At 40.7% G+C, this 72089-nt stretch overlaps 3 protein-coding genes across 3 annotated transcripts; all 3 read left to right on the forward strand.

Annotated features, from left to right (window-relative positions):
* The first annotated feature begins 13188 nt into the window (after positions 1-13188).
* LOC133754296 (vomeronasal type-2 receptor 116-like) lies at positions 13189-22078 on the forward strand. The gene is made up of 6 exons (XM_062184764.1): positions 13189-13304; positions 14585-14870; positions 15233-16039; positions 16728-16955; positions 17306-17429; positions 21144-22078. Exons 1-6 carry the CDS (start codon positions 13189-13191, stop codon positions 22076-22078), a joined length of 2496 nt encoding a protein of 831 aa, XP_062040748.1.
* A 3026-nt stretch (positions 22079-25104) lies between these two features.
* Positions 25105-47850, forward strand: LOC133754297 (vomeronasal type-2 receptor 116-like). Its single transcript, XM_062184766.1, is given in 11 exon segments — positions 25105-25127; positions 26347-26632; positions 26999-27145; positions 27147-27806; positions 28496-28726; positions 29071-29194; positions 31298-32221; positions 43724-43869; positions 44488-44583; positions 44796-44958; positions 47735-47850. Coding segments are annotated over 11 exon segments (2916 nt in total).
* Positions 47851-47976: 126 nt separating this feature from the next.
* LOC133754298 (vomeronasal type-2 receptor 116-like) lies at positions 47977-55452 on the forward strand. The gene is made up of 5 exons (XM_062184767.1): positions 47977-48255; positions 48620-49426; positions 50116-50343; positions 50694-50817; positions 54518-55452. The coding sequence occupies exons 1-5, from the start codon at positions 48085-48087 to the stop codon at positions 55450-55452; spliced, it is 2265 nt and encodes a 754-aa protein (XP_062040751.1). The 5' UTR covers positions 47977-48084.
* Positions 55453-72089: the final 16637 nt, after the last annotated feature.

Here is a 72089-nt window from a genome sequence, read left to right on the forward strand (position 1 = left end):
TCATGAGTTGCCAAGGCTATGGAAGCCTTTTGAGTTTGCCGACTTCAATCTTATTCTGACAGGGTCATAGTCAAAGTGGAAGTTCTCTCCTCCCTTCAGAGAAACGTACCTCCTTTTTTGATGGCCCCGTTCTTTCCACTGGGATCTCACTCACAGAGATCTTTCATTTAGTTGGTTTTTTTTTTTGCCAGAGTGTCTTGGCTTTCCATGCCTAAAATACTCTCATGGGCTCTTCAGCCAGATCCAAATGCCTTAAAGGCTGATTCTGAGGAATCTGCCCTTCTACCGGTCTGCTGTGTATCCCACTTCCCATGTTGGATCGTTCTCTCCCTTTTTGATTCTATCCGTTAGTATTAGCAGACACTAGTCTTCTTTGTGTGATCCCTTTGACTCTTAGACCTATCAGTGTGATCAATTGTGAACTGAAATTGATCACTTGGACTAGTGAGGTGGCATTGGTACATGCCACCTTGATGGGATTGTATTGGAATCCCCTGGCACGTTTCTAACTCCACCATTTGAGGCAAGTCCGACTGAGCATGTCCCAAATTGTACATCTCCTCCCTCTTATTCCCACTCTTATATTTAACAGGGATCACTCAAAATTCTTGTGGCTCTGTCACCAGCCTATATCACCTTTCCTAATTAACTATCTATTTTCCACCTTGAGACTGAGAACATCTTGTTCCTGTACTGCCATCTTGGCTCCTCTCCATTATTCATAAAAGATAAGTGGAAAAGCATCAGAACAGGTTAATTCCAACCACCTTTTGAGAGCCTTTTCCCCAATTCAGGCATCTGAGATTACAAATGTCCTTATCATCTCCAACACAGTAAATAGTTCCTCATAGAATTACATCTTTCTCCCCAAACTCTCCAACTGTGTCTTCAGTTCCTATAGCCTGAGAAGCACTTGGGTGGGAGATATCACAACTTTATGGTGTTATTTCAAAACATAGGAACACTTGCTGAATCATACTCAATTGTGTATGAGTAGCCATTATCAGATGCTTCTTCTAATACCCAAGCCAGTTGGTATCTGAGTCCTTTGCATTTTAAAGTAATTGTGTACATAGGTGTGTATGTAAATATATATCATTACTTTGATTGTGTTTAGGAGATACAGAATAATCATTTCTTCCATGTGTTCAGTAGATGATAATCAAATCACATGTTTTTAGGTTCTTAAGTTATTTTATAGCTTTGATTACCACTTAATAGTTCTGTGATATTTTAGTGTATGTATGCAACATGTCCAGAGTACCTCAAATTATTCATAGAAAATGGAAGGATCTTAAAAATTGAAGTGTTTTAATTCAGATGCTTAATAAAGGCAAGGCACCAGTGGTGTTTGGATGAAAAAATATGTTTATATTAAAATTAGTAGACTTTCTGTTTAAACTTACTTAAGCAGTTTAAACTTACAAAGTATTTGAGCAGAATACTAGAATTTTCTTATGTGTCCCCAACTCCTTTAGCTATCCTCTATTGATAACATCTCATGACAGTAGGATAGTAGGATAAAATGAGGAATTGATGAGCCACTGCTGATGCATCACTTAGCCTAAAGTTTCTGGTTTACTTTAGGGTTGCTTTTTTGTTGCACAATCCACATGTTTTGGCAGTGGAATAATGATACGTATTCTCCATGATGGTAGTCTAGAGAGTAGTCCTGAAAACCACTTGCACTCCAGAGGCATAGATATCTGTAGGGTGTGATCCTGCCCTTGGTGGTAGTTGTGGTGAGAATAGAGATGATTTCCAGCTGATTTCTCTGCTTTAGGGTGAAAATGGAGACTTTTGTACTTAGCTCCTGTGTCCTCATAAGGGCTTAAATGAGAAATACCTATGGTTATAGGTGTAAATCTTCATGGGATTAGTGCGGGTGTTATAACATTGGGGAAAGGTGTCATGCATGGATACATGGCCATCAAGGTACATTGAAGTTGATGTACTGATTAGGAATCTCTGAATTGAGAGTGATGAGTGGGGCCACAGTACTAGGGAAACCTGTACTTGTGGGTTTTTGTGTGCACAGGATTGCTATGAGATCTGTGTGGGAAACAAGGAAATGTCCTGTGGCTGCCCTGGATACTGGGTATGTGAGGCTACCCCTTCCTCTTTTGTCCTTTGGGGAGTCTGATGCTGGAATGCTCTTGGCTACACCTGACTGAGATTGGCCCTTCCAGGTTCTCACCTGACAGCTCCTACTGCACCCTGTGAGGCAGTCTATTTGTGTCATATTAAACAGCAAAGTTTTTGGATCAAATTTAACAGCAGTTCATCTCTAGGATCTTGCTAACCATAGACTTTGATATCATCAAAGCACCTGGGGGTAGAAAAGATGGGCCAAAAATAGGTTTTTCATCTTGTATTTTTCACCTGGACACAAGACCTCAGCTGCAGAGCCCCAGGGAAGAAAGGATCCCATACTCTAGGGAAAGGGAGGGGGCTTGGCAGAAAGGAGTTAGATTGAAGAGCATTGGAACGGCCTCTCCAGTCCAATAGAAACACACACAGATGTGCACACATGAATGCAGAAAAATACAATATGTGTGTGTACCTGCCTAGCACTGAAGGTTCCTCCACAATGGAGTTCTAGGATTTTTTTTTTACAGGCAGAGTGGATAGTGAGAGAGAGAGAGAGAGACAGAGAGAAAGGTCTTCCTTTTTGCCGTTGGTTTACCCTCCAATGGCCGCTGTGTCCGGCGCATTGCACTGATCCAAAGCCAGGAACCAGGTGCTTCTACTGGTCTCCCATGCGGGTGCAGGGCCCAAGCACTTGGGCCATCCTCCACTGCACTCCCGGGCCATAGCAGAGAGCTGGCCTGGAAGAAGGGCAAATGGCATAGAATCCGGTGCCCCAACCGGGACTAGAACCCGGTGTGCCGGTGCCGCAAGGTGGAGGATTAGCCTGTTAAGCCACGGCGTTGGCCTGGAGTTCTAGGATTTTGTACAGGTTTCCTAAATACTTCCTTTGCTTTTGCTGATTCCCCTGCTGAAGGTTCCCTTCCTTGTGTGTTGGCTGGTTGATAGTTTGTGCTTCCTTGAAATGCAAAACTGCCTTGAGAATGATGGAGATATGGTGATTGCTGATTCCCTCCCATGTATAGATACATCACTAACAGAAGCATCAATAATCCCATGTTATATGCCAAGTGTAAGGGGCCTTTGCTTTATTCTTATTTCTGATGGTTGTCCTGATAGTTACATCTTGAGGATTCTGCAAATGGTTAGATAAATGCTTAGATAAATGGTTAGATAAAATCCTGTGTCCCTGGCCTGTCCATCCCTTACCTCACATAGAAATTGTTGATAATTTATTTGTGGTCCCTTGATCACATTTCTTTTTTCCCTATCTCTTATTGGTGAAGTGAGAGACTGTGTCTCCTCATAGAAAAAAAGAGAGGGTATTGCCTCTCTTCTCCACGTTGATCAGCTCAGCAATCCTTTATGCCTCAGCAAAACACTGTCTCCCGTTGGTTGCCATGAAATGAACATCCTTGTGTTTACTTGAGCTCTTCTTCTTGCTCTGATCAACTTTTCTGTAAGACACTTGTTTTGGGGTCCACAGAAATGCATTTTTTTAAAAAAATCCCAAGGAAAATAAAAGATAGAACAAGACAGAAAATGTTTCATTATGTACAATTAACATTTTTGTGTTTAGACAACTACATAAATATAGATATTTCAAAATATAGGTTATTCTGCCTCCTCCCTTATGTTTTCCTTCCATAGTAAAATATGAAAAATATTTTTACTTTATGATTATTCAGGCCTAAATATATATGTTATGTCTAGCATAATTTTATTTGAAACCAATTTTAGAATGTTCCTCACTTTCTAACTGGCTTCTACCTTCATAATGCAGTTATTGGGAAGACAGTACATAGATCTTTGATAGAAGATAGATGTTAGGGCATCAATCTTTGCATTATGATTTAAGCCAATGGATTCCGAGAATCCATGATAATGGACCATATGATTTGTGCAACCAAGCAATTCATGTGATACAGTATTGTAGGCCTATGTCTGCAGAGCACTCCACTTTTACGATGATGGATAGTAGCCAGTTATAACAATATTATTCCATTCACATTGATGATCTTAACAGGTGGCCTGAGTTGGTATGTGCAAACAGTGTCTCACTGATACTTTGATTTATTAGTAATTGTGCTGGCCTGCTGCACCAGTCGAAGAGAACCTGAAGGAGGGAGTGGGAATGAAAAATGGACAAAGGTACAGAGAATGGAGCCAAAACAAGGCTGATCAATGCTCATTTATTCCAGTGTCTCAGTGATATTTATACATAACCAGCTGCAGCTCAAAGAAGCACAAAAGATAACAACATACACACGCAGCTTATCAGGCCTCCAGTAACACAGATAATATTTACATAGTGTTCTTTTTTTTTTGACAGGCAGAGTGGATAGTGAGAGAGAGAGACAGAGAGAAAGATCTTCCTTTTTGCTGTTGGTTCACCCTCCAATGGCTGCTGCAGCTGGTGCATCGTGCTGATCAGAAGCCAGGAGCCAGGTGTTTCTGCTGGTCTCCCATGCGGGTGCAGGGCCCAAGAACTTGGGCCATCCTCCACTGCCTTCCTGGGCCACAGCAGAGAGCGGGCCTGGAAGAGGGGCAACTGGGATAGAATCCGGTGCCCCAACAGGGACTAGAACCCAGTGTGCCGGTGCTGCAAGGCAGAGGATTATCCTGTTAAGCCATGGCGCCGACCCACAGTGTTCTTGATCATCATCCTCCTTCAGGATGGGAGTATGTGACTTTCTTATCTCAGGAATTCCACAAGCCAAGATTGGCCTTGACTTGTTCAAAGGTTGCCTACATCTCCCCCTTTTTATTTTATTGAGAATGGTCTCTCTTTTAGGTTGCCCTCAGTCATCTCTGTCCTTACCCATCATTGGTAAATGTGGCAGCTTGGCATAGAGCCCTGTCTTAGGTTGGTACAGGATGCTGAGTGTCTTACCCATCTCTGAGGATCATTCCAGCTAGGCATTAGGTAAGAGTCAAGGATGGATAAGATATTTGGCCAAATATCAATTATTTTTATTACAAAGGAGGTTTAGTGTGAAGTTTTAAATGATGAATCTCAGTCCATAAAGACTGCAGTGAAGTTAACATTAAGTTGTAAAACACACAGAAAACTTCCCATACAAAGTAGGAAAAGCAGTAGCAGCCCAGCCAACATTAATAACCAATGGATCCACTGAAACCCCCCAAATTATAGGGGGTTGGTAATGAACATGTGTTGCATTTCACTCTTAAGCTTCTCAATAACAGACTCTATATATGGCACATTGCTAGTAATGTTAAAACAACATCCCCCAGTCACAGATTGACAGCTTATATGATCTTTCAACAGCTAGTAATCAATAGCTGCATGGTTTAAAAGTACTCCTGAGCGATCTTGATCCAATTATTCAGCGATATTGGACAACACAGTAGCAGCAAGGTTGATTGTTTTGGTCACCAAACATGCAAGCCTTCGTAGCCCATGATTATTTCCATAGCCAATCCAGGAGCTCCTACTACCTATATAGCCATGGTAAAGGCAGTGTCTTCTCCGATTAGGATGACATTGTCATCACAGTTCTCAGGTAATGAACGTTGCCATCGTGTCTTTGGAAATACAGATGTCAGCATCGGGGCCACACGGCCCAATGAGCAGTTGTAGAAATCATCAGGGGCTAACGTTGTAAAACATATTAACTGCATAAAAAAAACCATCCATTAGGATCCCATGTCCCATACCAGTACTGGATCAGGTCCATTCCATTGATTGGTGATAGGATCCCTCCATTTCACCATTGCTCTTTTCATAGCTGTTTGTGGATGCCAGTGTCGATCAGCTGCAGAACGACCATCTTTATCCAATGTGAGATAATTTAAAATGAATAAAGGCATGTGAGAGCCATTTGTTAGGAGAATGGACAGAAGCCCCAAACTCCCCCTTTTTATTTTATTTAAATATTGCTATAAGTATTATGTGTGCATTCAACAATGCCTTGACCCTGAGGATTATAAGGAATACCAGTAACATGAGATACCAAAAAAATGCGCAAAAAGTTTTAAAAGAAGTAGAAGTATAAGCAGGTCCATTATCTGTCTTGATTTGTTTTGGGGTTCCTAAGGAAGCAAAAGCTTGCAAGCAATGGGCAATAACATGTTTTGTAGCTTCACCTGTATGTAAGGAAGCAAAAATAAATCCAGAACAAGTATCAATAGACACATGTATATACTTCTGTTTACCAAATTCCATGAAGTGGGTGATATCCATTTGCCATAGTTGATTGGGGAAAAACAGCAAGGGTTAATTCCATAATAAGGTACTGGTAACAGGATGGAGCAAGTTGAACAGGATTTTACAATTTGTTGAGCTTGTTCTCGAGCAATTTTGTGTTTTAAATGTAACGCATGAGCATTTAAATGATGTAAAGCGTGATCTTTTGTTGCTGTTTCAATAGAATATATGCTCAGAGCAGAATCTGCCAAATGATTGCCCTCTACCAAAGGTCTAGGAAGATCGGAATGTGCTCAGATATGACCTATAAAGAAAGGGCAAGTACACCATCGAATGACAGTGCAAATGTGAGAAAGCAAAGGGGAAGCAGCAGAGGATTCAGGAAAAAAAACACATATTTGCTATCTGTGTCTATGTTAACTGCCACATCCAAAGTAGACTGCAATGCAGATGCAACAGCAGCTAATTCAACCAGCTGTGGAGATGAAAAAGGGGTGTTAATAACTGTACGGTGACCTTCACGAATTACAGAAGCTTGACAGTGTTGGAACCATTGGTAAATCTCAAGGCAGCATTTTCAAGGGTTGAAATCGTGTATTTCGTGGGAATACACAGGGATGTTGTAAAAACTGCAATACTTTATCTGCCAGATAATTATCATGAATTTTTCCTGAAAATGAGGCTAATGCAAGAGGCCAATCTTCAATGAAAGACAGAAGCCAAATTAGCTGTTTGTTAGTATAAGGTTGACATATACATGTCGGATCTATCCCAAATATCTTTCTCCATTCTAACTTCCCTTTAGCTATAATCTCGGCTATAGAGATATAATATGGCACAACATTTTTCTTAGGGGTAGCATGCAAGTAAATCCAAAGCAAAGGAGCTTCTTGCCATAGCAAGGCAGTAGGTAATTAATGTAACTAAAATAATAAGTGTTAAAGGTTGATTATAATTAACATAAGAAACAAAGCTCTGAGATAAAGCCTGTGGTACATTTTGTAAAGCTAGCCATGCCACGGGGATAAGCGCTCGCTGGGAAGTAGGGGAACTAAATCCTTTCAGGATATCAAATAAAGGTTTAAGGTCTCCTGTTGTGAGGCAGAGATGTGGACGAAGCCAATTAATATCCCCTAGAAGTTTTTGAAAATCATTTAAAGTCCGGAAAGAATCCAATCATAACGTGACTTTCTGTGGAAGTATTTTTTCATGGGTACAATTGGAAGTCTAGGTATTGATAAGGATATTGAATTTGCATTTTTTCAAGGGCTATAATAAGACCAAAGGCAGATAACTGTTCTCTCATTTCTGTCAAACATTGTATAACCAGAGGTTCCTCAGGGCCAGCTATCAAAATATCATCCATATAGTGTATAATATATAAATTGCTATATATTACCCGAATTTTCTGAAGAGTGGCATCAATGAATTGTTGGCACAAAGTAGGACTATTGTCCATTCCCTGATGTAAAACCCTCCATGGATATCTTTTCATAGGTTCTTTAAAATTTACTGATGGCACACTAAAGGGAAACCAGGGACAATCTTATGGATGTAAAGGTATTGTATAAAAACAATCTTTTATATCTATTACCGTAATATAGGAATTTCTTGGGATAGCAGTAAGCAGTGGTAGACCCAGTTGCAAGGCCCCCATAAGTTCCATAGTAGCATTAACGGTCCTAAGGTCCTGAAGCAACCACATCTCCCAGATTTCTTTTTTTTATCTTTTATTTAATGAATATAAATTTCCAAAGTACAGCTTATGGATTACAATGGCTTCCCCCCATAACTTCCCGCCCACCCGCAACCCTCCCCTTTCCCACTCGCTCTCCCCTTCCATTCACATCAAGATTCATTTTCAGTTCTCTTTATATACAGAAAATCAGTTTAGTATATATAAAGATTTCAACAGTTTGCCCTCACATAGCAACACAAAGTGAAAAATACTGTTGGAGTACTAGTTATAGCATTAAATAACAGTGTACAGTACATTAATGACAGAGATCCTGCACGATATATATATATATATATATATATATATATATATATATATACACACATATATATATATATATATATATTTTAATTCTTGAACTACAGAAATCTTAATGGACAAGATAGAAAATCTCTCTCGTGAAAATGAAATATTAAGGAGGAATCAAAATGAAATGAAACAACTAGTAGAACAAGAAACTGTGATAGTGATGAGAAACCATAATGAAATGAAGAATTCAATAGATCAAAATGACAAACACATTAGAGAGCCTTAAAAATAGAATGGGTGAAGCAGAAGAGAGAATATCAGACTTAGAAGACAGAGAACAGGAAAGGAAACAAGCAAAACAAAGAAAAGAAGAGGAAATTAGAAATCTAAAAAATACTGTCAGGAATCTACAGGATACTCTTAAAAAACCGAACATTCGGGTCCTAGGATTTCCTGAAGGCATGGAGAGGCAGAAAGTATTAGAAGGCCTTTTTAGTGAGATCCTAGCAGAAAATTTCCCAGGTTTGGAGAAGGACAGAGACATCCTAGTACAGGAAGCTCATAGAACCCCTAATAAACCTGACCAAAAGAGATCCTCACCACAACACGTCGTAATCAGACTCACCACAGTGAAACATAAAGAAAAGATCTTAAAATGCGCAAGAGAGAAACATCAGACCACTCTCAGAGGATCCCCAATTAGATCACAGCTGACTTCTCATCAGAAACCCTACAAGCGAGGAGGGAATGGTGAGATATAGACCAAGGTACTAAGAGAGAAAAACTGCCAGCCCAGAATAGTATATCCTGGAAAGCTCTCGTTTGTGAATGAAGGTGAAACAAAGACCTTTCACAGCAAACAGAAATTGAAAGAATTCGTCGCCATCGTCCAGCCCTGCAAAAGATACTTAAAGATGTGTTACATACAGAAACACAGAAACATGGTCACCAATATGAAAGAAGGTAAAGGAAGGAAACCTCAGAGCAAAACATCACAGGACCCAAAAATGGTAGGGCAAAGTTACTACTTATCGATAGTCACATTAAATGTTAAAGGCCTGAACAGTCCTGTAAAAAGACACCGAATGGCTGATTGGGTTAAGGAACAAAAGCCATCTATTTGCTGCTTACCAGAAACACATCTTTCTATCAAAGAGGCACACAGACTGAAAGTGAAAGGCTGGAAAAATATATACCACGCCAACAGAAATGAAAAAAGAGCGGGCGTAGCCATCTTAATATTGGACAACATAAACTTTACCCCAAAAACTGTCAGGAGAGACAAAGAGGGACACAATTTAATGATTAAGGGATCCATTCAACAGGAAGATATAACGATTATCAATGTATATGCACCTAATTACAGGGCACCAGCTTATTTAAAAGACTTGTTAAGGGACTTAATGGGAGACTTAGACACCAGTACAATAGTACTGGGGGACTTCAATACTCCACAATCAGAGATAGACAGATCAACAGGACAGAAGATCAATAAGGAGACAGTAGATTTAAATGACACTATAGCCCAAATGGATCTAACAGATATCTACAAAACATTTCACCATATATCTAAGGGCTTTACATTCTTCTCAGCAGTACATGGAACCTTCTCTAGGATTGACCACATACTAGGCCATAAAGCAAGTCTCAGCGAATTAAAAAGAATTAGAATCATACCATGCAGCTTCTCAGACCACAAAGGAATGAAATTGGAAATTAGCAACTCGGGAATCCCTAGAGCACGTAGAAACACATGGAGATTGAACAACATGCTCCTGAATGAACAATGGGTCATAGAAGAAATTAAAAGAGAAATCAAAAATTTTCTGGAAGTAAATGAGGATAAAAGCACAACATACCAAAACAACCCACTTAAGAGATGGGCCAAGGACCTCAATAGACATTATTCAAAATAAGAAATCCAAATGGCCAACAGACACATAAAAAATGTTCAAGATCACTAGCAATCAGAGAAATGCAAATCAAAACCACAATGAGGTTTCACCTCACCCCGGTGAGAATGGCTCACATTCAGAAATCTACCAACAATAGATGCTGGAGAGGATGTGGGGAAAAAGGGACACTAACCCACTGTTGGTGGGAATGCAAACTGGTTAAGCCACTATGGAAGTCAATCTGCAGATTCCTCAGAAACCTGAACATAACCCTACCATACAACCCAGCCATCCCACTCCTTGGAATTTACCCAAAGGAAATTAAATCGGCAAACCAAAAAGCCATCTGCACATTAATGTTTATTGCAGCTCAATTCACAATAGCTAAGACCTGGAACCAACCCAAATGCCCATCAGCAGTAGACTGGATAAAGAAACTATGGGACATGTACTCTATAGAATACTATACAGCAGTCAAAAACAATGAAACCCAGTCATTTGCAACAAGATGGAGGAATCTGGAAAACATCATGCTGAGTGAATTAAGCCAGTCCCAAAGAGACAAATATCATTTGTTTTCCCTGATCAGTGACAACTGAGCACCAAAGGGGAAACCTGTGGAAGTGAAATGCACACTATGAGAAACAGGGACTTGATCAGCTCTTGTGCTGACTGTTGATGTACAATGTAATACTTTATCCATTTTAGTATTTTTTTGTTCTAGTACTAATGCTTGAACTCTGTAATTAACACACAATTATTCTTAGGTGTTTAAATCTTAACTGAAAAGTGATCCTTGTTAAATATAAGAATGATAAAAAGAGAGGGAGGAGATGTACAATTGGTGACATGCAAAATTGGACTTGCCCCGAATGATGGAGTTAGAATTGTGCCAGGGGATTCCAATACAATCCCTTCAAGGTGTCAAGTACCAATGCCATCTCACTAGTCCAGGTGATCAATTTCAGTTCACAATTGATCACATTGATATATTTAAGAGTCAAAGGGATCACACAAATAAGACTAATGTCTGCTAATACTAACTGATAAAACCAAAAAGGGAGAGAAGGATCCAACATGGGAAGGGGGAGACACAGCAGACTCATAGAATGGCAGATGTCCTAAATAGCACTCTGGCCTCAGAATCAGCCCTTTAGGCATTTGGATCTGGCTGAAGACCCTATGAGAGTATTTTAGGCATGGAAAGCCAAGACACTCTGGAAAAAAAAAGAAGAAGAAGAAGATGATGATCTAAATGAAGGATCTCAGCGAGTGTGCTCCCAGTGGAAAGAACGGGGCCATCAAGGTAGGAGGTACATTTCTCTGAAGGGAGGAGAGAACTCCCACTTTGACTATGACCCTGTCGGAATAAGATAGAAATCAGTGAACCCTAAAGGCTTCCATAGCCTTGGCAACCCATGACTAGAGCCTAGGGAGATTACTGATGCCATAAACAAGAGTGTTAAATTGTTAAATCAACATCAAGAGTCACTGTGTACTTACGTCCCATGTGGGATCTGTCCTTAATGGGTTGTCCAATGTGAAGTAGTGATATAGCTAGTACCGAAATAGTATTTTTACACTTTGTGTTTCTGTGTGGGTGCAAACTGATGAAATCTTTACTTAGTATATACTGAATCAATCTTCTGTATATAAAGAGAATTGAAAATGAATCTTGATGTGAATGGAAGGGGAGCGGGAGCTGGAAAGGGGAGGGTTGTGGGTGGGAGGGAAGTTATGTGGGGGGTTAAGCCATTGCAATCCATAAGCTGTACTTTGGAAATTTATATTCATTAAATAAAAGATAAAAAAAAAACAAGGCATCTCATTTTTAGCAGTGTGAGTTTAGAAAACTTCTGAGTGGGATAATAGAGTTCTCTTATTGCCCTCTTGTCCCATCCTTATTAGATTTACTCAATTAGCAATACATCACACTGGTATGCAAGCACAAATGCTTAGTCAGTGTTGATCATCATTATTACCTACAGGACATACTATCCATTGTGTTCACTCCCATGTTGTGTAGTATGGGGGCTTTGCAAAAGATTAAAGGTACATAGAGTCCTTTCCAACATAACATTTCTGAAAGTCGCTTGCATTCAAGCAGTACAGATGTCTGCAGACATCATCCTGCCTTTGGTGTTTGTGGTGGCGGGAATAAAGAGGTGACTTCTGGCTGCTGTTGTCTGCCTTATAGCAAAAAGCAAAAAGTACTCAAATAGTTCCTAGTTCTCATGAGAGCATCAACTAAGGTTGAAGGTGCAAAAACAGATCAACATGAGATTATCGTGGTTAACAGTAGAGGAAGGTTTTCTTGTTTTACAACTGAAGATGTGGTGATTTGACATACACAATTGGAAATTCTGAATTCAGGGTGATTACTGGTTCCACAGTGATTGAAAACCACAATCCTAATGAGCATCTCTCTAAAGAGGATTGGTTAGGGGTCTGGGTGGCATCAAGATGATATGTACCTGCACAAAAATGCAGTGTGGGAGGCTGCCTTGTTGCTCTTTATCTTTAAAGTGTGTGACGCAGGAGTTTTCTGGTCTGAAACCTTTCTGAGAACCTCGCCTGAATCTGTCCTTCATGCCATCTGATGTACTCCAGGTACATAATTGCAAAAGTTCATGGAGAGGTTTATTGACAAAGCCCATGGACCAAATGTAACTAACAGGAGTTTCTCCCTTGAGTCTTTGTATCCATGGACTTGGAGGAAACTCTGGTACCTGGGGTGAAGAGATGAATCACAAACATGTTTTCTTTCCTGTATTTTTCACTAGAGCAGAAGACCTGAGCTGCAAAGATTTCCCCATGGATGAATGGACAGCTGGTGGAAAAAGTCAGATGGAGCAGTATTAAAGTGGCTTGACTCAAGGAAACACACACACACACACACACTATATGTGCATGACCCTGCACGTTCCACTGTGGTTGTGTCCTAGGGTTTTTCACAGACTTTGAAGATGTCTCCTTTGATTTTTCTGTTGCTCTTTCTGCAGCTGTATCTCCTTGTGATTTGTCAGGATGGTCCCAAGTGCTATTCCCAGATGGAACAGAGTTATTACAAGGATGGAGATATTGAGATTGCTGCCTTTTTCCCCATTTACATATACCTCGTTAACAGAATCATGAATATTTTCCAAAGAGATCTCACATTCAAAGGGTAAGTTCTCTTTGCCATAATCATTTTCTCTTGATTTACATAATAGCTACTTGTTATTGGGTCTGCAGATGGATAGATGTATGTGGTTTCCTACTCTTTCCATTCTCTGTCTCTTCTAAAAAGTGCTGATAATTAATTTGGGGCATGAGGTGATATTTTCTTTCCTGTGTTCGTGCACGGTTCAGGGAAAGGTTTTCTAATCATAGGAGGAAGGAGAGTCTGGTTGGGATCTTCCTGTCCTTCCCTGTCCCCGTTCATCAGCTCAGAGGCCTATTGTGTCTCAGTAGCAGATTCTTACCAAACCCATGCACTGTAATGAACGAACTGATTACATGAGCTCTTCCACATGTGCTCACAAACTTTTCTGGTACGTGCTAGATTTGGGTCATGAGAACACTTCATTTCTTCTACATTGTAAAGAAGAAAGGATATTCAGGAGAGTAAGTTTTCACTAGTTAAAAGTAATCTCAGCTCAACACCTTTGCACAAATATAATAATAATTATATTTTAATGATGAACATAAGAAATTTAATGTTTGGAATCTACAACACTCATGATGTGGCCCTGATTCTCTCCTTTTCTGGGAAAATTACATTTGAGAAGGGGGATTATTCTGCTTCTGCCCCTCTTTAAGATACATTTTTATAGCTAAATATAAATGTTTTCTAGATAGATAGATAGATAGATAGATAGATAGATAGATAGATTCCAGTCCACCCAGGGAGTTTTTCCGGCTTCTCTAAAATGCTCCTCCCTTTTCACTGGTTCCCTTCTTTCAAGCTCTGAATCTGATTTCATTTTCCTGGCTTGGGATGGTGGTTGATCGGTACATTTGATGGGGAAGAGATTTTTCTCAATAAACTCCAGAATTCCATCTACAATTCTCCATGCTTAGACGTCATCCAAATTTCTGATCACATAGCCTTCAGCTGAGTTATTCTCTTTTCCCACTGCATTCTGCAGCCTTATGATCATATGACTCTTATTTCAAGAAGCATTTAATGATGTGACATTATGGTGTAAAAGCAGATCTTATTTTTTAGAATCTTTTAGGCTGGGTGATCAGGAGAAAGATACTAGCAGCTTTGGTTCTGGTGAGGACAACTGTCCTGCAAATGCGATGCTCTTGACACTCTGTCCTAAGCAAATATACATATAAAGATTAGAACATTTGAATTTTTGACCATGACCAATCCATCTGTCAGAGTAATCACAGTAGAATTGATGATAATCTGGATTGCAGGCTTTTCCCTTAAAGATCCTTGTGCCTTTCATGCAGGTTTCAGTCCAAAAACTACCAATATGTTCTGGCCTTGGTTTTTGCTATTGAGGAAATCAACAAAAACCCCCATCTTTTACCCAATGTGACGTTGGGATTTGATCTCTATAATGTCATGCACAGTGACATGATGGTGATGAAGAATCCCTTCATCTGGTTTGCGGGACTGGAAAAGGACATTCCCAATTACACGTGTAGGAAACAGAGCAAGTCTGTAGCCATAATATCAGGAACAAGCATTGCTGTCCAAATGGGGACACTGCTGGAACTCTACAAAATTCCACAGGTGAGTGTGTAAGGGAAAGAGAGGGAAAAAGCACATCACCTTAGGTGCCTTACTTAGATCAAAAGTTTAAGTAACAGAGACCTTATATACTTCACACAGTGTATATTCTAAGGAGAAGGTTGCAAGATTTGGTGGAGTAGCCACATTTGTTCTGAAGTGATGTGGGTGAGGGATATGAGAAATGTTTTCCTCAACCTGTGAGTCTAATGACTCATGAACTAGGAAGTTTATATGTAGTAGGAGATGAAAAAAATGAAATATTCTAAAATCTTCTGATACATCCATCATTTGCTTAATTTCTTCAGGAATAAGATGTTCACTACAGCAATAACCTCACACAGATTTCTCGCATTTTCCCATAGCTGACTCTTGGGTCTTTTGAACCTCTTCTGAGTGACAGTGGTCAGTTTCCTTCCGTCTATCAGATGGCACCCAAAGACACTTCTCTGGCCCTTGGCATGGTCTCCTTGATGCTTCATTTCAGCTGGACCTGGGTGGGTTTGGCCATCTCAGACCTCCCAAAAGGTATTCAGTTCATGTCCGATTTGAAAGTCGAGATGCAGAAGAATGGCATCTGTGTGGACTTTGTGGAATTGATCCCAGCCACTGAGGAATCTCATATTTCACTCCAGATTAGGTTTCATATCCAGATCCTAAAATCATCAGCAAATGTGGTGATTCTTTTCTGTGCCACTGATTCACTCATAGGTGTCAGCTTCCCAACATGGGAACGTTTAATGACATGGAAAGTCTGGGTCAGCACCTCGCAATGGGATTTTGCCAGTGGTGAGAAACACATCCTGCTCCACTCATTCCATGGGACTCTCATTTTTTCATACCACCGTAGTGAGATCTCTGGTTTCAGAAACTTTCTTCGGACAGCTAACCCTTCCAAATACCCAGAAGACATTTACCTCTCTACATTCTGGTCATGGTATTTTGATTGCTCAGTTACTGGGCCATCCTGCAAAACCTTGCAGAATTGTCCACTGAATGCCTCCTTGGAATCATTGCCTCCACATCGTTTTGATATGACTATGAGTGATGGGAGTTACAACATATACAATGCTGTGTATGCTGTGGCCCACAGTGTACATGAGATGCTTCTACAAGAGTTAGAAATGCAGCCAGTGAACAATGGGGCAAGGGTGGTATTTTCTCCCTGGCAGGTAATTTGGTTTCCTTTACATGACGTGTATTATTGGAATGATCCCCTTAAAAGCTTCTGTGGGTTTTCAAACCAGTAACTTGGGGTCCTTTCTTCAATCACAATATATAAATGAGCCTCTGCTTATAAATTGTGATTAGAAACAGGGTTCCATTTTCAAGTGGGAAGGTAACTTGGATAAGCATCAGTGCTATGTCTTAAAAATTACTCTCCCATCCTGTCAATTTAATTATGACTTGTGAATACCTAGACTGTGTCACTCCATTTTCAATCTCAGCAGTAAACAATTATTACTTTTTAGTGTCAAATGTTACTGAATATGTTCATCCACAATGTACATAAGACATCTCATTAAATTGCATACTTTTTTATTCTGGTAACCGCATTACAGATGGTTGTCCTAGGGACACTGAGAAAATAAGTGAGTGTTGGTAGCGTGGACTCCACAGTTTGAAATGTTCATAATTTCACAGTTAGATATTTTTGATTGCCCTTATTTTTTGTTGAAAGTGAGTGAAATTACACTTATTTTGATGTAGTCTTCATCAGGTTTTTAGCTTTAATATGGTGGGTGGATATAAAAAGTTCCCTTTGTTTATTTATGATTACAGACAAAAGGCTTTCTCTAACCTGGGTTTCATGTGTTATCACTTGGGCAGTCTTCATGCGAATATGATGCATTTTTTCAGTTGCACCCATTTCTCAAGAACCTCCAACTTACCAATCCTGCGGGTGACCTCGTGAATTTGAATCACATGAGGAATTTGGAAGCTGAATATGACATTCTCAACTTTCTGAATTTTCCATATGGTGTTGGACATAAGGTTAAAGTAGGAAAGTTTTCCCCGTATGTTCCACAGAGCCAACAGTTGTCTCTCTCTGAGAATTTGATAGAGTGGGCCACAGGAATTACAGAGGTAAGTTGTGTCTGATCATAGGAATCAGAGTACACACATTGTTACTCCCCAATTCATATGGGGATTTGTGCAACTTGGCTTATTAAAACATACTTAGAGACATTAAACCACACCCCTCCCAATCTAAATACTTTGTTATGTTTTTATTGTCTGAGGATGGACAGTACACATACTTGTTACTCCACGTGTGTTGAATCTATTTATTTAGGAAATAAACTTGCATGCCATTATTGTGTCAGAAATAGGTATTTCTAGTTTAAGTGAATAGGTTGTGCAGGACTTGAAAACCCTCTACTTGGAACATAAGCAATAGTCCCAGCTCTGACCAATACTCATCTGATTTTTCTCAGACTCCACATTCGGTATGCAGTGAGAGTTGCAGCCCTGGATTCAGGAAAACCCCTCTGGAAGGAAAGCCTACCTGTTGTTTTGATTGCACACCTTGTTCAGAAAATGAGATTTCCAATCAGACAGGTAAGTCAGTGCCAGCCTCATGGAGAAATTAACACCTGTTTCTTAGAATTTTCCTATTCCCCATGAAAAGAAAAAGATGTGGATTATGACTGATGAGAAGATTCTTTTCACCTTTTGGTGGAAGTTAAACCTTAAATTCAGTAATAATCCTTAAAAGGATAAAACTTTTCACACTATACTTTACTACATGTAGTATTTGTAAAATCATTTAGGTAAATTCATCTCTGTGTTCCTTGTGCATGTTTAGATAAAATGCTTTCACCAAATTCAAGTATAGCACGCTTGGAGTGAGAAAGCACAACTCTCATCAAACTGTGTATAAGATGAAAACCTGTATTAGAAATTATACAGTATATCATGCTGAGGATAATACTCATCAGATATCATAAACAGGACTAATCTTAGCCTTTGAAAAATCATTGCCTATCAAAATATAAATCTTCAGGAACATTCATATGCTTACACACATACACTCATGAGTAAAATTTATGTCAAAATAATACAGGCTGACATCCATGGTAAAAAAGTATGCATAGCAAGGTAGGTCAATGACATCAAATTCAACACAAGCCCTTGAAGATAGCATGTGGATATTATAAGGAAACTGAAGTAAATAAAAATTGGAAGAGCTTATAGTTGGTGCTCATAAAACAAGCAAAATTTATGAACCTCAGCAAGTTGGAACAGTACTAAAAACAAGATTACAATGTCTGTGTGTTACAGAAATAGAGCTTAAGAGATCTCTACACAGATATAAAAATACTAATATTAGAACTTTTTAATCATTTAATGGTGATAGATAGAAGAATATAGAAGAAATTCAGAAATTTCCAGATAGAAATATTATGAAATACATTGAGAATTTTTGAAAAATCCAAGTATCTTCATGATTATTAAAATAATTCTCAGTACTTTTATTGTGCTAGACACTTTCACATAGGAAAGGAACTCTTTTCTCAACTCCTGTACAGAATAGGAAAAATCAAAAAAATTCTGTTTCTTCTACAGGAACATCTTAACTCGTTTGGTCAAATACTACCAGATATTTCAGTAAAATGAAATTGTAAGACACTGTTGTTGAAATAAATTCACACATTTGAAATTTGAAACAACGTAAATCCTACAGTATTTTTAAGTAGGTTACATCATGCCCAATGCCTTGCATACAATGTAATTCAGTTTATAGTCCCTGAAAAGATAGTAATAAGAATAGCATAACTGAAGAAAAACATTTAATAGATCTAAGTGATCTAAGAATTATAAAAAAAAGAACAAAACAACTCAAAAATGCCAAAAAGAAGAATCAGTTTTCAATCCTAAAGTGTGTTTCAGAATGCTAAAATTATGGAAGTTATGGCTGAAGATTGGATACAAAGTTGAAGAAAGAATGCAACTTCTGCAGGAAATTACCCAGAATGGTCTGCTTTGTGCATATAATAGAAATGAAAGCCATGCAACTTATTATAAAGGAAGATACAAAAGTGGCATCATTTTCAACTGATCTTGGGATGGTGTAATACAATCAAAAATCAGTAATTGAGTTAAGTAGTGCTGGAATACTAGATTAAATACAAAAAAACAGTTATTTTTGCTTCCAAATTCTGCAAAACAAAGCTCTGAAAGATGAGCGCATGTAATGTCTCAAAAGTATGAACTATCCAAAGATAAGACCACCTAAATTTTGGAAGACATCTTCAAGTTGTGGTATCTGACATCAACGGAGCAATGTATAGAAAAAGAAGGGGATACTGACAGAGATAGATAGAAAATCATGTTCAAGGATAAAAAGGCAGCAAAGTGGAAATATGCCAGTAGGGTTCAAGGTGATCTCCAGACTGACTTTGATTACAGGCAGCATCCCAGTGTGTTCCTTGATGGAAATCTGCTCAAGAATGGCATCTTATCCAGAGGTATCAAGTGTACAACTCTTCTGTGTTTCTCTAGAGCTTGATCATCTGCTTTCTAATGCTGATCTCTCAATCAGTGCTTGCCCATAGAATGACTACCCAGATCGTACCTTAGAGAGATGTGGTTTAGTGAGATCATTGGGTGCTTTCTGTGCACCCAAAATTCACAAAGTAAATATCCCAGTGCATGATATTAAGAGTGGCAACCTGGGGCCAGTACTGTGGCTAGGAGTTGAAGCCTCTGGCTGGAATGCCAGCATCCCAGTTGGGCTGCAGTTCCAGTCTCAGCTGCTTCACTTCCATTGCAGCTCTCTGCTGATGCTTGAGAAAGCAGCAGAAGACAGCCCAAGTTTCTGAGCCTACACCCATGTAGGAGACCAGGAAGAAGCTCCCATTTATTGCCTTAAGACAGCCTAGTTCCAGCTATTGCCATCATTTGGGGTGTGAATCACTGGTGGAAGATTTCTTCCTTTCTCTTTTTCCCTCTTTCTCTTTCTCCTTCTCTTTTCTCCCTGTCCTCCTGTCCTTCTCTCTCTCCCTCTCGCTCTCCCTCTCCCTCCCTAGTACTTCTCCACCTCCTTTTGAAACTCTGCCTTTCCATTAAATTATAAATAAATAATTAAATGAACACTCATTAGAAATAAAACTGGGATCCTCTGGTCATTGAGAGGGCCATGAGAATCCAGAGGGAATAACACCATTAAAACAAAGGCTTACTGCAGGCATGGAAAGCCAAGACTCTGGTAAAAAAATAGCCTACATGGAGGATCTCCATGAGACCTCAATGGAAAGAAATGGTCATCAAACAGTATATTCTTATCAGAAAGGAGGATAGAATATCCAACTTCTTATGGCAGTGTCCAAATACTGATGGAGTCTATGGTTACAGCAGGCTTCCATAGCCTTGGCAGCCCATGGCAAGAGCCTCGGATGATCACTGATGTCATAAAAATGAGTGTTAATTGTTAAAGGAATAACAGAATTCACCGTGCACTTACTCCCCATGTAGGAACTCCATCCATAATGAGTTGTACTATGAGAACTGACTGCAACCTTTTTCCCAAACTGTATTCTGTATGTAGTTTGTCTGCATGGATACAAACTGTTCAAATCTATGCTTAATATTGAGTTGGTCCTCTATATTTAAAATCAAACTAAAAAAATGAACCATAATAAAGAAGGAGATGGGAGAGGGGGAGGGAGGTGGGATGAGAGTTAAGATGGGAAGGTGGGTTTAGGAGAAAGAACCACTATATTCCCAAAATTCTATCTATGAAAAAATGCATTTGTTAAATAAAAACTTTAAAAAGTTGAATGTATGAAAGAATGTGTTCATTAAGAAAACTTAAGAAAACAAGGACTGCTGCTTGCTCCTGTTCAAAGTGAGGATGCAGCAAGCATGTGCCATGTATAAAGGTCAGAGTAGTCTTTACCACACATAGAAACCCCTGGCATCTTGACCATCACTTCCCAATCTGAAGGAACCATGAAGAATGAATTTGTGGTGTTAAAATGAAACAGGCAAAAAAGGTAGGTTTTTAAAGTACCATGAGTAGGTTCACAGAGTAGCCCTTAGGACGTTGTTAGGACAAAAAGAGCATGTACTCATGAGCATGTAAGGTACTTTGGGAGATGAAGTAGTAACTCACTAACATGAGGACGATGGGCATGAATAATGGCCAATAATTTGTAGATGTCATATTATATGCTATTTCAACATCAAATAAGGACTACTGGCCTAAAATAGCTAAGTTGGGTCCTTGTGAATCAGGAACTTGGGATGATGTTATTGTATGTTTCTCACTAGATATGGACCAGTGTGTGAAGTGTCCAGATCTTCAGTATGCCAACACAGAGCACGACCAGTGCTTCTACAAAAAAGTGACCTTTCTGTCTTTTGAAGATCCCCTGGGGATGACCCTGGTCTGCACAGCTCTGTGCTTCTCTGTCCTCACCGCTGTGGTTCTTGGGGTCTTTGTGAAGCACCGAGACACTCCCATAGTCAAGGCCAACAATCGCTGTCTCAGCTACATCCTGCTGATCGCCCTCATCTTCTGCTTCCTCTGCTCCTTACTGTTTATTGGTCATCCCAACACAACCACCTGTGTCCTCCAGCAGACCACGTTTGGAGTGGCATTCACTGTGGCTGTTTCCACTGTCCTGGCCAAAACTATCACTGTGGTTCTGGCCTTCAAGGTCACTGCCCCAGGGAGAAGGATGAGACACTGGCTGCTATCAGGGGCACCTAACTCCATTATTCCCATCTGCTCCCTGATCCAACTGGCTCTCTGTGCCATCTGGCTTGGGACTTCTCCTCCCTTTGTTGACACAGATGCACACTCTGAGCATGGCCACATCATCCTGCTGTGCAACAAGGGCTCAGTCACTGCCTTCTACTGTGTCCTGGGCTACCTGGGCTCCTTGGCCCTGGTGAGCTTCACTGTGGCTTTCCTAGCCAGGAATCTGCCTGACACGTTCAATGAAGCCAAGTTCCTGACCTTCAGCATGCTGGTGTTCTGCAGTGTCTGGGTGACCTTCCTGCCTGTCTACCACAGCACCAAGGGGAAGGTCATGGTGGCTGTGGAGGTCTTCTCCATCTTGGCCTCCAGTGCAGGGCTCCTGGGCTGCATCTTTGTTCCCAAGTGCTACATTATTCTCTTAAGACCTGAGCAGAATGCTTTGAAAGGATTAAGGGATAGAATAGTTTCCAAGGAATCACATGTTCTCAAGAGTAGCTCTTAGCCGGCGCAGTGGCTCAATAGGCTAATCCTCCACCTTGTGGCAGCAGCACACCAGGTTCTAGTCCCTGTCGGGGAGCTGGATTCTGTCCCAGTTGCCCCTATTCCAGGCCAGCTCGCTGCTGTGGCCCAGGAGTGCAGTGGAGGATGGCCCAAGTGCTTGGGCCCTGAACCCCATGGGAGACCAGGAGCAGCACCTGGCTCCTGCCTTCAGATCAGCATGGTGTGCTGGCCACAGCGCGCCAGCCACAGTGGTCATTGGAGGGTGAACCAATGGCAAAAGGAAGACCTTTCTCTCTGTCTCTCTCTCTCACTGTCCACTCTGCCTGTCAAAATTTTAAAAATAAACAAATAAATAAATAAATAAAAGAGTAGCAGCTCTTAGGCTCTCTCAGTTTTCAATGGTTAGAAATTAAAATTTATAAAACCTATTTTGCATTCTAATGTTATAAAATAACTTGCAGCATGTGACCTCCTTATGAACAATTTATACTTTTCTTAAAAATGTTTTTGTTCTGAAGGACCAATCCACAAAAAATGAAGAGGGAGTGGGAGAAACCTTCCATCTTGTGGTGGAATCTGAAGATATCTATAGTGTGCCAGTGCTGGTTCATGCCAAAGCAAGGAGATTAATTCAGGTGTCCATGTGAGTGTCAGGGACGGAAAGGTTTAGGCCATCTTCCAAAGCATTTTCTAGATCTTAACAAGGAGCTGAGTTCCAAGTGGAGCAGACAGGCCATGAACTGGCACCAACATGGGATGTTAAGGTTACAGGTGGTGGTTATATCCACTACACCCCCTGGTGGACCCAAGCCTCCTCCTTCAAAATAATAATGTGTACTAATTTCTTAGCCTGGGTTTTTATTATTATTATTATTATTATTATTATTGACAGGCAGAGTGGACAGTGAGAGAGAGAGACAGAGAGAAAGGTCTTCCTTTTGCCATTGGTTCACCCTCCAATGGCTGCCGTGGTTGGCACACTGTGGCCAGCGTACCGCACTGATCCGATGGCAGGAGCCAGGGGCTTATCCTGGTCTCCCATGGGGTGCAGGGCCCAAGGACTTGGGCCATCCTCCACTGCACTCCCTGGCCGCAGAAGAGAGCTGGCCTGGAAGAGGGGCAACTGGGAGAGAATCCGGTACCCTGCTATTCCCAGATGGAACGGAGTTATTACAAGGATGGAGATATTGAGATTGCTGCTTTTTTGCACATTTACACATATGAGGTTCCCATAATTGTGAGGAGTTTCAGCAAATATCGCAGATTCAGATGGTAAGTTCTCCTTGCCATAATCATTTTCCATTTATTTACATATTAGCTACTTGTTATTGGGTCTGCAAATGGATAGGCAAATATGTTCTGTATCCCTGCCCTGTCCATCTTCTGTCCCTCCTAAAAACTGCTGGTAATTGATTTGGGACATGAGGAAGACATTTCTTTCTGCCTAGCACTGTGGATGGTTCAGGGAAAGGTTGTCTCATCATAGGAGGAACCAGAGTCTGGTCGGTATCGTCCTGTCCTTCCCTGTCCACGTTCACCAGCTCAGGGCCCTGTTGTGCCTCAGTAGCAGATTCTTACAGAACCCATGCACTGTAATGAACAAACCTGAGTTACATGAGCTCTTCCACATGTGCTCACACTATTTTCTGCTACGTACTAGATTTGGGGCCATGAGAACATTTCATTTCTCCTACAGTTATAAAAGAGAAAAGATTCAAAAAGTTTTTTTATATGTAAAAGTAATCTCAGGGCAACACCTTTGCAGAAATATAATAGTTATATTTTAATGATGAATACACCCATAAGAATTTCAATGGTTGTAATCTACTACATTTACAGTGTTTCCCTGATTCTGCCTTTTCTGAGCAAAATAGATTTCTTAAGGGGGATTATTCTGTTTCTGCCTCTCTTGAAGATACTTTATTTGTAGCTAAATATAAATGTTTCATATACATACATAGCATATATAAATTTCATGCCTACAGAATATAGTATCTTGTAGGACAGCAGAATTGTTTTCTTCAAACCTGTTTATGAAGGTGCCAATTTTCTAATTGGTTTCTATTGTAAGGCTACAGGAAGTAGGTTGCAGCTGCATAGAACTTTGATAGAAGGTAGGTATTAGGACATAGATCATTTCAGTATCATTAAAACCAATGGATTTGAAGAAGTATAGTTGGTGCCACCAAGGTGATGCAACTGATGAAGTATTTTAGTCATTTGCCCAAAGATCTCTGCAGAAAAAAATTGAATGGATACTAGCTTGGGAGAACAATATTATTCACTTCACATTGATTTTTATAAATTTACATTCTTTGATATGTGCACATGGCTTCCCACTTATGAAATATTTATCTATTACTAGTAGTAGTATTCCCCATGGTTATGCATGCAGCACAGCATTTAAGTGTGCCCTTAATGATGGAGACCAGGAGATAGTGAATTTCCAGTAGTAGGAAAAGATTCTATGAATAGAGCCCTAGTTCCTCCAAGATGTATGCCATGCAAACTGGAGATCATAATAAAATCTTAATAAACCCAGGGAAAATATCTGTGTTGATGATACTTGGAAAAACAAGAAATACTGAACTGTCAATAGATTTAGGCGCTATACCCTCCAATGTTAGATTCACCAACTTTAGAATATACAATAGTTACTGATAAACTGTTTTTAGAGATAAAGAACACAGCATAAAAGAGATAAACTCTTACAAATTCCAGTGTGTCAAAGACCCGTCTAGACATTTTGGTACAAGGCAGCAGCTGGAGAAAGAAATGAGAGGATGTGGAAAAATGGAAATGTCATAGTAATGAGGAGAGAAACAGATATATGAAATACAAAACTGAATTTTATTTGATTCATAGCAATGATTTTCAAATTTCCTCATTCTACAAAGTATGAATGACATATTTGGATAACAAATATGTATGGAAACTATATATACATAAAACACTATGTATGTAGCAACTGTATAGATGGTTATAGTATACCAATACATAAATATAGAGAGAGAATATGTATATAATATGCATAGATATATCCATGTTAAGTTGCAGCAAGAACAAATAACTGAAAAACTGTCACTTCCTCTGGAGCACACAGTGACCCTTAACAAGCAGTGTACATGACCTGGTCTATTCATGAGGAATCAACACACAGGACATCAGAAATAAATTCAAGGGGCTCCTCATTTATATTCTTTGTGAAATGTCAGATCCCAGAAAGTAGAAATGCAAAATATTCTTTGCATGGAAGGCTATCTATATTCAATATTGTAGGAAAGAAAACTTGAGTGAAGAAGGCCTGTTTGGAGTAAATACTGATACCACTCATAATGATTTACTTTACATATGTTTAGTGTTCTAAATGCATGACTGGCTTAATTGAAAAGCATCAGGTGCCTCATAGCCCAGTGGTTCATGTTCACCCAGGGAGTGTTTCTGGCTTCTCCAAAGTGCTCCTCCCTTTTATCTATTTCCCTTCTTTCAAGCTCTGAATCCAATTTTATTTTCCTGGCTTGTGATGGTGGTTGATGGGTAAGTTTGATGGGGAAGAGATTTTTCAGGATCAATTACAGACTCCCATCTACCATTTTCAGTGCTCTGACATCATCCCTCTTTTTGATCACATAGCCTTCAATTGAGTTACTCTCTCTTCTCATTACAACCTGCAGCCTTATGATCGTATGACTGCTATTTCAAGAAGCACTTAATGATGTGGTAAGATGAAGAATCATTGTAGTTTGTGAATGTAGGCAACATTTAGAGGCAGTGCTAAAGATGATGTGACTTTCCTTGTCATGCTTTCTTTGACAACTGGAGTGTACTCCTAGGTGTGCATGAACTTTAGAGAGGACATTCCAGAGCCTGTTGTAGTATTTACATTAGATATCAAATACAAAGACCTAGAAGAGGTAGCTGTTGCCAGAGATGATTTAAATTGACAAGGTATGCATCCAAAAATCAGATCATGTTCTTTGGCTGCATGGACAACCATGTGATAACATACCCAAGACATTAAGATGTAAAAGCAGATCTTATTTTTCAGAATCATTTAGGCTTAGAAACCAGTAAAAGTTGGTAGCCGCTTTGGTTCTGGTGAGGACATGTGTCCTGCAAATACAACAGTTCACACTCTGTACTCAGCAAATCTACACATACGGAGTAGAACATATGAATTTTTGGCCATGACCAATCCATCTGTCACAGAATTTATGATAATCTGGATTGGAGGCTTTTCCCTTAAAGATCCTTGTGCCCTTCATGCAGGTTTCAGTCCAAAAACTACCAGTATGCTCTGGCCTTGGTTTTTGCTATTGAGGAGATCAACAAAAACCCCCATCTTTTACCCAACATGACCTTGGGATTTGGTCTCTACAATGCCATGTACAGTCATATGACTGTGATGGAGAACCCCTTCATCTGGCTTGCAGGACTGGAAAAGGACGTTCCTAATTACACGTGTAGGAAACAGAGCAAGTCTGTAGCCGTAATATCAGGAACCAGCATTGCTGTCGAAATGGGGACACTGCTGGAACTCTACAAAATTCCACAGGTGAGTGTGTAGTGAAACAGTGGGATAAAGTACATCACCTTAGGTGCCTTACTTAGAACCAACAATTTAAGTGACAGAGAACTTCTACATTTGAGACAGTATGTGATCTAAAGAGAATGTGTGCAGATATTTTGTGGATTAACCACATTTGTTCTGAAGCAGAGGTGTGGGTAAGTAAAAAGGAGAAATGTTTTTCTCAACCTGTGAGTCTAATGATTCATGAGCTAGGAAGTTCATATGTAGTAGGAGATAAGAAAAATGAAATATTCTAAAATCTGATACTTCCATTATCTGCTTAATTTTTTCAGGAATAATATTTTACACTACGACAATATCCTTACGCAGATTTCTTGCCTTTTCCCTCAGCTTACTCTTGGGCCATTGGAACTTCTTCTGAGTGACAGTGGTCAGTTTCCTTCCCTCTATCAGATGGCACCCAAAGACACTTCTCTGGCCCTTGGCATGGTCTCACTGATGCTCCATTTTGGGTGGACCTGGGTAGGTTTGGCCATCCTCAGACCTCCCAAAAGGTATTCAGTTTATGTCTGATTTGAAAGTTGAGATGCAGAAGAACAGCATCTGTGTGGACTTTGTGGAATTGATCCCAGCCACTTTAGAGACACTAACTTCATTCCAGGATAGGTTTCATATCCAGATCCTAAAATCATCAGCAAATGTGGTGATTCTTTTCTGTGTCACTGAGTCACTCATAGGCGTCAGCTTTCAATCATGGGAACGTTTAATGACATGGAAAGTCTGGGTCACCACCTCGCAATGGGATTTTGCCAGTGGTGAGGAACATTTCCTGCTCCACTCATTCCATGGGACTCTCATTTTTTCACACCACCGTAGTGAGATCTCTGGTTTCAAAAACTTTCTTCGGACAGCTAACCCTTCCAAGTACCCAGAAGACTCTTACCTCTCCAAATTCTGGTCGCTGGCCTTTAATTGCTCAGTTACTGGGCCATCCTGCAAAACGTTGCAGAACTGTCCACTGAATGCCTCCTTGGAATCGTTGCCTCCGCAACGTTTTGATATGGCCATGAGTGATGGGAGTTACAACATATACAATGCCGTGTATGCTGTGGCCCACAGCGTACATGAGATGCTTCTACAAGAGGTAGAAATGCAGCCAGGGAACAAGGGGGCAAAGGTGGCATTTTCTCCCTGGCAGGTAACTTGGTTTCCATTGTTGACATGTACTCCTTAAGTGATCCCCATAAGAGTTTCTGCAGGTGTTCAATCCAAGTCGCTTGGGAACCTTTCTCCAAAACACAAGGTAAAAATGAGCCTCTGCCTGTAATTTGTCATTAGCAAAAGGGCTCCAATGAAAGGTGGGAAGGTAATTTGGATAAGCATCAATGCTGTGACTTAAAAATATTCTCCAATTCTCTCAATTTAATTTTGACATGTGAAATACCTAGACTGTGTTGTTCCATTTTCAACTTCAGCAGTTCAGTAATTATTTTCAGGTTCAAATGTTACTGAGGATGTTCATCTACAATTAACATGAGGGATCTAATATAATTTGCACAGTTCTTTATTCTAGTAACTTTATTACAGATAGTTGTTCTAGGTACACTGAGAAAATGAGTGTTGGTAGCTTGGACTGCACTGTTGGAAATGGTCTGAATCTCACAGCTAGATATTTTTTACTCCCCTTGATTTTGTAGGAAAATGAGTGAAATCATACTTACCTTGATGTAGTTCTCATCAGATTTTTTTTTCACTTCAATTCATTGGGTGGTCCTAAAACAGGTTCTATTGTTTATTTGTGATTACAGAAAATAAGGCTTTCTCTAACCTGGGTTTCATGTGTTATCGCTTGGGCAGTCTTCATGAGAATATGATGCATTTTTTCAGTTGCACCCATTTCTGAAGAACCTCCAATTTACCAATACAGCTGGTGACCTAGTGAATCTGAATCACAAGAGAAATTTGGAAGCTGAATATGACATTCTCAACTTTCTGAATTTTCCATATGGTGTTGGACATAAGGTTAAAGTAGGACGGTTTTCCCCATATGTTCCACAGAGCCAACAGTTGTCTCTCTCTGAGAATTTGATAGAGTGGGCCACAGGAATTACAGATACGGTAAGTTGGACCTGATAATAGGGTTCACACGACACATTGTTACCCCCCAACTGCTAAGGCAGTATGTGCAACATGGCTTATTAAAAAGACACTTAGATTCATTAAACCACTCCCCTTCCAATCCAAATACTTTCTTATGTTTTTAGTGTCTGAGGATGGACAGTACACACACATTTCCTCCATGTCTTTTGAATCTATTTAAGAAAATCAAAGTGAATGTTGCCATTGTGTCAGAAACAGGTGTTTCTAGTTTAAGTGAATAGGTTTGCAGGACTTGAAAACCCTCTACTTGGAACTTAAGTAATAGTCTGAACTATGACCAACGCTCATCTGATTTTTCTCAGACTCCACGCTCAGTATGCAGTGTGAGTTGCAGCCCTGGATTCAGGAAAACCCCTCTGGAGGGAAAGCCTGCCTGTTGTTTTGAGTGCACACCTTGTCCTGAGAATGAGATTTCCAATCAGACAGGTAAGTCAGTCCCTGCCTCATGGAGAAGTTATCACCTGTTTCTTAAATTGTCAACTGATCCATGGAAAGAATAAGCTGTGGAATATGACTGCTGAGAAAATTCTTGCCCCCTTCAGGTAGAAATTAATCCTTATAATCAGTAATAATCCAAAAAAAGGATAAAACTCTCCACAATACACTCTCTGTATTACTTATGAAAGCATATAAAAGGCTGAATGTCTCAGGAATGCTGACCACGTTGGAGTTCAGTCTGATATATATGTATGGCAAAAAATGAATAGAAACCAAGATAGGAGAATATTCACCCCATAAAACAGTATGGGATTTCTAAGATTTATTCCATGAATCAGAACTATGCTATCACATGTATCATAAAGATTTTCCAGTTTTTGCTTGTGTGCTATGAGTAGTTATTTGTACCATATATTTTGTATCATTCTAATTTTTTGAAACTGATTGTTGATAACAAAAGGTTCTGGCACCAGAGTACAGTCCATGGGAGTAGTATGGGTGTATGTGCTAATTCAGTATAGGAAAACTCATGTCTGTGTTCCTTGTGCTTGGTTAAGCCTCTGGCTGGGATGCTAACATCCCAGTTGGTCAGCAGTTTCAGTCCCAGCTGCTTCACTTCCAATGCAGCTCTCTGCTGATGCTTGGGAAAGCAGCAGAAGATGGCCCAAGTTTCAGAGCTCACACCAATACAGGAAGCCCAGAAGAATCTCCCAGTTACTGGCTTCAAAACAGACGAGGTCCAGCTATTAATGTCTTTTGGGGTGTGAATCACTGGGTGGAAGATCTCTCCCCTTCTCTTTGTCCCTCTTTCCCTTTCTCCCTGTCTCTTTCTCCCTTTCCTCCTATCCTTATTTCTCTCTCTCTCTCCATTCTGCTTCTCCTCCTCCTTCTGAAACTCTGACTTTCATGTAAATTATAAATAAATGAATACTCTTCAAAACAAAGACTGCAACCACTGGGTGGTTGAATAGGCCATGAGAGTACAGAGGGAATAGCACCATTAAAAGAAGGGCTCATTTCAGGCATGGAAAGCCACGACTCTGCAGCAAAAAATAGAATACATGGAGGATCTCTGTGAAACCTCTGTTGAAAGAAGAGGTCATCAAAAAAGGATCTACTCTTCTCTGAATAGAGGAGAGAGCAACCACTTTGCGTATGGCCCTGTCCAAATACCGATGGAGTCTCTGGTCACAAAAGGCTTCCATAGCCTTGGAGACCATGGCAAGAGCCTCGGGTGATCACTGCCATCATACATACATAAATGTGTTAATTGTTAAAGTAACAACAGAGGTCACTGTGTACTTAGTCCCCATGTAGGACCTCTATTCCTAATGAGTTGTGCTATGAGGATTGACTGAAAATTTTGTTCCTAAACTGTGCTCTATATGTGGTCTGTGTGTGTGGATACAAACTATTGAAATCTATGCTTAACATGGAGTTGGTCCTCTGCATTTAAAATCAAACTAAAAATGAACCATAATGAAGAAGGAGATGGTAGAGGAAGAGGGAGAAGGAGGTATGATGGGAGTGGGAGTGGGAGGGTGGGTATACGGAAAAGAACCCCTATATTCCTAAAGGTGAATGTATGACAAATGCAATCATTAAATAAAAACTTAAAAATCAAAGGCTGCTGCTTGCTCTTGTTCAAAGTGAGCATGCAGCAGAATGTGCCCTGTATAAGGGCAGAGTAGCCCTCACCACACATGGAATCCTCTGGCATCTTGATCATCAGTTCCCAATCCAAAGAAACAATGAAGAACGAATTTGTGGTGTTAAAATAACACAGGCTAAGGTATGTTTTTAAAGCACCATGAATAGGTTCAGAGAGTAGGTCTTAGGGCTTTGTTAGGAGAAAAAGAGAATGTACTCATCATTATGTAAGGTACTTAGGAAGATGAAGTATTAACTCTGGCTAATGTGAGGAAGATGGACATAAAAAATTGCCAATAATTTTATATGTCATTTTTATATGCTGTCTTTCACATCAAATAAGGACTATTTGCCTAAACTACCTATGTTGGGTATTCTAGAAGGTACTTGTGAATCAGGAATAACTGAACTTTGGATGATGTTAATTACATTTCTCACCAGATATGGACCAATGTGTGAAGTGTCCAGATCTTCAGTATGCCAACACAGAGCGAGACCAGTGCTTCCACAAAAATGTGACCTTTCTGTCTTTTGAAGATCCCCTGGGGATGACCCTGGTCTGCACAGCTCTGTGCTTCTCTGTCCTCACCGCTGTGGTTCTTGGGGTCTTTGTGAAGCACCGAGACACTCCCATAGTCAAGGCCAACAATCGTTGTCTCAGCTACATCCTGCTCATCGCCATCATCTTCTGTTTCCTCTGCTCCTTACTGTTCATTGGTCGTCCCAACACAACCACCTGTGTCCTCCAACAGACCACATTTGGAGTGGTGTTCACCGTGGCTGTTTCCACTGTCCTGGCCAAAACTATCACTGTGGTTCTAGCCTTCAAGGTCACTGCCCCAGGGAGAAGGATGAGACACTGGCTGCTATCAGGGGCACCTAACTCCATTATTCCCATCTGCTCCCTGATCCAACTGGCTCTCTGTGGCTTCTGGCTTGGGACTTCTCCTCCCTTTGTTGACACAGATGCACACTCTGAGCATGGCCACATCATCCTGCTGTGCAACAAGGGCTCAGTCACTGCCTTCTACTGTGTCCTGGGCTACCTGGGCTCCTTGGCCCTGGTGAGCTTCACTGTGGCTTTCCTAGCCAGGAATCTGCCTGACACGTTCAATGAAGCCAAGTTCCTGACCTTCAGCATGCTGGTGTTCTGCAGTGTCTGGGTGACCTTCCTGCCTGTCTACCACAGCACCAAGGGGAAGGTCATGGTGGCTGTGGAGGTCTTCTCCATCTTGGCCTCCAGCGCAGGGCTCCTGGGCTGCATCTTTGTCCCCAAGTGCTACATTATTCTCTTCAGACCTGAGCAGAATGCTTTGAAAGGATTAAGGGATAGAATAGTTGCCAAGGCATCAGATGTTCTGAAGAGTAGCTCTTTTTTTTAATTAAACTTTTATTTAATGAATATAAATTTCCAAAATACAGCTTATGGGTTACAATGGCTTCCCCCTCCCAAAACTTCCCTCCCACCCACAACCCTCCCCTTTCCTGCTCCCTCTCCCCTTCCAATCACATCATGATTCATTTTCAATTCTGAAGAGTAGCTCTTAAGGCTCTCTCAGTTTTCAATGGAGAGAAACTAAGATTTATAAAATCAATTTTGCATTCTTTTGTTAAAAATAACTTGCAGAATGTAATCTCCTTGTGAATAATTTATACTTTTCTTAAAATATTTTTGTTCTGAAGGACCGATTCACAGAAAAGAAAGGGAGAGTGGGAGAAACCTTCCATCTGGTGATAGACTCTGAAGATATCTACAGTGGCCTAGTGATGGTTCATGCCAAAGCACGTAGATTAATTCAGGTGTCCATGTGAGTGTCAGGGATGGAAAGGTGTAGGCCATCTTCCACTGCTTTCTCTTGATCATCAACAGGGAGCTGGATTGCAAGTGGAGCTGCCAGGATATGAACTGGCACCCACATGGGATGTCGGGGTTACAGGTGATGGTTATATCCACTACACACCCATGCTGTCCCCATTCCTCCTTTCTTCTTCAAAATAATACTGTGTACAAATTTCTTAGCCTGGGGTTATGTTCACAAACACAGCACAGCTCAGATAAAGGCTCTACTTGAAAATTGTATTTCTTTATTTGCATTGTCAGCTAGTCAACACTGTAATATTCATATTTTAATAAAATGAATTATAAGTTTGTTTACTGTTTTCATTCACTAGAGTCTATATTAATGTGGGCTTTATAATAGAGTTGGAATATTTTCAGTGCAACCATTAGACATGTTAAATCATTTTAATGTGTATAATGCATTGTCCAGAAATTCCTTAATTATATATCATTTCACATAGTTTTGAAATGATGTGATAATCATACACCAAGTTTTCATTATATGTAGGCAGAAGGATTCTGCAAACTTTTTTTCCACCTGTTCATTTCTGTTTATTCTTGATTTTGGCTTTAGATTTACTTTTGCCAATACCAAACATAAAAAAGTGATTTTTACATCTTGAGCAGAAAATAATTCAACAAAGCAACAGTTTTAAAGTGAACTAATGTCATCTAGACATTTCACTCTGTTGTGTGACTAGCATCTATTTCATATGTTAAAATATTATAATCACTACAAATCAAATTCCTTATCCTTTTATAGTTACTCTCAGTTCCTTCTCTTGCCAGTCATACAACCACCAATCTGTTTCTGTTTCCATGGATTTAACGGTCCTGAGGGTTGTTATAAATTAAATATTAGACTCTGTGGATTTAGGTGACCTTTCATTGTGCATGGTGTTTTCAAGAGGCATCCACATTATTGCAGATATCTACATTTTTCATGACAAATTGATAATTCCTTATAGTAATTCACTGAATTTTTGTTTCCAGTTAACCATACACATACTTGTGTGTTGTTTCCAACCTTGACTGTGTGGAGACAAACACTGTTGTACAAGAAATACTTATATATTTTATAATTTTTGAATGTACTATTAGGTGTGAAATGTTTAGATCATAAATGAAGTTTATGTTGAGTTTTCTAAGGTGGTGACAACTGTCTTCCATACCATATGTGTTATAACTTTCTCACTATCATGGTTTGAAGGTTCCAAATTCCCTATGGCCTCTCCATCACTTGAAAAATTTTGAAATTTATTTTAGCCATGGGGTGGATGTGAGGTGATGGCTCCTTCTGATGTGGAATGGTTTATCCATACTTAATGCTGATTTTCATCCTTAGTAATGCCCTCTGGTCATATGTTTATCTGTGCAAAAATGTCCCTCATATCCTATCCCCATTGTTCATGAATTACTTATATTTTGTTGGTACATCTGAATTTTAAAATATATTTTATTGTTTTATGTTACTCAATGTGTTTATATTTCAAATTTTTGTTAAGGTGTACAAGTCTCATGAATTACATATATACAGATGTAGGATCATAGCGATGCCTCCCACCTAACCCTCCCTCATGTCCACAGTCTCTCGCTTCTTCCTCCTCCCTCTCCTATTCCCACTCTTAATTTTTGCAAAGAACTATTTTCTAGTTTACTTTATACTCATGAGATTAACCCTACCGTATGTAACATGTTCTACAAAGGGTATGAAGTGAATGCACATGGGGGAGGGGTGGTTGGGTGTGGTTCCAAAGGCTCCTTAGTGTGGAACCTCTCAGGTCAGCTCCTCAGGAGTGACATCTGAAGATCACAGAGATCCACACCTCAGCCATAACGAATGCCTCCACACTGATCTGCAGCCAAAGTCAGGAGCCTCAGCACTGTGAGCACAGGTTTCTCATGAGAGGACAGAAGCAGGAAAAATGTCCTGTACAGGAATGTGGGCCACATGGCATAGGGAATGAGAAGAGGCCCCAACCTGCCTTGCTTCTTTGGTGCAGAATATGAGGCTATGGGGCTTTATGTGTGCTGCCCCCGAGGGCCAAGCTGTAGAGGAGCAAACTGTGTTCGTGCCACTGCCCCCTGTCGGCTCCTCACTGCTCTGCAGCCAACAGGCCCTACCAGGCTGTGTCCCAAGTTGTGAGACCTGGGGAGGAGCGGGATGGATGCTTGTGGGGGTTGCCCTGAGGTATCGTTAGTAGGGAGAGTCCTTCAAGCTTCTTCCCCACCGTTTTGGTGAAACCTAGTAATCCTGTAATGTAAAATAATTGTAATGCACCTTGTCTCCCTTGGGCTGGAAGTTTACATCTTAAATTGTGCAGTATATTGTGGAATTCATTTATTCTGGAATAGGAAGTCTTCCATCACGGAGACTCTAACGTTTAAAGAGGAAGTTAATTTGTTTCCTTGTTTCTTCAACCCTCAGAATCACCTTGAGAATTTTCTGAAACAGGAAAACTGCTGGGATGCACTCTGTGATGTCTTACATTGCAGACCTGGGGGTGGCCGTGGCTTTTAGATTCACATGTGGTGAGTGGAGCCTCTGCCCAGTTCTGCTTCCTTGTGTTTTTGTTTTTCCCTTTTTCCTCTTTTAAAACAAATGCAAATTACCTGATTTGAAATTCCCTTCTCTTTCTTCTCAAAGAATGAAAGTATCTACCATGAAACATCAGGTTCTTTCAAACAGTATAATTTGGATTACTTTGCTGAATTTGCTTGAGAAGAAAACCCTACAAAGAAAGGAAGTGGATTGCAAACACTTGAACATTTTTGCATGAACCAACAATAGTCAAAGGCCAAGAGCCATCATAGTAGGAAAAGATTTGTGTGGAGCTCTCCATCAAACTGGAGAAGATTAATGGGAGAACCTCGGATAAAGTCTGAGTATGGAGAAAAACATGACATCACTCAACATGGGACCATCCCATGACCAGGAGAAATCGTCACGGTTCTTTTGTGCAGGAAAAGATACTGATACATGTACACGTACTTCACAGGTGAAAAATCATGCAAGAAAGACCTTATAAATCAGCCTCATTAGACACGTGAAAGACAAATAGACCATTGTTGATGACAGCAGAATAAAACAACAATAAATTTAAAATAACTGCGTTAGACATTAAACCCCCACCTGTTACATTTCCCAGTGTCAGTATATCTTATTACTGACTCCCTGTTCGAAGATATAAAGGATGGAATTATCAGCATATCCACTTGCAAACTGCCAGCAGAAGCCTGTTTGGCAGAGATCATATATAGCTTTATAGAGCAGAGGAAGAGGAGGAGATGAAGAGGACAGAGGAATTAGAGGAAAATGGAAGAATGACAAAGAAGAGAAGAGGAAGAATACAGATCAGAAAATACATTTTTGCTTAGAAGGAGAATTTTCAACGTACCTCACTATAAGGTAACATAGATAATAAAAAGATACTTGAGGGTCAGTGCTGTGGAGCAGTGGGTTAAAGCCCTGGCCTGAAGTGCCAGCATCCCATGTGGTCACTTGTTCAAGTCTGGGCAGCTCCTCTTCCAATCCAGCTCTCTGCTATGGCCTGGGAAAGCAGTAGAAGATGGCCCAAGTCCTTAGGCTCCTGCACCCATGTGGGAGACCTGAAAGAAATTCCTGGCTCCTGGTTTCAGATCAGTGCAACTTGGGCCATAGTGGCCACCTGGAGAGTGAACCAGTGGATGGAAGACCTCTATCTCTGTCTCTACCTCTCTGTGTAAATCTGTATTTCAAATTAATAAAATAAATCTTCAAAAAAAGGTACTTGAAAAGTCAAGCTTACAATGTGATTTGTTGGAAACACATAAAAGTTTGTGCTCAACAATTCAAAGATGCTTCTTCCTTTTAGAAACACAGTGATTATGAACTAGCCATCAACTTGAAATAGACTGTTCATCACAACATGCAGAACACTTGAAATACAAGGGGCACCTGTGTTCTCTCCTTGAAGAAGTTTTGTTTCTGTACATATAGAAATGCATAATTTTTTTTTCTGCAAGTCTATCTTCATGCAGATCTGGAGGAAAGATTCAGAAAATAAGACCTATTTGGGAGCCAGCAACTTGGCTCACTTGGTTAATCCTCCGCCTGCAGCGCCAGCATTCCATATGGGTGATGGTTCTAGTCCTGCTTGCTCCTCTTCCAGTCCAGCTCTCTGCTGTAGCCTGGGAGGGCAGTGGAGGATGACCCAAGTACTTAGGCCCCTGTACCCACATGGCAGACCAGGAAGAAGCACCTGGATCGTGGCTTCGGATCTGCACAGCCCCAACTGTAGCAGCCATTTGGAGAATAAACCAATGGAAGGAAGACCTTTCTCTCTGTCTTTCTCTCTCTCCCTAACTCTATCAAATAAAAAAAAATTAAAGAAGACCTATTTGGTTTCAAAACTGCTACCAATAGTAATTATTTATATGAACATACTTTTCAGATTTCCATAGAAAACTAGATGGCAAGCATTAAGCTTCACTATGTGCAGTGCCTTTTGATCTACAGTACTTGGAGTCCCCCCCAACCCAGTGAGTGATTCTGATGTCTTCTAAATGTTCTGCATTTTCATGATTCTCCTTTTTTCAGGCTCTAATTGGAGTTAGTGTCCTGAATTGGGATGGGAGCTGATGCCCAGGTTTGACTAGGGAGAGAATTAACAGTTATAAATGCCAAGCTGTGCACCACCATTGTCCACACTTAGATATCCTGCCTCTGCTTGCCACATAGCCTTCAGCTGAGTTATTTTCAATCCCATGACTTTGTGCAAAGTTATGTTCATGTTGACATTGCTCGGGGAATCATATAATGATGTGCTAATTTAAATAACCATTTTGGCCCTAAAATGGAATATATGCAAAAACTCACCAAGAGTGATTTGTATTTAATTCATAATAGTTTCCTTTGAAAATCAGTTTCTTTTCCTCATGGTGCATGCAATTTAGAACATTCCAGAGCCTGTTCTGCCATTTGCTACAAATACAAAATCCAAGGACTTGGGAGAGCCAGCTGTTGACACAAATGAAATTAACTGGTGTTCATCCTAATAATCTCCCATGGTTTGAGAGCTTTGTAGATCACAACTCTTCTAACACAGACCTTCAGGAAACTCCCCTTTCTCCTTTTCCATTTCCTCCTATCTACTTAGAACATCAAAAATATGGCTACTCCAATCTCTGAGTACTTCCTCTTTGGATTATACCTTTGGACAAAGAAAATCTCCATTTTTCACCTCTTTGTGCACCTGAGAAGGTACCCAAATGAATATGGGTTTTCTCTCTCCCCTTTTTTTAATTTTTTTATTTGACAGATAGAGTTAGACAGTGAGAGAGAGACAGAGAGAAAGGTCTTTCTTCCATTGGTTCACCCCCAAGTGGCCACTGTGGCCGAAGCTATGCCAATCCGAAGCCAGGAGCCAGGTGCTTCCTCCTGGTCTCCCATGCGGGTGCAGGAGCCCAAGTGCTTGGGCCATCCTCCATTGCCCTGCAGGACAAAGCAGAGAGCTGGACTGGAAGAGGAGCAATCTGCACTAGAACCCGGTGCCCATATGGGATGCCAGCGCTGCAGGTGGAGGATTAACCAAGTGAGCCACAGTGAGCCTTCTCCCCTTCTTACCTAATCTCATCTGTGGGAATTGTAGAGTTCCAGGAGTGTCCTAATCTGAGCAGAAATTCTTGTCCCTCAGAGTACTGCTACAGTAGAGGTCTCACTCTCCTTCAGCTATAATGTGGTATGTCCTTGTCCAGCCCTGAAAGCCAGATGAGGAGACTCTCCCTGTCCTTATCTCACTGTGCACAACATGATAGAGGTCAAATCCAAGAGTCATGTTGGACAAAAGAGAGGGGTTCCAGCTGATGTCCTCAATGGTAACTATCAGAGCCAGAACTTCCTGGTAGTTCTTGGATGGAAACCTGCACGAAGGACAAAGGGACCCTTAGGGAAAAGATTCCAACCATGATTATTATCAACTCCAGTCCTATAGAATGAATGTTTTATGAAGTTTGCAGAGGTTGAAATATTTCTCTGTAGCATGATCATATTTGAGGAGGTCCTTGAGGGGGATAATACAATTTTTTATGACTTACCTACCCACTTTCTTGGATGTTTTCAATATGAGAATTTGCAGAGAGCTTGTTACATCTCTAACTGGTGAAGACAGTGAGAAAAGGAAAGGAAAAATGTCTCTTCTTGAGGCAGGAAACGTGTCTTTGACAGAGGCCAAACTCATGTAACTTGATCCCAATCTTCCCAGCCTCAGCAATTCAAAAAATAAATTCCTGTTGTTAAGTAAAGAAGTCATGGTATTTTGTTACATGAAAACTCCAGGTGACAGGCACAACAAGGGAGATTATTAGGAAAATGGAATATTCTAGTCTTCCACCACTTTAAAGCATGATTAACACCTTTTGGTGTTGAGATTGTACATTATGGCTGTCATTTTATGTTGCATGCTTTTTTCTCCCCTTGTAGCTGACCTCTGGACATTTTGAGCCTGTCCTCTGTGGCCATTCACTTTTCATTCTCTCTTTCAGATGATATTGAAGAATACACCTCTGACCTATGCATGGTCTCTTAGATGCTTCATTTCAGCCCAGCCTGTGTGGGACTGGCCATCTCTGTTCACTTGAAAAGTATTCAATTCATGACAGATTTGAAAGTTAGAGAAGAACAGGAATAGCATATGTGTAGCCTTGGTGGGATTGATCCCAGTGACCAAGAAGACACGCTATGCAACAGCATGGCCATGTCATATGCTGATCAGGACATCTTCATCAAACGTGGTTATTCTTTGCTTAGACAGCAAATGTGTGATAGTCGTGAGCTTTCACCATGAGAACATTTAATGGCATGGAAAATCTGGGTCCCCATCTCCCAGTGGGATTTTTTTTCATTTATTAAACTTTTATTTAATGAATATAAATTTCCAAAGTACAGCTTATGGGTTACAATGGCTTACCCCCACCCGCAACCCTCCCCTTTCCCGCTCCCTCTCCCCTTCCAATCACATCATGATTCATTTTCAATTCTCTTTATACACAGAAGATCAGTTTAGTATATATTAGGTAAAGATTTCATCAGTTTGCTCCCATATAGCAACACAAAGTGAAAAAAAAATACTGTTGGAGTACTAGCTATAGCATTAAATAACTGTGTACAGCCCATTAAAGACAGAGATCCTACATAATTTTTTTAATTATTTAGTTTTCTATGCCGTTTCCAATTTAACACCAGGTTTTTTTTTTCATTTCCAATTCTCTTTATAGACAGAAGATCGATTCAGTATGTAATTAGTAAAGATCTCATCAGTTTGTCCCCACACAGAAACACAAAGTGTAAAAATACTGTTTCAGTACTAGTTATAGCATCACTGCACATTAGACAACACATTAAGGACAGATCTCACAAGGGATGTAAGTACACAGTGACTCCTGTTGCTGACTTAACAATTTGACACTCCTGTTTATGGCGTCACTAATATCCCTAGGCTCTAGTCATGAGTTGCCAGGGCTATGGAAGACTTTAGAGTTCGCTGACTTTGATCTTATTCCGATAGGGTCATAGTCAAAGTGGAAGTTCTCTCCTCCCTTCAGAGAAAGGTACCTCCTTCTTTGATGGCCCCGTTCTTTCCACTGGGATCTCACTCACAGAGATCTTTCATTTAGGTCTTCTTCTTTTTTTTTTCTTTTCCATGGTATCTTGGCTTTCCATGCCTACAATACTCTCATAGAATGGCAGATGTCCTAAACAACTCTCTGGCCTCAGAATCAGCCCATAAGGCATTCGGATATGGCTGAAGAGCCCAGTGGGATTTTGACAACAGTGAGACACATTTCCTGTTCCACTCATTCCATTTCCTGCTAATTCCATTACATATATTTCTCCACTCATTTGCTGGTTCTGAAAATTTATAGCCAGCTAGCCCTTCCAAATATCCAGATGATGTTTACATCATTAGATTCTGGTTGATGTTTTTCATTGCTCAGTTTCTGGGGGTATCCTGCAACACCTTGCAATACTGTCCACTGAATGCCTCCTTGGAATGAAAGCTTTGGCATGATTTTGACATGACCATGAGTGATGGGGGTTACAGGATAGACAATGCTGTGTATGCTGTGGCCCATAGCATACATGAGATGCTTCCACAAGAGGTAGAAATGCAGCCTTGAGCCATGGGGCAAAGGTCACGTTTTCTCCCTGGCAGGTAACCCTTTCCATTACATGCCATGTACCTTTGAAGTTTAAAAACTTTTATATATCTTTCTTTTTTCTACTACTTATTTGTTTAAGGTATACAAACTTCATGTAAAAACTATTATTATTGGGGCTGGTGTGGTGGTATAACAGGTAAAGCCTCTGCCTCTAGTGCCAACATCCCATATGGGCATTGATTCCAGTCCTGGATGCTCCATTTTCAATCATTTTGGTCTTGGAGAGAAGTAAAAGATGGCCCAAGAGCTTGGTCCCCTGTGCCTGCTTGAGAGATCCAGAAAAAGCTCCTGGCTCCCACTTAGATCTTCTAAGCTCTGCCCCATTGTGGCCTTTTATAGAGTGATACATGGGATGGAAGACTCTCTCTCTCTCTCTCTCTCTCTCTCTCTCTCACTCTTTCACTTACTCTCTCATTCTCTCACTTCTCATTCTCTCTCTCACTCTCTCACTTTCTTACTCTGCTTTCAAGTGAAATCTTTAAAAACAATAACTATTGTAGCCAATGGAGATGTGAGGTGCTATATCAGTGTGGCTTTGAATAGTATTCCAAGTTGGCTGGCACCACAGCTAACTAGGCTAATCCTCCACTTGTGGTGCCGGCACACCCACCAGGGCACCAGATTCTGTCCTGGTTGCTCCTCTTCAAGTCCAGCTCTCTGCTGTGGCCTGGGAAGGCAGTGGAGGATGGCCCAGGTGCTTGGGCCCTGTGCCCGCATTGGAGACCAGGAGAAGCACCTGGCTCCTGGCTTCAGATCGGCACAGTGCACTGGCCACAGTGGCCATTGGAGAGGGTAAACCAACGGCAAAAGGAAGACCTTTCTCTTTGTCTCTCTCTCTCACTGTCCAATCTGCCTGTCAAAAAAAATAATAGTAAAACAATTCAAAAAAGAATAGTATTCCAAGTTTACTGAAGATTATGACCCTCAGTGAGGCCTTTTGCTCATCTATTTGTGCAGGAATGTCTGTTGAATTTCTGTACCCATTGTTGATGATGTTTTTATGGTTCCTTCTGCTTTTAAAAATGTAAGTTGTAAACGAGTATCTGGAAGGACGTGTAGTCATATTCTCCCATTTTCTATCAGATGTTTGACTTGAAACTCTCCCTCCAGTTATGTAACCAGTGGCCCAGGCACTGTAGTCTGATCTTCCCTCCCTCTCTAAGCTGTTGCTTTCTCCAGCTCTTGACTGCTGGGATTGCGTGTTGTATCCTTGATCATACTGCATGTCTGCACCTTCCACACTGATCCACGGCATACTTCTTCCTTCCATAGAGTTTCCACTGCGGTTTTCTCTCTAACTCTCCCCTGAGAACTTATTTCCTCCACTTTTACTTTTACTGTCTACACCTAGCCTAAGACAGTAAGCCCTTACCTAGTCAGCCATCTTGGACTCTCCCCAGTAATCAGCAGTATTAGTCCTAGGTTAGATGGATAACAGTAAAAAAAAAAGATTCTTGGTAGATTACAATATGTGGCAAAACTAGCAAAGTATCAAGTTCTGTTACATTCAGAGGAGCTACATAAGATTCAGTATGGCTGGAAGATGGATGATGTGTGGCTTCTTGGGTGGGACAGAATACAGAAAGGATGACAAAAATGCACTGTTGTAGACTTCACATACCGGCATAGCTAATTTTGAGCTCCTGAGCATTGATACAGTGAGTGCTGACATGCTAGATCACCTCTGCCTTGTGGATTTTCTTAGTTTGTTTTTCTGCTTGCCAGGACATTAATCTTACAATGTGCTTATAGTGATTTCTACTTTTGATTTGAAGTGTGTTGAGCCTGAGAAGATAGTCCAGGATAGAGTCCATTGGAGACACTGTTCTCAATGCAGACTGAGTGTTAAGTTCTTGTGTGTGTTCCCTGTACACACAGAGAATTCTGTACCTACCAATTCAAATGTCCACATGTTTTTATTTTTGGAAACTGCTTTACAGTAACCTAGATGTTATTGGACTTCAAAATAAATAGAAAATATATATCAACTTTTAAGGCAGTGTTGCTAAAATTCAATTTAGACAGAAATGTATGATCTCAGATTTTTATACTTTTATGCAATTAGAATATATATTTCCCTACAATAAGATTGAAGTTCTACATTTGAGGCATTCATTCCAACCTATTAAAAACATCAAATTCAGCATGAAGAATGTAGAAGATAAAAAGTGATGAATATGAGAGAAACACTAAAGATAAAAAAAGTGATGAATATATCTGGGTGCTAAACTTTTTTAAATTAATGCATAATTATTTCATAACACACATTTTCTATGATTTTCTGAAGCCTCCTCATTGCATGGAGTTCATTCTCTCCATTCCCAACCTTTGTTCAGTGAATCGTGTACATTCAGAGTGACTCTACTTTTAGTTTCTACACATTACAGAGAACAGGAGATAATTGCTCTCTGATTTAGATTTACTGAATAGACAACAAGTTTCATCATTGTACAGGTAATAAATCTAACTCATCAAGACTGCATATTTTCATTTTTATGCAAGTCACTGAATTCTGCTCTGTATTTTGTGCCTGTACTGTGTCTCAATTTGCATGAGCCACTATTCAAAATCTAACTAATGGCATCAGAGCAGTGGCCAGGCAATGGAAAATGTGTTTTGCTTGAAATATTAGGCATCTCATTGATAGCAGTTTCAGTTTAGAAAAATTTTGAGTGGAATAATAGAGTTCTCTTATATGCTCTCTTGCCCATCCTTATTAGATTTACTCAGTTAGCAATACATCATACTGGTAAGGAAGCACAAATAATTAGCCAGTGTTGATCATCATTATTGCCTACAGGACATGCTATCCATTGTGTATTGTGCAGTCTATGGATTTGGCAAAGGTTTAATTGTACATAGCTCTCCTGATGGTGTCCTACATAAGCGTCCTGAAAGTTGCTTGCATTCAAGAAGTACGGGGGTCTGCAGGCATCATCCATCCCTTGGGGCTTGTGGTGGTGGGAATAAAGAGGTGACTTCTGGTGGGTATTTTCTGATTTAGAATAAAAAACAAAAAGTACTCAGATAGTCCCTAGTACTCATGAAAGCATCAACCAAGGTTGTAGTTGCAAAAACAGATCATCATGGGATTACCGTGGTTAACAGCAATGTGGAAGGCTTTCATGATTTATAACTAAAAATGAAGTGACTTGACATCCTGAATGAGAACTTCTGAATTCAGGGTGATTACTGGTTCCACAGTGATTAAAAACCACATGTCCTAGTGAGTATCTCTGTAAACAGGATTGGTTTGGGGGTGTGTGGCATCAAGGTGAGGTACAGCTGCCCAGAACAATGGCATGGGAGGCTGCCCTATTGTTCTTTGGGTATTTGAAGTGTGTGACACTGGAGTTTTCTGGTCTGAAACCTGAGAACCTCGCCTGATGCCCCCCTTTGTCCCATATGATGTAATCCAGGTACATAATAGCCAAAAGTTCATGGAGAGGTTTATTGACAAGCCTATGCGCCAAAAGTAACTAATAGGAGTTTCTCCCTTGAGTCTTTGTATCCATGGACTTGGAGGAAATTCTTCACCTGGGGTGAAGAGGATGAATCACAAACATGATTTCCTTCTTGTGTTTTTCACCAGGGCAGAAGACCTGAGCTTCAGAACCTCGGGGCAGAAAGGGTTTCAGATTCCCCCATGGATGGGTGGACAGATGGTGGAAAGAAGTCCGATGGAGCAGTATTAAAGTGGCATGATTCAAGCAATCACACACACACACACACACATGCACGCACATGCCCACACACCTACAAATGTGCATGCTATATGTATGCACCTGCATGCTCTATGTATGCACCTGCATGACCTGCACGTTCCACTGCTGTTATGACCTAGGGTTTTCACAGACGTTGAAGATGTTTCCTTTGATTTTTCTGTTGCTCTTTCTGCAGCTGTATCTCCTTGTGACTTGTCAGGATGGTCGGAACTGCTTTTTCCAGATTGAACGGAGTTATTACAAGGATGGAGATATTGAGATCACTGCCTTTTTCCCCATTTACATATACATGATTCACAGAGGCATGAATATGTTCAAAAAGATATTATATTCAAAGGGTAAGTTCTTTTGGCAATAATCATTTTCCCTTGATTTACATAGTAGCTACTTGTGATTGGGTCTGCAGAAGGATAGACAAATGCGTTCTGTGCCCCTGCCCTGTCCATACTCTGTCCCCCTAAAAACTGCAGATAATTAATCTGGGACATGAGGAAGACATTCCTTCTGGCCTGGCACCGTGAAGGGTTCAGGAAATGTTATCTCATCATAGCAGGAAGGAGAGTCTGGTTGGGATCTTCCTGTCCTTCCCTGTCTATGTTCATCAGCTCAGGGCCTACTGTGCCTGCCTCAGTAGTAGATTCTTACAGAACCCATGCACTGAAATGAATGAACCTGAGTTACATGAGCTCTTCCACATGCGCTCACAAACATTTCTGCTACGTACTAGATTTGGGGCCATGAGCTCACTTTATTTTTTCTAACAGTCACAAAGCAGAAATGATATTCAAGAAAGTATGTTTGTTACTAGTTAAAAGTAATTTCAGGACAACATTTTTGCACAAGTATAATAATAAACATATTTTAATGATGAATATACCCATAAGAACTTTAATGGTTGGAATCTACAGCATTCACGATGTGTCCCTCATTCTATCTTTTTCTGTGAAAAATATATTTCAGAAGGGGGATTATTCTGCTTCTGGCCCCTTTAAGATACACTTTTATAGCTAAATATAAATGTTTCATATATATATATATGAAAATGTCATGCCTCCAGAATATAGTATCTTGTAGGACAGCGAAATTGTTTTCTTCACACCTGTTTTTGAAGGTGCGAATTTTTAATTGGTTTCTACTGTAATGCTACAGGAAGTAGGTTGATGCTGCAGAGATCTTTGATAGAAGGTAGATATTGGGACATAGATCATTGTAGTATCATTAAAGCCAATGGAATTGAGAACTTTAGTTGGTGCAACCAAGGTGATGCAACTGATCAAGTATTTTAGGCATTTGTCCAAAGTTCTGTCCAGAAAAATCTAATGGATCCTACGTTGTTCAAATGATATTTTTCGCTTCACATTGATTTTTATAAATTTGCACAATTTGATATGTGCACATGGCATCCCACTTATGAAATATTTATTTATTAGTAATAGTGTTCCCCATGGTTATGCATGCAGCAGATCATTTAAGTGTACTCTAAATGATGGAGTCTGGGAGATAGTAAATTTCCAGCATCAGGAATAGATTCTATGAATAGAGCCCAGGTTTCCCAAGATGTATGCCATGCAATTATAATCAAATATTAGCCAACCCAGGAGAAAATATCCGTGTTGATAATACTTGCAAAAACAAGCAATATTGAACTATCAGTAGATTTAGACAGTATAGCATCCAGTATTAGATTCACCAACTTTAGAATACACAATAATTCCTGATAAACTCTTTTTAGAGTTAAGGAACACAGCATAAAACAGATCGAACAGCTCACTCTCACAAATGCCCAGTATGTTAAAGAGCCTTCTAGATCTTTTGGTACCAGGCAGGAGCTGGAGAAAGAAATGAGAGGATGAGGAATTGACAGAATTGTAGAAAAATGAGGAGAGGAAAGAAAAATAAGAAATACAAAACTGAAGATTCTTTGATTCGTTTAGCAAGGATTTTCAAATTTCCTAATTCTACATACAAAGTATGAATGATATATTTGGATAACAAATATTTATAGAGACTCTCTATATGTGTATTTATAAAGCAATATAGAGAGAGCAACTGTATACATGGTTATGGAACATGTATATATAAATAGAGAGAGAGAATATGTGTATAAGATACATACACGCATACATATCATGCTGCAACATGAACCAAGAACTGAAAAACTCTCACTTCCTCTGAAGCACACATGACCCTTTACATGCAGGGCTCATGACCCAGTCTATTCATCGAGACGCAACACACAGGACATCTGAAAGTAAACAAGGGGCTCCTCATTTACATTCTTGGTGAAATGTCAGATCCCAGAAAGCAGAAATGCATCGTGCGCTTTGCATGAAAGGCTATTTATGGTTGGCTCTGTAGGGAAAACTGAGTGAAGAAGCCTGTTTGGAGCAAATACTGATACCACTGATAATGATTTCTCTTCACATATACCTAGAGTTTTAACTAAATGCATGATTATCTTAACTGTAATGCATCATGTGTCTCACAGCCCAGTGTTTCAAGTCCACCCAGGGAGTGTTTCAGGGTTCACTAAAGTGCTCCTCCCTTTTTACTGTTTTCCTTCTTCCAAGCTCTGAACCTGATTTCATTTTCCTGGCTTCTGATGGTGGTTGATGGGTGAGTTTGATGGGGAAGAGATTTTTCAGGATAAAATCCAGACTTCCATCTACCATTCTCAGTACTCTGACATTCTTCCTCTTTCTGATCACATAGCCTTCAGTTGAGTTACTCCCTTTTCCCATTGCAAACTGCAGCCTTATGATCTATGACTGCTATTTCAAGAAGCATTTAATGATGTGATAAGATGAAGAGTCATTATAGTTTGTGAATGTAGGAAACATTTATAGAGGCAGTGCTAAAGATGGTGTGCCTTTCCTTGTCATGCTTTCTTTGACAACTTGAATGTTCTTCCTAGGTATGAATGAATTGAGAGAGATCATTCCAGAGCCCATTTTAGTATTTACTATAGATATCACATATAAAATATAGAAGTAGCTGCTACCAGAGATGATTTAAATTGATGATATGTGTATCCAAAAACAAGATCGTGTTTTTTGGCTGCATGTGATAATATGCCCAAGACATTATGGTGTAAACGCAGATCTTATTTTCCAGAATCATTTAGTCAGGGAGACTGGGATAAAGGCTGCAGCAGTATTGGTCCCTGTGAGGACATATGTCCTGCAAATACGACAACCTCCACACTTAGTGCACAGCAAATGTACAGATAAGGATTACAACATACGGATTTTTGGCCATGACCAATCCATCGGTCACAGTAATTATGGTAAAATGAAGATAATCTGGATTGGAGGCTTTTCCCTTAAAGATCCTTGTACCCTTCATGCAGGTTTCAGTCCAAAAACTACCAGTATGTTCTGGCCTTGGTTTTTTCCATTGAGGAGATCAACAAAAATCCCCATCTTTTACCCAACAAGACCTTGGGATTTGATCTCTATAATGTCATGCACAGTGACATGATGGTGATGGAGAATCCCTTCCTCTGGCTTTTGGGACTGGAAAAGGATGTTCCTAATTACACATGTAGGAAACAGAGCAAGTCTGTAGCCGTAATATCAGGAACCAGCATTGCTGTCCAAATGGGGACACTCCTGGAACTCTACAAAATTCCACAGGTGAGTGTGTAAGGGAAAGAGAGGGAAAAAGCACATCACCTTAGGTGCCTTACTTAGATCAAAAGTTTAAGTAACAGAGACCTTATATATTTCACACAGTGTATATTCCAATGAGAAGGTTGCAGGGATTTGGTGGAGTAGCCACATTTGTTCTGAAGTGATGTGGGTGAGGGATATGAGAAATGTTTTCCTCAACCTGTGAGTCTAATGACTCATGAACTAGGAAGTTTATATGTAGTAGGAGATGAGAAAAATGAAATATTCTAAAATCTTCTGATACATCCATCATTTGCTTAATTTCTTAAGGAATAAGATTGTTCACTACAGCAATAACCTTACACAGATTTCTCGCATTTTCCCATAGCTGACTCTTGGGTCTTTTGAACCTCTTCTGAGTGACAGTGGTCAGTTTCCTTCCCTCTATCAGATGGCACCCAAAGACACTTCTCTGGCCCTTGGCATGGTCTCTTTGATGCTTCATTTCAGCTGGACCTGGGTGGGTTTGGCCATCTCAGACCTCCCAAAAGGTATTCAGTTCATGTCCGATTTGAAAGTCGAGATGCAGAAGAATGGCATCTGTGTGGACTTTGTGGAATTGACCGCAGCCACTGAGGAATCTCATATTTCACTCCAGATTAGGTTTCATATCCAGATCCTAAAATCATCAGCAAATGTGGTGATTCTTTTCTGTGCCACTGATTCACTCATAGGTGTCAGCTTCCCAACATGGGAACGTTTAATGACATGGAAAGTCTGGGTCACCACCTCGCAATGGGATTTTGCCAGTGGTGAGAAACACATCCTGCTCCACTCATTCCATGGGACTCTCATTTTTTCACACCACCGTAGTGAGATCTCTGGTTTCAGAAACTTTCTTCGGACAGCTAACCCTTCCAAATACCCAGAAGACATTTACCTCTCTACATTCTGGTCATGGTATTTTGATTGCTCAGTTACTGGGCCATCCTGCAAAACCTTGCAGAATTGTCCACTGAATGCCTCCTTGGAATCATTGCCTCCACATCATTTTGATATGGCCATGAGTGATGGGAGTTACAACATATACAATGCTGTGTATGCTGTGGCCCACAGCGTACATGAGATGCTTCTACAAGAGTTAGAAATGCAGCCAGGGAAGAAGGGGGCAATGGTGGCATTTTCTCCATGGCAGGTAATTTGGTTTCCTTTACATGACATGTATTATTGGAATGATCCCCTTAAAAGCTTCTGTGGGTTTTCAAACCAATAACTTGGGGTCCTTTCTTCAATCACAATATATAAATGAGCCTTTGCTTATAATTTGTGATTAGAAACAGGGTTCCATTTTCAAGTGGGAAGGTAACTTGGATAAGCACCAGTGCTATGTCTTAAAAATTACTCTCCCATCCTGTCAATTTAATTATGACTTGTGAATACCTAGATTGTGTCATTCCATTTTCAATCTCAGCAGTAAAAAAATTATTACTTTTTAGTGTCAAATGTTACTGAGTATGTTCATTCATAATGTACATAAGACATCTCATTAAATTGCATACTTTTTTATTCTGGTAACTGCATTACAGATGGTTGTCCTAAGGACACTGAGAAAATAAGTGAGTGTTGGTAGCGTGGACTCCACAGTTTGAAATGTTCGTAATTTCACAGTTAGATATTTTTGATTGCCCTTATTTTTTGTTGAAAGTGAGTGAAATCACACTTATTTTGATGTAGTCTTCATCAGGTTTTTAGCTTTAATATGGTGGGTGGATATAAAAAGTTCCCTTTGTTTATTTATGATTACAGACAAAAGGCTTTCTCTAACCTGGGTTTCATGTGTTATCACTTGGGCAGTCTTCATGCGAATATGATGCATTTTTTCAGTTGCACCCATTTCTCAAGAACCTCCAACTTACCAATCCTGCGGGTGACCTCGTGAATTTGAATCACATGAGGAATTTGGAAGCTGAATATGACATTCTCAACTTTTGGAATTTTCCATATGGTGTTGGACATAAGGTTAAAGTAGGAAAGTTTTCCCCGTATGTTCCACAGAGCCAACAGTTGTCTCTCTCTGAGAATTTGATAGAGTGGGCCACAGGAATTACAGAGGTAAGTTGTGTCTGATCATAGGAATCAGAGTACACACATTGTTACTCCCCAATTCATATGGGGATTTGTGCAACTTGGCTTATTAAAACATACTTAGAGACATTAAACCACACCCCTCCCAATCTAAATACTTTGTTATGTTTTTATTGTCTGAGGATGGACAGTACACATACTTGTTACTCCACGTGTGTTGAATCTATTTATTTAGGAAATAAACTTGCATGCCATTATTGTGTCAGAAATAGGTGTTTCTAGTTTAAGTGAATAGGTTGTGCAGGACTTGAAAACCCTCTACTTGGAACATAAGCAATAGTCCCAGCTCTGACCAATACTCATCTGATTTTTCTCAGACTCCACGTTCGGTATGCAGTGAGAGTTGCAGCCCTGGATTCAGGAAAACCCCTCTGGAAGGAAAGCCTACCTGTTGTTTTGATTGCACACCTTGTTCTGAAAGTGAGATTTCCAATCAGACAGGTAAGTCAGTGCCAGCCTCATGGAGAAATTAACACCTGTTTCTTAGAATTTTCCTATTCCCCATGAAAAGAAAAAGATGTGGATTATGACTGATGAGAAGATTCTTTTCACCTTTTGGTGGAAGTTAAACCTTATATTCAGTAATAATCCTTAAAAGGATAAAACTTGGCACACTATACTTTACTACATGTAGTATTTGCAAAATCATTTAGGTAAATTCATCTCTGTGTTCCTTGTGCATGTTTAGGTAAAATGCTTTCACCAAATTCAAGTATAGCATGCTTGGAGTGAGAAAGCACAACTCTCATCAAACTGTGTATAAGATGAAAACCTGTATTAGAAATTATACAGTATATCATGCTGAGGATAATACTCATCAGATATCATAAACAGGACTAATCTTAGCCTTTGAAAAATCATTGCCTATCAAAATATAAATCTTCAGGAACATTCATATGCTTACACACATACACTCATGAGTAAAATTTATGTCAAAATAATACAGGCTGACATCCATGGTAAAAAGTATGCATAGCAAGGTAGGTCAATGACATCAAATTCAACACAAACCCTTGAAGATAGCATGTGGATATTATAAGGAAACTGAAGTAAATAAAAATTGGAAGAGCTTATAGTTGGTGCTCATAAAACAAGCAAAATTTATGAACCTCAGCAAGATGGAACAGTACTAAAAACAAGATTACAATGTCTGTGTGTTACAGAAATAGAGCTTAAGAGATCTCTACACAGATATAAAAATACTAATATTAGAACTTTTTAATCATTTAATGGTGATAGATAGAAGAATATAGAAGAAATTCAGAAATTTCCAGATAGAAATATTATGAAATACATTGAGAATTTTTGAAAAATCCAAGTATCTTCATGATTATTAAAATAATTCTCAGTACTTTTATTGTGCTAGACACTTTCACATAGGAAAGGAACTCTTTTCTCAACTCCTGTACAGAATAGGAAAAATCAAAAAAATTCTGTTTCTTCTACAGGAACATCTTAACTCGTTTGGTCAAATACTACCAGATATTTCAGTAAAATGAAATTGTAAGACACTGTTGTTGAAATACATTCACACATTTGAAATTTTAAACAACATAAATCCAACAGTATTTTTAAGTAGGTTACATCATGCCCAATGCCTTGCATACAATGTAATTCAGTTTATAGTCCCTGAAAAGATAGTAATAAGAATAGCATAACTGAAGAAAAACATTTAATAGATCTAAGTGATCTAAGAATTATAAAACAAGAACAAAACAACTCAAAAATGCCAAAAAGAAGAATCAGTTTTCAATCCTAAAGTGTGTTTCAGAATGCTAAAATCATGGAAGTTATGGCTGAAGATTGGATACAAAGTTGAAGAAAGAATGCAACTTCTGCAGGAAATTACCCAGAATGGTCTGCTTTGTGCATATAATAGAAATGAAAGCCATGCAACTTATTATAAAGGAAGATACAAAAGTGGCATCATTTTCAACTGATCTTGGGATGGTGTAATACAATCAAAAATCAGTAATTGAGTTAAGTAGTGCTGGAATACTAGATTAAATACAAAAAAACAGTTATTTTTGCTTCCAAATTCTGCAAAACAAAGCTCTGAAAGATGAGCGCATGTAATGTCTCAAAAGTATGAACTATCCAAAGATAAGACCACCTAAATTTTGGAAGACATCTTCAAGTTGCGGTATCTGAATCGATGGAGCAATGTATAGAAAAAGAAGGGGATGCTGACAGATAGAGAGAAAATCCATGTTCAAGGATAAAAAGGCAGCAAAGTGGAAATATGCCAGTAGGGTTCAAGGTGATCTCCAGACTGACTTTGATTACAGGCAGCATCCCAGTGTGTTCCTTGATGGAAATCTGCTCAAGAATGGCATCTTATCCAGAAGGTATCAAGTGTACAACTCTTCTGTGTTTCTCTAGAGCTTGATCATCTGCTTTCTAATGCTGATCTCTCAATCAGTGCTTGCCCATAGAATGACTATCCAGATCGTACCTTAGAGAGATGTGGTTTAGTGAGATCATTGGGTGCTTTCTGTGCACCCAAAATTCACAAAGTAAATATCCCGGTGCATGATATTAAGAGTGGCAACCTGGGGCCAGTACGGTGGCTAGGAGTTGAAGCCTCTGGCTGGAACGCCAGCATCCCAGTTGGGCTGCAGTTCCAGTCTCAGCTGCTTCACTTCCAATGCAGCTCTCTGCTGATGCTTGAGAAAGCAGCAGAAGACAGCCCAAGTTTCTGAGCCTACACCCATGTAGGAGACCAGGAAGAAGCTCCCATTTATTGCCTTAAGACAGCCTAGTTCCAGCTATTGCCATCATTTGGGGTGTGAATCACTGGTGGAAGATTTCTTCCTTTCTCTTTTTCCCTTTCTCTTTCCCCTTCTCTTTCTCCCTGTCCTCCTGTCCTTCTCTCTCTCCCTCTCACTCTCCTTCTCTGTCCCTAGTACTTCTCCTCCTCCTTTTGAAACTCTGCCTTTCCATTAAATTATAAATAAATAATTAAACACTCATTAGAAATAAAACTGGGATCCTCTAGTCATTGAGAGGGCCATGAGAATCCAGAGGGAATAACACCATTAAAACAAGGGCTTACTGCAGGCATGGAAAGCCAAGACTCTGGCAAAAAATAGCCTACATGGAGGATCTCCATGAGACCTCAATGGAAAGAAATGGTCATCAAAGAATATACTCTTCTCAGAAAGGAGGATAGAACATCCAACTGCTTATGGCAGTGTCCAAATACTGATGGAGTCTATGGTTACAGTAGGCTTCCATAGCCTTGGCAGCCCATGGCAAGAGCCTTGGGTGATCACTGATGTCATACATAAGTGTTAATTGTTAAAGGAATAACAGAATTCACCGTGCACTTACTCCCCATGTAGGAACTCCATCCATAATGAGTTGTACTATGAGAATTGACTGCAACCTTTTTCCCAAACTGTGTTCTGTATGTAGTTTGTCTGCATGGATACAAACTGTTCAAATCTATGCTTAATATGGAGTTGGTCCTCTATATTTAAAATCAAACTAAAAAATGAACCATAATAAAGAAGGAGATGGGAGAGGGGGAGGGAGGTGGGATGAGAGTTAAGATGGGAAGGTGGGTTTAGGAGAAAGAACCACTATATTCCCAAAATTCTATCTATGAAAAAATGCATTTGTTAAATAAAAACTTTAAAAAGTTGAATGTATGAAAGAATGTGTTCATTAAGAAAACTTAAGAAAACAAGGACTGCTGCTTGCTCCTGTTCAAAGTGAGGATGCAGCAAGCATGTGCCATGTATAAAGGTCAGAGTAGTCTTTACCACACATAGAAACCCCTGGCATCTTGACCATCACTTCCCAATCTGAAGGAACCATGAAGAATGAATTTGTGGTGTTAAAATGAAACAGGCAAAAAAGGTAGGTTTTTAAAGTACCATGAGTAGGTTCACAGAGTAGCCCTTAGGACGTTGTTAGGACAAAAAGAGCATGTACTCATGAGCATGTAAGGTACTTTGGGAGATGAAGTAGTAACTCACTAACATGAGGACGATGGGCATGAATAATGGCCAATAATTTGTAGATGTCATATTATATGCTATTTCAACATCAAATAAGGACTACTGGCCTAAAATAGCTAAGTTGGGTCCTTGTGAATCAGGAACTTGGGATGATGTTATTGTATGTTTCTCACTAGATATGGACCAGTGTGTGAAGTGTCCAGATCTTCAGTATGCCAACACAGAGCACGACCAGTGCTTCTACAAAAAAGTGACCTTTCTGTCTTTTGAAGATCCCCTGGGGATGACCCTGGTCTGCACAGCTCTGTGCTTCTCTGTCCTCACCGCTGTGGTTCTTGGGGTCTTTGTGAAGCACCGAGACACTCCCATAGTCAAGGCCAACAATCGCTGTCTCAGCTACATCCTGCTGATCGCCCTCATCTTCTGCTTCCTCTGCTCCTTACTGTTTATTGGTCATCCCAACACAACCACCTGTGTCCTCCAGCAGACCACGTTTGGAGTGGCATTCACTGTGGCTGTTTCCACTGTCCTGGCCAAAACTATCACTGTGGTTCTGGCCTTCAAGGTCACTGCCCCAGGGAGAAGGATGAGACACTGGCTGCTATCAGGGGCACCTAACTCCATTATTCCCATCTGCTCCCTGATCCAACTGGCTCTCTGTGCCATCTGGCTTGGGACTTCTCCTCCCTTTGTTGACACAGATGCACACGCTGAGCATGGACACATCATCCTGCTGTGCAACAAGGGCTCAGTCACTGCCTTCTACTGTGTTCTGGGCTACCTGGGCTCCTTGGCCCTGGTGAGCTTCACTGTGGCTTTCCTAGCCAGGAATCTGCCTGACACGTTCAATGAAGCCAAGTTCCTGACCTTCAGCATGCTGGTGTTCTGCAGTGTCTGGGTGACCTTCCTGCCTGTCTACCACAGCACCAAGGGGAAGGTCATGGTGGCTGTGGAGGTCTTCTCCATCTTGACCTCCAGTGCAGGGCTCCTGTTCTGCATCTTTGTTCCCAAGTGCTACATTATTCTCTTAAGACCTGAGCAGAATGCTTTGAAAGGATTAAGGGATAGAATAATTTCCAAGGAATCACATGTTCTCAAGAGTAGCTCTTAGCCGGCGCAGTGGCTCAATAGGCTAATCCTCCACCTTGTGGCAGCGGCACACCAGGTTCTAGTCCCGGTCAGGGAGCTGGATTCTGTCCCAGTTGCCCCTATTCCAGGCCAGCTCACTGCTGTGGCCCGGGAGTGCAGTGGAGGATGGCCCAAGTGCTTGGGCCCTGAACCCCATGGGAGACCAGGAGCAGCACCTGGCTCCTGCCTTCAGATCAGCGTGGTGTGCTGGCCACAGCACGCCAGCCACAGTGGTCATTGGAGGGTGAACCAATGGCAAAAGGAAGACCTTTCTCTCTGTCTCTCTCTCTCACTGTCCACTCTGCCTGTCAAAAATTTAAAAATAAACAAATAAATAAATAAATAAAAGAGTAGCAGCTCTTAGGCTCTCTCAGTTTTCAATGGTTAGAAATTAAAATTTATAAAACCGATTTTGCATTCTAATGTTATAAAATAATTTGCAGCATGTGACCTCCTTATGAACAATTTATACTTTTCTTAAAAATGTTTTTGTTCTGAAGGACCAATCCACAAAAAATGAAGAGAGAGTGGGAGAAACCTTCCATCTTGTGGTGGAATCTGAAGATATCTATAGTGGGCCAGTGCTGGTTCATGCCAAAGCAAGGAGATTAATTCAGGTGTCCATGTGAGTGTCAGGGACGGAAAGGCTTAGGCCATCTTCCAAAGCATTTTCTAGATCTTAACAAGGAGCTGAGTTCCAAGTAGAGCAGACAGGCCATGAACTGGCACCAACATGGGATGTTAAGGTTACAGGTGGTGGTTATATCCACTACACCCCCTGGTGGACCCAAGCCTCCTTCTTCAAAATAATAATGTGTACTAATTTCTTAGCCTGGGTTTTTTTATTATTATTATTATTATTGACAGGCAGAGTGGACAGTGAGAGAGAGAGACAGAGAGAAAGGTCTTCCTTTTGCCGTTGGTTCACCCTCCAATGGCCGCCGTGGTTGGCACACTGCGGCCAGCGCACCGCACTGATCTGATGGCAGGAGCCAGGGGCTTATCCTGGTCTCCCATTGGGTGCAGGACCCAAGGACTTGGGCCATCCTCCACTGCACTCCCTGGCCACAGCAGAGAGCTGGCCTGGAAGAGGGGCAACCGGGACAGAATCCGGTACCCTGACCGGGACTAGAACCCGGTGTGCTGGCGCAGCAAGGCGGAGGATTAGCCTAGTGAGCCATGGCGCCGGCCTAGCCTGGGTTTTATGTTCATGAATACAAACCCATCTCCTTTCTTTTCAATCCTGTATTTTCATTGCCAACTCATTGATCTTCTTATATTCATATTTTGATAAAATGAGTTACACGTTTGTTTGCTATTTTTAATCATTCCTTGGACTCTATACTAAAATCACCTTAGTAATACAGTTGGAATATTTCAGTGCAATCATTAGACATGTTAAATCATTATAATGTGTATAATTCATTGTCCAGAAACTCCTTAATTATATATCATTTCATATGAATTTAAAATGATGTGATACACACCAAGTTTTCATTATATGTAGAAGTGATTCTGCAAACTTTTCCAACTGTTCATTTTGTTTATTATAAATTTTGCTTGATTTTCTTTTGCCAATACCAGTCATAAGAAATTGATATTTGATGTAATCCCAATTGTTAATTTTGGCTTTGAATGCCTGTGACTCTGGGCTCTTTTCCAAGAATTCTTTGCCTGCGCCTATATATTGCAGGGTTTCTCCAATGTTCTCTAATAATTTGATGGTGTCGGGTCATAGATTTAGGTCTTTAATACATGTTGAGTGGATTTTTGTGTAAGGTGTAAGGTGTAAGGTAGGGGTCTTGCTTCATGCTACTGCACGTGGAAATCCAGTTTTCCCAGCACCATTTGTTGAATAGACTATCCTTGCTCCAGTGTCGGCGGCCTCCTAACAAACTAAGCGGAGACACAGTACTCTGTCCGTTCACCAACGTTTAATGCCTTGAAGCTCTCAAGCCAAGGTAGGGAGCTTGGCTACAGGGACCAGCGGCCACCTCCTCAAGAGGCTCTTCAACCACCGGCCCCGAACACAGCAAAAAACGAGTATATATACCCACAGCCCCACAAGCTCTAAGATAGTTACACAGAATCAGTGTGGCCTAACAAACAGAAGGCTACATAGAATTCAAACAATCGATAACCTCAGTAACATCCTGTTATGCAGTTAGAGGTCTAAAACACCTGCATGTGCCTCTAAACAACAACTACAGGAAACAGGGTCAGGCAAAGGGCAGCCTCAGTTTGCTGCAGCTCATGTCAGGCCTGAGCTCTAGCCCCGACACTCCAGGAATTGATTTTAGATCCTTGATCAAATATAAGTTAGCTATAGATGTTTGGATTGATTTCTGGTGTTCCTATTCACTTCCATTGGTCTATCCATCTGTTTCTGTACCAGTACCATGCTGTTTTGTTTATAACTGCACTGTAGTATGTCCTGAAATCTGGTATTGTGATGCCTATGGCTGTGTTTTGTTGTACAAGATTGCTTTATCTATTCAAGATATTCTGTGTCTCATATGAATTTCAGCATCATTTTTTCCAGATCTTAGAAGAATGCCTTTGGTATCTTGATTGGTATGGCATTGAATCTATAAATTGCTTTGGGGAGAATGGACATTTTGATGATATTGATTTTTCCAATCCATGAGCATGGAAGATTTCTCCATTTTTTGGTGTCCTCTTCTATTTCTTTCTTTAAGATTTTATAATTCTCATTGTAGAGATCTTTAACGTCCTTGGTTAAGTTTATTCCAAGGTATTTGATTATTTTTGTAGCTATTGTGAATGGGATTGTTCTTAGAAGTTATTTCTCAGCCGTGGCATTGCCTCTGTAGACAAAGGCTGTTGATTTTTGTGCATTGATTTTATATCCTGCTATTTTGCCAAACTCTTCTATGAGTTCCAATAGTCTCTTAGTAGAGTTCGTTGGGTTCCCTAAAGAATCATATCATCTGCAAAGAGGGATAGTTTGAGTTCTTCCTTCCCAATTTGTATCCCTTTAATTTCTTTTTCTTGCCTAATAGCTCTGGCTAAAACTTCCAGAACTATGTTGAATAGCAGTGGTGAGAGTGGGCATCCCTGTCTGGTACCAGATCTCAGTGGAAATGCTTCCAACATTTTCCCATTCAATAGGATACTGGCCGTGAGTTTTTCATAAATTGTTTTCATTGTATTGAGGAATATTCCTTCCATACTCAGTTTGCTTAGAGTTGTCATCATGAAAGGGTGTTGTATTGTATGAAATGCTTTCTCTGCATCTATTGAGAGAATCATGTGCTTTTTTGCAGTTTGCTACTATGATGTATCACATTGATTTATCTGCAAACGTTGAACCATCCCTGCATACCAAGGATAAATCCCACTTGGTCTGGGTGGATGATCTTTCTGATGTGTTGTTGCATTCTATTGGCCAGAACTTTATTGAGGATTTTTGCATCTATGTTAATCAGGGATATTGCTCTGTAACTCTCTTTCTCTGCTGCATCTTTTTCCGGCTTAGGAATTAAGGTAATGCTGGCTTCATAGAAAGAATTTGGGAGATTTGGGAGGATTCCTCTTTTTTGATTGCTCTGAATAGTTTGAGAGGAATTGGAGTTAGTTCTTCTTTAAATGTCTGGTAGAATTTAGCAGTGAATCCATCTGGTCCTAGGCTTTTCTTTGTTGGGAGGGCCTTTATTACTGTTTCAATTTCTGTCTCAGTTATGGGTCTGTTTAAGTTTTCTATGTCTTCCTGGTTCAATTTAGGTAGGTTGTATGTGTCCAGGAATCTATCCATTTCTGATAGATTTGCCTGTTTGTTGACATACAACTCTTTGTGGTAATTTCTGATGACTCTTTTTATTCCTGTGGTGTCTGTTGTTACGTTTCCTTTTTCATCTCTGATTTTATTGATTTGGGTCTTTTCTCTTCTTTTTTTTAGTTAGTTGGTCCAATCGTGTGTCAATTTTGTTTTTATTCAAAAAACCATTGGTTCGTTTTGCTGATCTTTTGTATTTTTTGATTCAATTCTGTCAATTTCTTTCTAATTTTAATTATTTCTCTTCTCCTACTAGTTTTGGGTCTGGTTTCTCCAGTTTTTCTAGATCCTTGAGAGGCATTGGCATCTCATTTATTTGGTCCCTTTTCAATTTCTTGATGTAGGCACCTATTGCTATAAACTTTCCTCGTAACACTGCTTTTGCTGTATCCCATAATTTTTATACGTTGTGTTGTTATCCTCATTAACTTCCAGAAAGTTGTTGATTTCTGTTTTGTTTCTTCTATGACTCACTGTTCATTTTGGAGCATGTTGTTCAGTCTCCATGTGTTTGCATATGCTCTAGGGATTCCTGAGTTGCTATTTTCCAGCTTCATTCCACCGGGGTCTGAAAAGATGCATGGTTAGATTTCAATTCTTTTTAATTTTCCAAGACTTGCTTTATGGCCTAGTATGTGGTCAATCCTAGAGTAGGTTCCATGTACAGCTGAGAAGAATGTGTATTCTTTAAGTGTAGGATGAAAAGTTATGTAGATTTATGTTGGATTCAGTTGGTCTATAGTGTCTATTAAATCTGTTGTTTCCTTGTTGATCTTCTATCCGGTTGATCTGTCTATTTCTGAGAGTGGAGTATTGAAGTCCACCAATTCTACTGTATTGGTGTGTAAGTCTTCTTTTTAAGTTCCTTAACATATCTTTTAAATAACCTAGTGTTCTGTGATTAGGTACATGTACTTTTATAATAGTTACATCTTACAATTAGTGTTGAATTGAACACTTAAGCATTATATAGTGCCCCTCTTTGTCTCTCTTAACAGGTTTTGTGTTAAAGTTTATTTTGTCTGATATGAAGATGGCTACGCCAGTTCTTTTTTGGTTTCTGTTGGCATGGAATAACTTTTTCCAACTTTTCACTTTTAGTCTGCATGCTCTTTTGGAAAAGATGTGTTGTTTGTAAGCAGAAAATAGATGAGTTTTGTTTTTTAATCCATCCATCCAGTCTATGTCTTTTAATTAGAGAGTTGAGGCCATTTACATTCAATGTGACTATAGATAAGTAGTGACTTTGCCCTGTCATTTTTCCAAAGATATTTCCAACAAAAGCTTTGAGCTTCCTGTGATCTTTTACTGAGAGATTTTCTTCCTTTACCTTCTTGTATCGCTGGCCATGTTTCTGTGTTTCTGTGTGTAGCAAATCTTTAAGCATCTTTTGCAGGGCTGGACGAATGGTGACAAATTCTTTCATTTTTTTTTTTTTGCTATGAAAGGTCTTTATTTCACCTTCATTAACAAATGAGAGCTTTGCAGGATATAATATTGTGGATTGGCATTTTTTTTCACTTAGTACTTGGGCTATATTTCAGCATTCCCTCCTAGCCTGTAGGGTTCCTGCTGAGAAGTCTGCTGTTAGTCTAATTGGAGATCTTCTGAGAGTAATCTCATGTTTCTCTCTTGCCCATTTTAGAAACTTTTCTTTATGTTTCACTGTGGTGAGCTTGATTACAATGTGTCATAGTGAAGCTCTCTTTTGGTCTGTTTATTGGGATGTCTATGTGCTTCCTGTACTTGGATTTCTCTTTCCTTCTGCAAATATGGGGAATTTTCTGCTAGTATCTCACCTAGAAGGCCTTCTAATCCTTTCTCTCTCCACACCTTCAGGAACTCCCTGAACCCAAATGTTGGGTTTTTAATAGTATCCTATATCAATATTTTTTAGATTTCTAATTTCCTCTTCTTTTCTTTGGTTTGACTGTATACTTTCCTGTGCTCTGTCTTCTAAGTCCGATATGCTCTCTTCTGCCTCACTGATTCTATTTTTAAGGCTCTCAAATGTGTTTGTTTGTTCTATTGAATTCTTCATTTCATTTTTCTCTTCAGTATCTCAATTTCATGTTCTACTGAATTCCTTGTTTCATTTTGATTCCTCCTTAATATTTCATTTTCATAACAGAGATTCTCTGTCATGTCCTGCATGGGTTTCTGTAGTTCATGCATTTTCTTATAATTTCTAAATGCTCTTATCATAAATGTTTCAATTCCATACTTTGCAATCTTCTCTTTCATCATCTTCATAATCATGTACTGGAGTGTCATGTTCATTTGGGAGCGTCCTCATGTTTTCCTTGTTTCTTGTTGGCATTGTGGAGATATTCTTTGCATTTTTCTTCTTTTTTTTTCACTCTGGTGGCTTTTCTCACTATACTATGACTCTAGATTAAGTGAACTGTCTTCTTTTGTGAATCTCTAGAGGCTTATGGCCTCATCAAGACATTTCATTTGACCTATCTCAGAATGTTGGAATGAGACTGCATCTCCTCATAGAAGAAAAGAGAGGGTATTTGTTATACTTCCTGTCCTCCATTCTCCAATTTGATCAGTTTGAAAAAACACTGTCTCCCTGCCCAGGCACTGAAATGAACATCCTTGTGATTACTTCAGTTCTTCTACATGCGCTGATCAACTTTTCTACCTGGCACTTGATTTGGGGTCCATATTTAGCTTCCTTGAGCTAAATACACACAGATACTGAGTAAGGAGATGGAGTTCCTGCTTTCAGCTTCTTGTGTGGCTTTGAATGAGTCAGAAACTCCAGCTTAGGTTTTGCTGGGGAGCAAATATCCTCGGAACATGGTAATGCAGAACAGCCAGCATTCCTTAAGTTCCATGTGTCAGATGAGGGGTCCTCAGGTCACAGTCTCACTTCTGTCTATTTAGCTGGGCCAGCTTGTCTTCCAGGAGGTTTGCTCGGGCCTGTTCATGGTGTACCCAGTGGGAAGACAGAGCAAGCCCCAGTGGACAGAATTTCCAGACGTCTGTCTGTGTAGGGTTTGTTACTGCCCCTTTGTACAAAGTAAGTCACATGGCCAAGCTGAGTCAGTGTGGGAGAGGACCACCCAAGGGTGTGAACTGGCTGGGGAGCATTGAGCATTTCTGCTGCAGATTTTACCCACAGGACCCTGGTGAGCATCCACTGAAGTAATCCCTGTCCCCCATGCTCCTTCCAGATGGCTTTCCCCACACTCTCCAGCCCCGCAAGCTCCCCAGTTCTTGGGGAATTGGATGCCACTGCTAACTGGCAGGAGTGGCAGCTGGAGTGGTGCCTCCTGGTTTCAGGACTTTTAACAGGAACCTCTTGGGAAATGAAGTGTTTTCTAAGAGGAGTCTCAAGGCATGCTTCAGTTCAGGGTGAGCAGGTGGGGGTGTGGCCTTTTTTCCCAGAGGGACCTCTTGGGGCTCCTCAAAGCACCTTCCATGTGGCCACACTGCAGTTTAGCAGAGTCCCCGGGGCCCCAGCCTGGAGGGTGGGGTGCCTGCCATTGAATTCCAGGATCTGCCTCCTGGGCCTTGAGTCTCAGTACAGCTGAGAGCACTCACAGTAGAGTGCCTACCCCTCTCAGAAGGCACTTGCATTAGTCCATTTTCTGTTGCTATAACAAAATACCTGGGCACTTTTGTCAGAAAAGGAAAGAGGGAGATTTAGCTCACGGTTTTGGAGGCTGAAAGTGCAAGACTGGGAGGCCCGGAGGTTTCTGCCTCTGGTGAGGGCCCCTTGGCTGCACCACAGCCTAGTGGATGACAACATGGTGGGAATATGTGTGAGAAGGATCATAAGACCAGACAGGAAGCCAGAGACTGGGCCAGGAAGGAGCAACCTTGGTCTCTGTAGCAACTCACTCTTGCAGGAACCAACTCAGTCCTTCAGAGGAGTGTTTGTTTCCTCTGTGAGTGATGCCATCATTGATATGACTACAGCCTCTTAAAGGCCCCAGCACCATACTGGGGACCCAAGTCCCAACACATGAGCTCTTGTGGGGGATAAACAATGTCCAAACCAAGGGGCATGGATTATGGAAAACAAAAATCTATGTACAGATTTTTTTTAAATTTGCATCAAAATAAACAATTTTATTTTTTTTACCTGCCATTTCTGAACTGATTACTTCTTTTTTATTTTTTATTAAACATTTATTTAATGAATATAAATTTGCAAAGTACAGCTCATAGGTTACAATGGCTTCCCCCTCCCAAAATTTCCCTCCCACCCACAACCCTCCCCTTTCCCGCTCCCTCTTTCCTTCCATTCACATCAAGATTCATTTTCAATTCTCTTTATATAGAGAAGATCAGTTTAGTATAAAATAGGTAACGATTTCAACAGTTTGCCCCCATATAGCAACACAAAGTGAAAAAAAAAACTGTTGGAGTACTAGTTATAGCATTAAATAAGAGTGTACAGCACATTAAAGGCAGAGATCCTACATAATATTTTTTTAAAAAATTAATTAATTTTCTATGCCATTTCCAATTTAACACCAGGTTTTTTTTTTCATTTCCAATTATCTTTATATACAGAAGATCAATTCAGTATATAATTAGTAAAGATCTCATCAGTTTGTACCCACGCAGAAACACAAAGTGTAAAAATACTGTTTCAGTACTAGTTATAGCATCACTGCACATTAGACAACACATGAAGGACAGATCCCACATGGGATGTAAGTACACAGTGACTCCTGTTGCTGACTTAACAATTTGACACTCCTGTTCATGGCGTCAGTAATCTCCCTAAGCTCTAGTCATGAGTTGCCAGGGCTATGGAAGCCTTTAGGGTTCGCTGACTTTGATCTTATTCCGATAGGGTCATAGTCAAAGTGGAAGTTCTCTCCTCCCTTCAGAGAAAGGTACCTCCTTCTTTGATAGCCCCGTTCTTTCCACTGGGATTTCACTCACAGAGATCTTTCATTTAGGTCTTCTTCTTTTATTTTCTTTTCCATGGTATCTTGGCTTTCCATGCCTACAATACTCTCATGGGCTCTTCAGCCAGATCCGAATGCCTTAAGGGCTGATTCTGAGGCCAGAGTGTTGTTTAGGACATCTGCCATTCTATGAGTCTGCTGTGTATCCCACTTCCCATGCTGGATCTTTCTCTCCCTTTTTGATTCTATCAGTTAGTATTAGCAGACACTTGTCTTGTTTGTGTGATCCCTTTGTTTCTTAGACCTATCCAAGCCATCTAATGTGAACTGAAATTGATCACTTGGACTAGTGAGATGGAATTGGTACATGCCACCTTGATGGGATTGTATTGGAATCCCCTGGCACATTTCTAACTCCACCATTTGGGGCAAGACTGATTGTGCATGTCCCAAACTGTGCATCTCCTCCCTCTCTTTTTCCACTCTTAAATTTAACAGGGATCACTTTTCAGTTAAAATTTAAACACCTAAGAATAATTGTGTGTTAATTACAGAGTTCAACCACTAGTACTAGAACAACAACAACAACAACAAATACTAAAAAGGATAAAGTATTACATTGTACATCTAGAGTCAGGACAAAAGCTGATCAGGTCATTCTTTCTTATAGTGTCCATTTCACTTCAACAAGTTTCCCCTTTGGTGCTCAGTTGTCGCTGATCAGGGAAAACAAATGATATTTGTCTCTTTGGGATTGGCTTAATTCACTTAGCATGATGCTTTCCAGATCCCTCCATCTTGTTGCAAATGACTGGGTTTCATTGTTCCTTACTGCTGTATAGTATTCTATGGAGTACATGTCCCATAATTTCTTTATCCAGTCTACTGTTGATGGGCATTTGGGTTGGTTCCAGGTCTTAGCTATTGTGAATTGGGCTGCAATAAACATCAATGTGCAGATGGCTTTTTTATTAGCCAAATTAATTTCCTTTGGGTAAATTCCAAGGAGTGGGATGGCTGGGTTGTATGGTAGGGTTATGTTCAGGTTTCTGAGGAATCTCCAGACTGACTTCCAGAGTGGCTTAACCAGTTTGCATTCCCACCAACAGTGGGTTAGTGTCCCTGTTCCTGTACATTAGCAGGAAGCTGGAGAGGAAATGGCGGAGCCAGGATTTGAACCAGGCACTCTGACATGGAAGATGGCCATTCTAAGCAGTATCTTAATGGCTGAGCCAAATATTCACTCCTAACATGTCATCTAATTTCATTTTCCATGAACTTTTTGAGGTACCCTCATCTAACACTTGGTCTTGGAAGATGGGAGTGAAAGATTATCCCAGTGGCCTTGCAAATCAATCCTGTGGATTGTCTATGGAAAAGGGAAAACACCAGGGCACTACAACAGTCCCCAAGGCTGGAGGCAGCCTACCCCCACCCCCTGCCAAGAGCTGGTGAATAGCTATCTTCCTCATTCCTATCACAACAAGGAAAAGAATTCTGGTGACAACTTGATCAAGCTTCAGGGGAGGGGGGGTTCTTCAGCTGTTGAGACTTAAGATGAAACCACAGCTTCTATCGGTTCCAGGTTTGTGAGAGCCCAAGACCCAGCAAAGTTGTGCCCAGGTTCCCAGTTCACAGAAATGGCAAGATAATTAAGTGTGTGCATTGTTTTAAGCCCTCAAATGTGTGCCACACATTGTATCTTTTCTGTTCATCAATAACATCGACATATTTCCTGCAGTCCTAGTGGAAGGCACCTCCACCTGTATTCTTCCTCTCCCTGAAGAGTGACCCAGAGGTGCAGGATGCTCCTTGTACATACCTGAGCTCTTCCAGATGAAGATACAAAAAATTCCTGGAGAGACGTGAGGCACCTGGAAGCTGATGTTGCAGCGCCACTTTGTGGTTTCAGTAAGTTATGTTTTTCTGGGAAATTTTGTCTTTCCAATTTCAGATCCTGGGGACAGAAAGAGAAGTCTTCTATCCACTGGTTCACTCCCCAGATGGCCGCAATGGCCAGAGCTGTGCCAATCCAAAGCCAGGAGCCAGGAGCTTCTTCCAGGTCTCCCATGTGGTTGGTGGGACCCAAGCATTTGGGTTGTTTTTTAGTGCTTTCCCTGGCCATTAGAAGGGAGCTGGATTGGAAGTAGAGCAACTGGGACTTGAACTGATACCCACATGGGATGCTACAGTCACAAGCAGCAGCTTAACCCACTACACCACAGCACCGACCCTCCGTGGATATTTCTGATAGAAGAGCATTCCTGACAGGAATTCCAAGTACAAACAGAAGTCTGGATGTGTGTGTCTGCTTGGCTTGTTCAAGGAGAGGTAAGGAGATGGGGAGAAGTGTGAGAAGCCATAGACCAGTAAGGAGTTCGAATCCCAGGCTGCGAAATGGAAGGTGTCACTGGCCACTCTAACATGGCTTTGCCATAGAATGAAATGTGATTTACAAGCTTTTAAAGAACCTCTTGGTGTGTTGTGCTGAGAACAGACTGAAGAGAGGCAAAGGGGGAAGTTTGGAGGCCCTTGGGATACCTGGGATGATCTCAGAGGGAATGGTAGTTGCAAGAAGATGGTAAATGGTGGTGGTCAGCAGAGGCAGGAATCCAAGTGTATTACTATATAGAAAATCTAAATTTACTATATTTTAAAGAATGTTTATTTTCTTTTTTTCTCTTTTCTAACAATGTTTATTTTCCTCTACTTGAAGAAGAAAGAGACTGAGAGCAAGACACACACACACACACACAGAGAGAGAGAGAGAGAGAGAGAGAGAGAGAGAGAGAATAACTCCCACCTTCTGGTTTACTCTCCAAATGTCTGCAACCGCCAGAAGTGGCTGAGGCAAAGCTGGGAGCAAGGAACTCCCTCCAGTTCTCCCATGTGAGCGGCAGGGGCCCAAGCACTAGGGCCATCATTTGCTGCTCCCTGAATGCATTAGCAGAAGGCTGCATTGGGAGTGAAGGTTGTGGGACTGGAACTGGCACTCTCCATATGGGATGCAGCTGTAATCAGTGGTGCAACCTGCTGCACCACAACATCTGCCCCTAAACATATAATTCAATTATTTCATGAACTATTTTTAAAAAGATATATTGATTTATTTGAATGGCAGAGTTACAGAGAGGCAGAGAGAGAGAGAGAGAGAGTGTCTTTCATCCACTGGTTCACTCCCCACTTGGCCGCAACAGCCAGAGATTGGCTGATCTGCAGCCAGGAGCCAGGAGCTTCTTCAGGTCTCCCACGTGGGTGAAAGGGCCCAAGGACTTGGGCCATCTTCCAATGCTTTCCCAGGCCATAGCGGGGAGCTTGATCAGAAGAGGAGCAGCCGGGACTCAAACCGGCACCCATGTGGGATGCCGGCACTGCATGCGGAGGCTCAGTCTACTACCCTCCATTGCCAGCCCCTCACACCACTCCCTTTTAAAGATGGGTAGCAGGAATCCACTCATTGGCTGTGACTGGATTCACCAGATTTTGTCCAGTCATCTACTCCCTAAAATAGGAAAAAGCGACTTAACACTGTGCGCATTTCACTTTGGGGTGACCCCAGACCCCGTAAACACGTCTTGTTTCTTTCGACTTCTGAACAAATTCCACTTTATTCAGAATGTCGGAGACTTAACGGCCCCAAAGGCCTCTCCCCAGTCTTTCCCAGTCGCGGAGCTACTGATAATTCTTCGTTGGGGAAGCCAGGAGCTGTCCTGCCCACCCTCCCACAGCTGGTAACAATCAAAACATGTCTGCGGCCAGGTCTGGGGGAAGAAAGGGCCCCGGAGGGTGGCAAGCAAGCCGCGGCCCCGCCTCCCACCCGCTGCTCACCCACTGTACCCCTGGCGGCAGGGGAAAGTGCATGCACTTTGGCTGCATTTCCGGCCCTGGGAGGGCTGCCCCGCATTTCCGCTTCCGGCCATAGTGAGCAGGCATGCAGAGCTTCCGTTTCCGGTCTGGTGTGGGAGGTGGTGGAGGGCGCTCTCTGTGGCAAAGTTCTGGTCTGAGGCGGTCTCTACCGGTCCCTACAGCCCCGGCAGAGGTCTTCGTGAGTAGGGGAAGGACTTGGCCTGGGTCAGGGGAGGACTGGGAGGCAGCCCCAGGGCCGGGGAGCTGGCTGCTGGGTGGTGCTCTGGAGAGCTGAGGGCGCAGGGCCCGGGCCGTGATGCCGGACCATGGCACTCCTTGGCAGTGAGCGGGAGCCTGCGTGTGAGCAGCGCCTGGCCCGGGGGTGCGGCCAACCGCCGCTGTTTGGTGGGGTCGGGCCTGGGGCTGAGCTCCAGGGCTCAGCGGGCAAGACTGGAGGGGGAGGCCCATTCCACAGGTAGGGCTTTTCTCGGCTCCAGGGCGGAGCTCCGGGAAGCACAGCAGCTCCAGGTGCGAGTGGCTGCTCCCTGTCCAGTGGCCAGCTCCTGCTTGTGGTCTGCCTTGGACAGCTTCCCGTGCGCATGCGTCAAGAAGGGACGTCCAGGAAGGTATGGGCGGCTGACTTAAACTACGCTGATTCCGAAGTTAATGTAGGGAAAATCGGCATGTTGTTCAAGTTAATTCTTCCTCTTTGAAAGTGGCATAGCCTTCCATGGGTTGGTTCTTTCTTCAGGCTATTAGAATTTTCATTATCATGAAATGTGATGGGTTTGGTTTACTCCCAGACATTGTGTTTACTTAGTTATTTTTGTTTGCTTTCGTAGAAAATATGTTTCTTTAATACTGAACGGAATGGTTTCTCAGTCTTTGTTTTTCATCACCTTGACATCTTTGAAGGTGAAGTCATTAGTTCATAGAATTTTGTAGAATGTTCTTCAGATTGCTATGATAGAAGATTGGTTATACTTTTTTATTTTTTAACCACAGTGTCAGAGAAATTGTGTGTGTTCTTCTCATTGCATCAAAATGAACATGATAATTGGTTTTCTCAATTAGTGATCTCCAGCATTTCTACCAAGTAGAACTTTCAGAGATGAATGCCCAACATATTATGAATTCATATACCACCTTGACTCTGGTTGCCTTAGCTAGGCCTGAAGATTTTAATGTCCATCCAAGTCTAAAGGTGCAAGAACACATGGACTGCTGTGGGAATTGACAGGAACAAACTGTAGAAGTAGAGGCTGGTGGTGCTGGGATACCCTGTGGGACGTTTTCTTCCCCCTAAGTCCAGCTGGAGAAGTCAGTGGAACAAGGACTATCAGCATAGGAAGAGACAGAAACATTCTCTTGCACTTATTACCTGTTACCATGTTTTAAAAGGAATATGGTATTGAGAAAAAGTAGTTGTGTTTTTTTAAAAATTATGATCTATTGCTGCTCTGTTTCTTTATTTTTTGGGTTGTTCTTTCAGCCTTTGGCATGATGGTAGGAATCCTGTCAGTGGTTGGATAGGCTTTTCTCAGCATTTCATTACTCAGGTCATTGATTAATGCTTCATATCTGAGTGGCTTCTTGAGGAGGGGGCACACCAGAAACTCCAGCAAGGTTGTGTGGAAAAATGCTGGGCATCTGCCCTGCCCTCTTGCTCCGATCTGCTGGGCGCCGTGACCTTGTCTCATGCAGGCACCCCAGACACCCACAGCACTGAGGTAAGCATGCCATCTGCCCCTCTCAGCATGGCCTGGCCACTGGCAACCACCCCTTGGTGCACCCTCCCTACTGCTGCTTTTGGAGTTTATTTGGTATCAAATCACACTAGATTTCTTGTGTTGTGTTATGTTGTGTCTTAGATTATGTGTCTGGTATGAACTAAGAAAATAACTAGAAACTATCCTGAATATTCTTGGAAGAGCTGAGACAGCTGTTCTAATTTCAGATATAATAGACTTTAGTCAGAAATGGTTGTAAGAAATCAGAAAAGTTATTTTATGTTGATGAGTGTATCAGTTTATCAGAAGGAACAACTGTGGAAATGCTCTCAGTAAACCACCCTGCCTAGAAGTAAGCAAATGTTGACATAATTGAAGGTGAAAAATCAGCAAATTCTACAAGAGTTGGAGACATCACAATGTTTATGGCAAAATGGAACTAAAAGAGAAAAAATTAAAAAAATAAATATACTCTCTCAACATAAGACCCATTAAGTTCAAGACACTTTTATAAGTGATGTTAATAACCATCTAATCCATCCTAAAAAACTAAGGGTTCTCTGAGATTGCTGTCTTCCTCTTTTTAAAACTATCTTCCTCTAGACTAGAGGAGTAAGGTACCTCTCTATTCTGCCATTAAAACTCCTCCTAACTTTGTGAATTGTCTTCATCTTTTTACCATGTCCTCATCCTTGCTTGGGTATAAGACTTATTTAAGAGTAGGTAAAAGAACCTAAGGTTGTGATAAGTCTTCATACCACCAAATGTGACTGCATAAAATATGTAGGCCTGTACTGAAATGAAATGTGTTTTATGAGCTGTGGATTATGTTTAATCCATTTCTGGGCTTCGGAGGCTGTGTAGAGCACTTTCTTCCATAAATTAACACATTAGGGCTGCAAGTTCACTTGTTATATAAATGGCCTACAGATTACCTAGGATGGTCCAAGTTATGCCTAGGATGGCATAAATTATTGCTTAGAGATTCTTAGTTGAACAAAGGTAGAGGACTGAATGGTGTGAACAATTTCCAGGACAATGGAAATTGTGTCAACAAAGAAGTGCGTGGTGTGTCAGTTCATAATCTACTTGTGTTTACAGTGCATCAGTACATAAGAAGGATTCTTAGCATGCATGGCTAAGAGTTTCAGTGCACATGGAGAGATATGTTTGGTATTTATATGTATGTTTGGAACTCTATGTATTCATTAACTTTGTTCATTTTATTCACTCAAGTGCTGCAAGACTAAATAGACCAGAGTAGAAAACAATGGCTTATTCAAACTTGATCTTTTAAAAAATTTTATTTCATGTATTTCATGTATACGAACTTAGGAACATAGTGATACTTTCTCTCCCACACTCCCTCCTGCCTAGGCTCCCACCTTTCATCCTCATTCCTCTCCTATTCCCTCTTAATTTTTACAATGATCTAATTTATTTAACTTTATACTCATAAGATTAACCCTACGCTCAGAAAAGAGTCCAACAAATAGTAAGAAGAAAAAAAAAAACACTGTTCCTCAACAGTAGTGATAAGTGTTCTAAACAATCATTAAATCTCAAAATGACAATTTCACTCCTATACATTACATTTTTGGTGTTCTATTAGTTAACCACATATCAGGGAAAACATGGTATTTGTCTTTTTGGAACTGGCTTATTTTACTAAGTATAATGGTTTCCAGTTGTGTCTATTTTGTTAGCAAAAGACAGGACTTCATTCTTTTTATGGCTGGGTAGTGTTCTGCAGTGTATATATACCATAATTTTTTTATCCAGTCATCAGTTGATGGACATCTGGATTGATTACCTGTCTTAGCTACTGTGAATTGAGCTGCAGTGAACATAGGGTATAGGTAATTCTTTCATAGGCTGATTTCATTTCCCTTGGGTAAATTCCCAGGAGTGGGATTACTGGGTCGTGTGGTATATCTGTTTTCAGCTTTCTGAGATATTTCCATACTGTCTTTCACAATGGATATACCAGATTACATTCTCACCAATGGTGGATTAGGATATGTATTCCTCCACATCCTTGCCAGCGTTTATTGTATGTTGATTTCTATATGAAAGCCATTCTAACGGGTGAGGTGAAACCTCATTGTGGTTTTTATGTGCATTTCCCTGATGGCTAGTAATCCTGAATAGTTTCTCATGTGTCTGTTGGCCATTTGAATTTTCTCTTTGGAAAATGCCTGTTAAGATCCTTTGCTTATTTCTTAACTGAATTCTTTGTTTTGTTGTAGAGTTTCTTGAGCTCTTTATAGATCTTGGATATTAATCCTTTATCAGTTTCATAGTTTGTAAATATTTTCTCCCATTCTGTCAGTTGCCTTTTCACTTTGCCAAGTGTTTCTTTTGCAGTGCA

This window comes from Lepus europaeus, assembly GCF_033115175.1.
Source record: "Lepus europaeus isolate LE1 chromosome 20 unlocalized genomic scaffold, mLepTim1.pri SUPER_20_unloc_1, whole genome shotgun sequence".
In the NCBI taxonomy this organism is placed as follows: Eukaryota; Metazoa; Chordata; class Mammalia; order Lagomorpha; family Leporidae; genus Lepus; species Lepus europaeus.

Bases quoted from the DNA above. Each gene is read 5' to 3' on its own strand.
- LOC133754296 (XM_062184764.1), top strand. From the start codon at position 13,189: ATGGAACAGAGTTATTACAAGGATGGAGATATTGAGATTGCTGCCTTT. The intron at 14,871-15,232 runs GTGAGTGTGTAA...ATTTTCCCATAG, and splicing joins AACTCTACAAAATTCCACAG to CTGACTCTTGGGTCTTTTGA. The intron at 17,430-21,143 runs GTAAGTCAGTGC...GTTTCTCACTAG, and splicing joins TGAGATTTCCAATCAGACAG to ATATGGACCAGTGTGTGAAG.
- LOC133754298 (XM_062184767.1), top strand. From the start codon at position 48,085: ATGCACAGTGACATGATGGTGATGGAGAATCCCTTCCTCTGGCTTTTG. The intron at 50,344-50,693 runs GTAAGTTGTGTC...GATTTTTCTCAG, and splicing joins GGGCCACAGGAATTACAGAG to ACTCCACGTTCGGTATGCAG. The intron at 50,818-54,517 runs GTAAGTCAGTGC...GTTTCTCACTAG, and splicing joins TGAGATTTCCAATCAGACAG to ATATGGACCAGTGTGTGAAG.